General features: G+C 49.3%; 7 protein-coding genes and 1 long non-coding RNA gene across 11 annotated transcripts in view; 4 read left to right on the forward strand and 4 right to left on the reverse strand.

The window, feature by feature from the left end:
* Positions 1-1,287: 1,287 nt before the first annotated feature.
* Sephs2 (selenophosphate synthetase 2) lies at positions 1,288-3,479 on the forward strand. The gene has a single exon (XM_005139256.4). The coding sequence runs from the start codon at positions 1,448-1,450 to the stop codon at positions 2,801-2,803; it is 1,356 nt and encodes a 451-aa protein (XP_005139313.2). The 5' UTR covers positions 1,288-1,447; the 3' UTR covers positions 2,804-3,479.
* An 8,666-nt stretch (positions 3,480-12,145) lies between these two features.
* On the reverse strand, positions 12,146-14,103 carry LOC121142912. Its single transcript, XR_005880056.1, has 2 exons — positions 13,916-14,103; positions 12,146-13,825 (listed from the first exon to the last, which is right to left on the reverse strand). It is a non-coding gene; the product is annotated as an uncharacterized LOC121142912 (long non-coding RNA).
* Positions 13,453-16,791, forward strand: Dctpp1 (dCTP pyrophosphatase 1). The gene is made up of 3 exons (XM_040753974.1): positions 13,453-13,661; positions 14,337-14,447; positions 16,361-16,791. The coding sequence occupies exons 1-3, from the start codon at positions 13,561-13,563 to the stop codon at positions 16,659-16,661; spliced, it is 513 nt and encodes a 170-aa protein (XP_040609908.1). The 5' UTR covers positions 13,453-13,560; the 3' UTR covers positions 16,662-16,791.
* A 2,360-nt stretch (positions 16,792-19,151) lies between these two features.
* Znf771 (zinc finger protein 771) lies at positions 19,152-30,369 on the reverse strand. Of its 2 annotated transcripts, none has more exons than XM_021228780.2 (3): positions 29,825-30,369; positions 29,305-29,467; positions 19,152-20,150 (listed from the first exon to the last, which is right to left on the reverse strand). In XM_021228780.2, the coding sequence occupies exons 1-3, from the start codon at positions 29,935-29,937 to the stop codon at positions 19,338-19,340; spliced, it is 1,089 nt and encodes a 362-aa protein (XP_021084439.1). In that variant the 5' UTR covers positions 29,938-30,369; the 3' UTR covers positions 19,152-19,337. The 2 variants fall into 2 exon arrangements, with proteins under 2 accessions (XP_021084439.1, XP_005064424.2); XM_005064367.4 differs by having other exon boundaries at positions 29,305-29,454; positions 29,825-30,362.
* A 3,736-nt stretch (positions 30,370-34,105) lies between these two features.
* Positions 34,106-39,950, reverse strand: Znf48 (zinc finger protein 48). Its single transcript, XM_013116823.3, has 2 exons — positions 39,141-39,950; positions 34,106-36,709 (listed from the first exon to the last, which is right to left on the reverse strand). Exon 2 carries the CDS (start codon positions 36,690-36,692, stop codon positions 34,923-34,925), a length of 1,770 nt encoding a protein of 589 aa, XP_012972277.1. The 5' UTR covers positions 36,693-36,709; positions 39,141-39,950; the 3' UTR covers positions 34,106-34,922.
* Positions 39,951-46,969: 7,019 nt separating this feature from the next.
* Positions 46,970-54,223, forward strand: Septin1 (septin 1). 3 transcript variants are annotated; one of them, XM_005064369.4, is made up of 13 exons: positions 46,970-47,127; positions 49,933-50,079; positions 50,486-50,533; positions 50,709-50,799; positions 50,898-50,984; positions 51,249-51,372; positions 51,940-52,074; positions 52,162-52,279; positions 52,783-52,884; positions 52,991-53,090; positions 53,300-53,465; positions 53,677-53,767; positions 53,860-54,223. In XM_005064369.4, the coding sequence occupies exons 2-13, from the start codon at positions 50,056-50,058 to the stop codon at positions 53,944-53,946; spliced, it is 1,173 nt and encodes a 390-aa protein (XP_005064426.2). In that variant the 5' UTR covers positions 46,970-47,127; positions 49,933-50,055; the 3' UTR covers positions 53,947-54,223. The 3 variants fall into 3 exon arrangements, with proteins under 3 accessions (XP_005064426.2, XP_040609955.1, XP_040609958.1); XM_040754021.1 differs by lacking the exon at positions 50,486-50,533 and having other exon boundaries at positions 46,986-47,127; XM_040754024.1 differs by lacking the exons at positions 46,970-47,127; positions 49,933-50,079; positions 50,486-50,533 and adding an exon at positions 50,594-50,614.
* Positions 54,224-54,382: 159 nt separating this feature from the next.
* Positions 54,383-57,693, reverse strand: Mylpf (myosin light chain, phosphorylatable, fast skeletal muscle). Its single transcript, XM_005064370.4, has 7 exons — positions 57,542-57,693; positions 55,705-55,797; positions 55,436-55,511; positions 55,163-55,267; positions 54,994-55,072; positions 54,677-54,725; positions 54,383-54,587 (listed from the first exon to the last, which is right to left on the reverse strand). Exons 1-7 carry the CDS (start codon positions 57,542-57,544, stop codon positions 54,483-54,485), a joined length of 510 nt encoding a protein of 169 aa, XP_005064427.1. The 5' UTR covers positions 57,545-57,693; the 3' UTR covers positions 54,383-54,482.
* A 2,754-nt stretch (positions 57,694-60,447) lies between these two features.
* The window catches only part of Tbc1d10b (TBC1 domain family member 10B), an 11,455-nt gene continuing 4,786 nt past the window's right edge, over positions 60,448-67,116 (forward strand). Inside the window, exons 1-4 of the mRNA XM_005064371.4 lie at positions 60,448-61,472; positions 64,620-64,719; positions 65,001-65,108; positions 65,211-65,317. Of these exons, the coding sequence (XP_005064428.1) occupies positions 60,571-61,472; positions 64,620-64,719; positions 65,001-65,108; positions 65,211-65,317 (1,217 nt within the window). The 5' untranslated portion in view covers positions 60,448-60,570. The remainder of the gene's footprint in view (positions 61,473-64,619; positions 64,720-65,000; positions 65,109-65,210; positions 65,318-67,116) is intronic.

Consider the following 67,116-nt stretch of genomic DNA (forward strand, 5'->3'; position numbering starts at 1 on the left):
ATTTTATCTTAAGCCGGGAGGTAGTGTCCCACACCTTTAATCCCAGCACTTGGGAGGCAGAGGCAGGCAGATCTCTGAGTTCCAAGACAGCCAAGGCTACACAGAGAAACGCTGTTTCATTACCTTTGTGTATGTCTGGGTGTCTAAGGACATGGCACATGTGTAAAGGGGGCCAGAAAGGGTCTTAGATCCCCGGAGCTGGAGTCATAGGGACATTTGAGGAGCTGAGAAATAAATCTGTGTCCTCTGAAAGAGCAACAAACACTCTTACCAGCTGAGCCATTGCTCCAACCACACCTCACGTTCTTCGGCAGTGAAAGCATAAGACTGCTGTGTTTCTTTTTAATCGTCACTGCCTTCTAAGCTACCACTATCCCATTCAGCAACTGCCACTCCGCCACCAGCAGCGTCTAGGCCACAAGAGGTAAATATATTTATTCATTTATTCCCTCTAGGGTTTCAATCTGTAATCCAGCCTGGACTGCAGTGATCCTGCTATTGAGGTCTCCCAAATGATGGGATTACAGGCATGAAGCCACTACTCTGGGTTTAGCATTTACAATTTTAGTAGATACTGGCTTCCTTCCTGGATCTATCATGAATTCTCATATTTATTAACTTCAAGAAATATGGACATCTTAGCACAGAGTAGCCAGGTAAGCTATTCTGTTGCATTAATAAATTAACTTGCACAGGAGACAGCAACTCATCACTGGCAGTTAATGACAAAAACAGTACTCAAACCTGTGCCGTCCATAATTTCACAGCATTACTGCTGTAATTTGCTGATGTAATCATAGAATTGACTTTGTAAAGTCCCTTTTCTTCCCCCAATTCTCCCCTTAAAGTGTTTTCTTACCCTAGATTGACTCTGTGTCCTATGAAATGACGCTAGCACTATTCTGACCTTCATGGGGTTAGGCGAGTGTCAGGGCTTCCCTCTGCAAGTGAGTTAGCCTTGGGTAAAGTGAAAGCAGCAGACTTCCTCTAGCCACTTCCAAAACCAGGATCCACATTTAAGGGGAGCCTCCCTTTGCGCCTCCCTGTCATACTAGCACTTGGGAAACTGAGACAGATGGTTAGACGGGAGTTCGAGGCCACCCTGGTCTACATAGAGAAGCTCGTTCCAGGCCAGTTACAAAGGGTTCACGTGACGATCTCGCGGGGACCGGTTGTGCAAGCAGACGGTTAATTTGTAATATACCTTCCCGAGTAAAGGAAGCCCGCCTCTCGGTACCGGAGTCGTCATTGGGTGGAGTGGCTGTCAATCACGCTGTATATAAATAGAGGCCGCGCGGCGCTGGGACCAGCAGCGTGGCTTGCGTCCTGCGGTCCAACACGTGCGGTGTAACATCTCTTCGGGTAACCTTTGCCTGCTGTGGCAAGAGGGCTCGCCTGCAGGTACCAAGGCCTTGTGGTTCGCCCGGCCTCCCCCGCGGGCGGCGCGATGGCGGAAGCGGCGGCGGGCGCCAGTGGAGAGGCCATGGCGGCGCTGGCGGCGGCGGAGGGTTCCTTTGGCCCGGCAGGCCGGAGTTTCTCCAACTACCGGCCGTTCGAGCCCCAGACGCTGGGCTTCAGCCCGAGCTGGCGGCTGACGAGCTTCTCCGGCATGAAGGGCTGAGGCTGCAAGGTCCCCCAGGAGACTCTGCTCAAACTCCTGGAGGGACTGACGCGGCCCGCGCCGCAGCCCCCGCTTGCCTCGGGTCTGGCCGGGGGTCAGGAAGAGACGGTGCAGGAAGGGGGCCTGGCCACTAGGCCGGGCTCCAGCTCGGCCCTCCCCTCGCTGAGCATCGGGATGGACTCCTGCGTCATTCCCCTGAGGCACGGCGGCCTGTCGCTGGTGCAGACCACCGACTTTTTTTACCCCTTGGTGGAAGATCCCTACATGATGGGGCGCATAGCCTGTGCCAATGTGCTCAGTGACCTCTACGCCATGGGCATTACTGAGTGTGACAACATGTTGATGTTACTCAGTGTCAGCCAGAGCATGAGTGACAAGGAACGAGAGAAGGTAACACCGCTCATGATCAAAGGCTTCCGTGATGCTGCAGAGGAGGGAGGGACTGCAGTGACAGGTGGACAGACCGTGGTCAACCCGTGGATTATCATCGGTGGGGTTGCCACCGTGGTGTGTCAGCAAAACGAATTCATAATGCCCGATAGCGCGGTGGTAGGAGATGTGCTGGTGTTAACCAAACCCTTAGGAACCCAGGTTGCCGCCAATGCCCACCAGTGGCTGGATAATCCCGAGAAATGGAATAAAATCAAGATGGTGGTTTCCAGGGAAGAAGTAGAGTTGGCCTATCAGGAAGCTATGTTCAATATGGCTACTCTGAACAGAACTGCCGCTGGCTTGATGCACACATTTAATGCCCACGCAGCCACGGATATCACGGGCTTTGGCATTTTAGGACACTCTCAGAACCTCGCCAAACAACAAAAAAATGAAGTGTCCTTTGTCATTCATAATCTGCCAATCATTGCCAAGATGGCTGCCATCAGCAAAGCCAGTGGGCGCTTTGGCCTCCTCCAAGGGACATCAGCTGAAACGTCTGGGGGATTACTGATTTGTCTGCCAAGAGAACAGGCGGCCCGCTTTTGTTCAGAGATCAAATCTTCCAAGTACGGAGAGGGTCACCAAGCGTGGATTGTTGGCATTGTGGAGAAGGGAAACCGGACAGCCCGTATCATCGACAAGCCTCGTGTTATTGAAGTTCTACCTCGGGGAGCCACTGCTGCCTCCGCCGCCGCTACTGCGCTCCCCCCTGATAATTCCAACGCAGCCTCTGAGCCTAGTTTATGAAATGGAATAGCAGAAGTTATTGGGAACTCTCAGAGCCATTCCACGCGCTCACGGACTGTTGGCCAGGGTTGATTTTAAGACCTTTGCAAAGGCTCCCTGCGAAGTGCCTCCAGTGGCCTTGCTGGTCCCATCAAACGCTACCTGTGTGCACATCCAGGGCCAGAAGTGACACTGGGGGATGGGTGTTCATCTGTTGAGTGAGGAACAGGAAGCCTTTTCCCGAAGCAAGATGAGACTATTCCAGGTTGAGGGATTTTCCTTTGCACTGAGTTGATTCATTTCTGCACAGGGAGTAAGATTATATACAGAAAAAGTAAACTGCAACATGAAAAGAAATTAGTTTGGACCAATATATTGATAAGTCTAAATTGTTAGATCTCTTACTGATTCATTGTCAAATTCATTATTAATTTTTCTGACAGACCGCCTCTTTTCCTATTCTGGACAAGAATTGAGCAACTTGTCCAACTAGGAAAGGAAGACCGCAGCCCCCGACTTGGTCTCTGTTAATGACGTCTCTTCCTCTAACTCCATTAAGGACTGGCAGAGACTGAACAAACCTCAGAGCCAGGTGCTGGTGGTCATTAATATACTAGATCTTATATTGAAAATTCACAGAGATTTAGTTAATAAAATTTCTTACAGCTAATTAAATAAAAGGGACTTCGTCGGAAAACTCTTGTGGCTAATGTTTGGTTTTGTGGGTCAGTTTTTTGTTTTATTTTAGGCAGGTTCTCGTGTAATGGAGATATGTGCCGCCAAGCCTAGCTGGAATTCTGAATCTTTTGATTCCTTAATGTAGCATTTAAAATGGGCAAAATAGAAAGTAGATGCTGTCCCTGCCACTGAGTCAGGGTATTTGGGTTTGCACCGTCCCCTTCCCATGACAGAAGAGGACTTGGAATGAATGTAAACCCTAGGGATTACAAAGTAGACAGAAAACAGGAAAAAAAAGTGGGCAGTTTCTTAAAAGCTAGGAAGAGGTTGAGAGGGCAGTAAAACCGGCTTAGCAGAGCCAAAGAGGCTGTCTGAAAGTGGGGTGCTCATGTCTGAAAGAAGTGGGGTGCTCGAATCTGAAAGAAGTGGGGTGCTCGCATCTGAAAGAAGTGGGGTGCTCACGTCTGAAAGAAGTGGGGTGCTCACAGGAAATAGCTCAGGGAGGGTTCAGCAAGGAGTTGGCATGAGATCTTGGCTGAAAGCTTATACACAGCCATTACTATCTTTACACACACAAACTTTGAGGTAGGTGACTGCCTCCTCTCTGGGAGGAAAAAAAAGACAGGAACGCCAGGCACAGCAGTAGACAAGGAACCTGACTGAAAACTACATAGCATTAAAATCTCAGTCAAGGGTTGGGGGTGCGGCTTGCCTAGCATACTTGAAGCCATGGGTTCTCTCCCTAGCACCAAGTAAGCCCGGTGGTATCACCAGCGCTTGGGAGGTAGAAGCAGAGGTCAAGGTCATCTTTGGTTGTATAGTAAGTTCAAGGCTAGCCTGGGCTACATCTACATGAGACCCTGTCTCAACATCTCCCTACAAAAGAAAACTGACAGGATTTGTTGGAGGGTGCCTAGCATGCATAGAGCTTTGGTTCAGTACCCAGTGCTTTGTGGGGAGGGGGTAGATGGTGGTAAAAGGAGAAAGAAAATAAGTTTTAAAACTCTGGTCAGGGAATTGAGGTGTAATTTAGTGTTACAAAGGTGTGACTTGGACAAAGTCCTAGTTTAATCCCTGCCACCAGAAAAAGTAACCTTGGCCAGGAAGCTTAAGCTTTTTTAAGTTTAAGAGGAACCAGGGACTCTGCAGAAGCTGCACTGTTACAAGACCCTGGAGAAAGTGACCATGTCTAGAAAACATGTTTAAATGAAAACATGAGGCTCTTCACAAGTAAAAGCACTACCCTGCAACTTCCCAAAACATTAAGACATTTAATGCCTGCCCACCCCACCCCCAAAACACACACACACACACACTAGCATCTTGCTATGTAATCCCCAGCTTGTCGTCATCCTGCTGGCCCAAATGCTTGATGCCTTGTCTTCCTGTTTGTTCAGAGTGCAACTTTGTTTTTGTTTTTGTTTTTTTTCTGCTAAATTGCTTCCCTTTATCAGGGAGCTACACTCCCTAGCTACCTTCTTTTGGTGTAGTTTTAGACAAAGTCTTGCTATGTAGCCGGGGCTGGCCTAGAACTTGCTTAGGTAGACCAGGCTGGTCTAGAGCTCAGATCTGCCTGCCTCTGCCTCCCATGTGCCAGGACTAAATATATGTGCCATCAAACCCAGCTCATTCTTTTAGTTTTTTTCTTTATTTTCATGAGTGTTTTGCCTGCATGTATGTGTACATCACACATGTGCAGTGAGGTCAGAAGGGGGCTTTGATTCCCCTGGAACTGGAGTTCAGATGGCTGGGGTGCTGGGGGTAACCTGGACCCCTGCATCAGCAGCCAGTGAGCCCTGTCTCTGTCCCCTCATTCTTTATTGTTGCTGGTTTTCATTTTTTGTTTTGCTTTGCATTTTTCTTTTTTTGGTTTTTAAAGACAGAGTTTCTCTGTAGCTTTGGAGGCTGTCCTGGAACTCACTCTGTAGACCAGGCTGGCCTCGAACTCACAGAGATCCACCTGCCTCTGCCTCCCGAGTGCTGGGATTAAAGGTGTGTGCCACCATCACCCTGTATCACTGCTTGTTTTGAGGCAGGGGTCAGATTTTAGAGCCAAGACTATCCTGGAACTCACTATGAACCCCAGGATGGCTCTGAACTTGTGGCAATCCTCCTGCCTCAGCTTCCCAAGGAGCAAATTTACAAGTATAAGCCCCTGTGCCTAACTCTAGTGAAGTGGCTTCTAAGACACACTAATGCTATGAAGCTTCAAATTGCCAGAGGCAAAGACCCTGAGTTCAAGATCAGCCAGAGCTACACAGTGAGACCCTGTCCCAAAGAAAATTTTTTAAGATTTAGTTATTATGTATACAGTGTTCCACCTGCATGTATGACTGTAAGCCAGAAGAGGAAGAAGAGGACTTGCTGGGAATTGAACTCAGGACCTCTGGAAGAGCAGTCAGTGCTCTTAACCTCTGAGCCATCGCTCCAGCCCTCAAAGATATTTTGAGACATAAAAAATATCAATATGGGGCTGGGTGTGGTAACACACCTTTAATCCCAGCACTTGAGAGGCAGAGGCAGGTGGATCTCTGTGAGTTCGAGGCCAACCTAGTCTACAAAGTGAGTTCCAGGACAGCCTCCAAAGCCACAGAGAAACCCTGTCTCAAAAAATAATAATAATAATAAATCAAAATGGTTTCATCCCATGCAGTCTTTCTCAGGAAAGTACCAGAAAAGCTAAGCATGCATTTCAGTGACAGAGTGCTTACCTCATGTGTATTAGGCCTTGTGTTTAATCCCCAGAACCACAGACAAGCAAAACTACTGGCATTGTGTTCCCAGAGAACGAAGAGAAAAGAAAACAAGCTTTGGGTGCCGTCCGTGCTGGAGAGGTGATGCCAGCAGCCAAGCTGAGGACACAGCCCACCCACACGGAACCAGAGTCCAGAAAACAGTACAAGGCGTCTTAGCACATTGAATTGTATGGAATATATATGAGAAAAATGATGGACAATATATAAAGAATCAATAGTAATCATATAGAAAGTTAACAAATGGAAACAAAAAAAATGCAGTCAAAAAAGCAACTCAGTAGTACAAAGGAAATGTAATCATGCTATAGTTTTCACAAATCAATACCACAGTTGATAGAACTGTCATTTTAATAGCAACAAAAATTCATTATCTGTTCTCCATACTTTTGCTGCTGCTGTTGTTTTCCAAGACAGGGTTTCTCTGTGTAACAGTCCTAGCTGTCCTGGAACTCACAGAGATCTACCTACCTCTGGCTCCCGAGTGCTGGGCGTAAAGACATGTACCACCACCAATCAGCTGTTCTCCAGGCGCTTTCACCAAATGCTGCTGGTGTGAACCCCACTGCAGGTCTCCAACTTCACCTATGGTGTTCTGTTGCTCACTAACCTTAAACCCATTAGCTTTTCCCTGGGTGTGAGACATCCGGGACCTTCCGCCTGGAACCTCCCACTTTTCTTTTCCTCCCAGTGGAACCTCACCTTAGACTGACTGCTGGGGCGTGTTCAGTGGGTCCCGGCTCAAAGCCCTCAGAAGGCCTGAGAATGCTGCAAGCATGAGGCCCAGCCTTAGGTTCCAGCCCCAGTACCACCAATCCCAAAGTCTTACAAATGGTTTAAATCTAAAAGTCAAAAAGAAGGGGTTGGAGAGATGGCTCAGTGGTGAAGAACACTAGCTGGTCTTCCAGAAGTCCTGAGTTCAGTTCCCAGCAACCACATGATGGCTCACAACCATCAGAAAAGAAAGTCAAAAAGAAATATACCTCCCAAAGGCCCCTCTGACTTTCCAGGAGACGCCAGCTATGGAAGGCCCGCGGGCCGGACTCACAGTGTCGGGCACACAAGGCAAGCTCTCAAACCACTCAGCCATATCCCTAGCACCCAACCCTTCTCCCACGCATGCTATGTAACTGCTTCATTGCTCCCATCTTAACCTACAGTTCTCTTTCAAATGTATTAATTTACTTTAAAATTATTCTCTGAAGGGGGGTGGGGTTAGGGCTGGGGCTTAGTGGGTAGAGCATGGGGCCTCCCATGCATGAAACCCTAGGTCTAGTCCCCAGTTCTGTTTGTTTTAAGTAAACTTTTGTTCTGGTGCCATGACTCAGCAGTTAGTCCAATAACGTGAGTTCAAGCCCTGTAACTATGGAGGGAAGAGAGAACAGACTCTGAGAAGTTGTCCTCTGACCTGCACTTGTGTGTATGAACACATACATGCCACACATTCACAAATAGTAAACATAAAGTAAAAAATTAAACACCAAGCAAACTTTCTCCCAAGTGCATTAAGCTTCAAGAGGATGGGGTGCTCACACTTCAGACTGATCTGTGCCTGGTTAATGTTGGGGCAGGGGAGAAGGAGGAAATGGGAGGGGAGAGAGGGAGGGAGGGAGGAAAGGAGAGAGGGAGGAAGGGAAAGATGGAAGGGAGGGAGGGAGGGAGGGAGGGAGGGAGGGAGGGAGGGAGGGAGGGAGGGAGGGAGGGAGGGAGGGAGGGAGGGAGGAAGGAACCTTGAGGACCTGACACCATTTTTCACATTTTCCTAGCTCCTATGTCTGGTTCCTCCCAGCAGTGGAAGCTGATATCACTTCTTTACAAAACAAGTCTTTGGAGAAGAAATTCGAGTCTTGGGCCTGTTTGCCCACTTCAAGGGATTTCCTCTCGCCTGATTTATTTTGCTTTATGTGTATGAGTGTTTTGCCTGCATGTATGTATGTGCACCACCTGTGTGCCTGCTGCCCATGACTGCCAGAAGAGAGTGTCAGATTCCTCGGAACTGAAGTTACCAATGGATGTGAGCCACCATGTAGATGCTGAGAACCCAGCTGGGTCCTCTGCACGAGCAGCAGTGCTTAACTACTGAGCCATCGCTCCGGCCCCTTAAAGGCTCTCTTATTGGTTCATTTTTAGACTGCATTTGGCATTAACAAATGAAAGAGAAGTGGTTGGAGGCGTCCTTTGTGTGGGACCTCGACTTAATCCAGCCAGAGTTAAAGGTTGACAATAAGGAAGCACCCAAGCCCACCTTGGTGACAGGTTGACCCTAAAAGTGAAGGCGGCAGGTGGCAGAGATAACAGCGCCATGGATGGAAATGAGAATCTAAGGGCAAGCAGGGCAGGTTGGAGAGGTGGCTCAGGTTAGGAGCATTGGCTGCTCTTCCAGAGGTCCTGGGTTCAACTCTCAGCACCCACATGGTAGCTCACAACTGTCTGTAACTCCATTTCCAAGGGACTTCCACTTTTTTGTGGCTCTGTGGGCACCAGGCTCACTTGTGGCACACAGATATGCAGGCAAACACTCATAAACTTTTTTTTTTTTTTCGAGACAGGGTTTCTCTGTATTGTCTTGGAGGCTATCCTGGAACTCACTCTGTAGACCCAAGCCCTGAGAATGTAGGCATGTACATGCTTGCCTGACCCAAGCACTAGAGAATGCAGGCATGTACATGCTTGCCTGACCCAAGCCCTACATCCTGTAAAATATTTATTAGCTTGTGCTAGAGAGTCAGCCTTGGTTTGAAAAGATCCAGTTTCTTGGGAGGTTAGGTCTTTAAAGGGCTATTAACAGGTGTGAACTGAAAGACACACCAGATACGTGGAGGCCCTGATTACAGCTGGCAGGCTGGACTGCCAAGGTATGTCTAAGAAGGTTGGAGAAAACTGGCTGGACACGGGGTGAGGAGGGAAGGGCCTGGGATAAGAGAACAGCAGGTGGAGCCGTGTGTATTCACATCCATTCCCTCCCTTTAGGACTGGCCTTCTCTTCAGAGGATGCTACTGCGGACCATCATGTAAAGGCCCTTGCCACACAAGCCTCTTAACCCAATTTTAATCCCTGGGTCCCACAGTAGCAAGACCCAACACCACAGAGTTGTCCTCTGACCTCCAGATGCCCCCCCATACCACACACCCACACACACAACCACACACCCACACACACAACCACACACACACACACACACACACACAGAGTAATAATACATTTAAATGGTTCCTATAAGTTGCCTTACAGAAGCTCACAAGCAGGGTCTCCTGGGAGAGTGCAGAGGTGACCACAGAGTCTCCTCACCAACCTCCAAAGACCCCCTGAGCTCCACCTCTACAAGCCTTCATCTGTTACTCTTCTAAACCTGAGGCACATGGAATCCCTGCGAGGGGTTCTCCAAGTAAGTTCCAGAGAAGAGGTGCAGTTTTGTTTTTGTTTTAATTTTGAAGCAGATCTTACTATGTAGGCCTGGCTGGCCCTGGAGTTCATATGTAGACCAGGCTGGCCTCAAACTCAAAGATCCTGCCTCTGCCTCCCAAGATCTGGGATTAAAGGTGTGTGCCACCACACCCCATCTGGTGCTCTGATTTTATTATTTTTTACTTGTTATGAGTTTTTAAATAAGAATTATTACATTTACGTGTGTGTGTATGAGGAGAGAGAGAGAGAGAGAGAGAGAGAGAGAGAGAGAGAGAGAGAGAGAGAGAGAGAGAGAGAGAGAATGTCAGAGCATAACCTGCAAGAATTGGTTCTCTCCTACTATCTTTTGGGTTTTTTTTTTTGTTTTGTTTTGTTTTTTTTTCGAGGCAAGGTTTCTCCGAAGTTTTTGGAAACTGTCCTGGAACTAGCTCTTGTAGACCAGGCTGGCCTCGAACTCACAGAGATCCGCCTGCCTCTGCCTCCCGAGTGCTGGGATTAAAGGCGTGCACCACCAATGCCCGGCTCTCTCCTACTATCTTGTGTGTCCTAGAACTGAACTGAACTCACGCTTGGCAGCAGTGCCCTTGTTGTGCCCCAGAGACCACCAGGAAGACAGACCCACTAAACTGCAAAAGCAAGGTTTAATGATTGTTCATCCAACCATAACAGGGACCTCATCTGGCTAGCTGTCACAGCAGCTCCCAGAGGGAGTGAAGTTCCCTGTCTACTGCTAGGTTTTAAAGACAAAAGTTACAGGATTATTATATCAGTTGGCACAGGTTGTTTTCTAATTGGTTAACATTTGGAAACAATCAGGAGAATTTCTCAAAGTCATATTTTGGCATGAAATACCTGTGTACCAATTATTTTCATAGGTCAGTGCTGAGAGGGAATATTCTGTGGTTTCTATGGCATTGTCTTGTTACTTGCAGGTGGCCTGTTGTTCATAGATACCAATAGTTTTCAGAACTATATCCTGGAGACTACAGGGAAGGTTTTGGTCTCCCCTGGAGTTTCTTTTGTCTTTGTGTTCAGTTTTGGCCCTAGACTCTGGGAGGCCAGAGGATCTGGAGTTTCCTTGTGTCAGAGGCCTATGTGTCTTTTCTGTAGCCTGTCATGGTTACTAAAGCAGGGGCTGAGTGAGGGTCTGGTCCCCTTATTTCTAAATTATCAGAAGTGAAGCCCTTGAGTTCAGTTTACCCCTTTCACCCTTACCCACTGAATCATCTTGCAGACTTCCTTTTTTTTCTATGAGAAGAGCAAACATAGATGTGTTAAGGAAAAGTGAGAGGATCATCTGAGAGTGGGAGACGATCCTGGGGAGGGACGCCCAAGCTTGCTTTGGTTCTTTGTTTTGTTTGGACCGGGTATGATTGCCTCAGGCTGTCTAAGCAGTCAAGAATGACCTTGAACTTCTAAACTACTTTCTTACCTCCTGAGTGCTGAGATTTCAATTTTGTACCGCTATGCCCAGTCAGTTTGTTGGGTCTGGGATTGAACCTAGGGGTTTTTTGTTGTTGTTGTTCATTTTATTTTTATTTCATTTTTGTTTTCCGAGACAGGATTTCTCCTTGTATAGCCCTGGCTGTCCTGGAACTATTTCTGTAGACCAGTCCTGCCTCTGCCTCTGGAGTGCTGGGATTAAAGGTGTGTGTCACCACCAACCTGCAAACCTAGGTTTTGTTAAGCAAGCACACTACCAACTAAGCCATTCCCAATTTATTTGTATGTTTGTTTGTTTAGAGAAGCTCAAGTTGACCTGGAACTTGACAAGTAGTCCAGGCTGGCCTCAATTTACAGTCTTCCTGCCTCAGCCCCCCAAGTACTGAGATCACAGGCTTCACACTTGATTGTTTTCTCATTGGTTCCTGCTTGCTTTGGAAGTGAGAACAGCCTATGACGAATGTTCATGTGCTACCACCGCTACATCATTTGGCACCTGAGGATCCTTTCAGCTGAGACTATATCGTGTTTTCAGCTTCATGAATTGGTGGTTCCTTCTAACTAGTGCTTCCTTCTCCTTGATCTGTTGCTCAGCTCGAACATTGCTTCCTAAGAAAGAAGTAGAAGGCTGGAGAGATGACTCAGACATTAAGAATACTGGCTGTAGCGGGGCGTTGGTGGCGCACGCCTTTAATCCCAGCATTCAGGAGGCAGAGGCAGGCGGATCTCTGTGAGTTCGAGGCCAGCCTGGTCTACAGAGTGAGTTCCAGGACTCCAAAGCTAAACAGAGAAATCCTGTCTTGAGAAACCACAAAACAAAACAAAAACAAACAAAAAAAGACTGTTACTCTGAGAAACCCTGTCTCAAGATATATATAAAAAAAAAAGAGTGCTAGCTGCTCCCCAAGGCCCTGGATGGATCCCCAGTACCGACATGGCAGTTCACGGCCACTCTAGTCCCAGGGGATCAGACCTCCTCTTCTGTCCTTCCTGGAGACCAGGCACACAGGCAGGTAAAACACCTATACACACCAAATAAATATTTCTAAATAGAAAAAAACAGAAAACTCTACTAAAAGTGGCTTGACTAACGAAGACCTTTATTACCTTCCAGAACCAGAATGCTAAAGGCATGCTGCAATTTGTGAAATCAAGTGTCTTGGCTGCATCACTCAACTAAATACTGTGTAGAGGTAGAAGCACCCTGGGTTTTTTAATTTCTTTTTTCAGGCAAAAATCTCACTATGTAACCCAGGCTGGCCTCGAACCCCCACTCTTCCTGCAATTGTGAGATTGCAAGTGTGTGTCACTGTCCCAGGGTATTCACCAGAGAGAACTGCTCAGGCATGGGCGTTCGGGATCCCTGTGTGTGTAGCACTGAGCCTTTCTCGGGGTGAGCGTTTAAGCACAAAAACCTTGTGCTGGGTTGACATACTTTAGTTAACAAGATTGGTTAGCCAGAAGCCGAACTACAGAAGCCGAAAAGCAAGGTTAGTACATTTACTGTCCCAGAACTATGGACTTGATGGGTTAGGCCATTGTTTTAGTTTTGTCAGGTGGTGCTGTCTATGTGCTGCGTTTTACAGCCTGAATGGCACTTCCACCATGGAGTCAGTCGTGCTGTGGTCTGGGGCCTTGTGACAGTCACCACACCCCCGCTAACCCTTCACAGACATACATGCAGACAAAACACACACAAAAACAAACGAATAAATAAAAACAAGTCTTTAAAAAGCCTTCATAAAGTCACTAATGTAAGCGAGTTTGGTGTCCTCTTGTGTATTATGTAAGGCTGTGATAGTGACCCATGGAGCTGGTAAGGAGAGAGGAGGCAGACCCTAGCCACCTGCCACAAATTCCAGTGCCCGGTGTTCTACGCCGCAGGTAAAGAGGAGGAATGCCTTCCTCTCCCTGTAGGGCAAGGGTGGGTTAATTGCTTCCAATCATTGGAATCCGCTGGGGCAGGACGCTGAAATGGGATACAATGGCCGGTCCGTCTGTATCTACAGTCTGCACTCGTTCTCGTCAGCCTCATTCAAATTGTGGGAAGGCTGGCTGTTCTGGAGCCTTGAGCAGTGCCCCCAACCAAGAGACAGTGCAGGCGCTGGGTCCTTCTCTAGTACGGTTTTGCTTGCCTCCTCCAGGGCGCCTGCCTTTTCACTTTGGCGCCATCTGGCGCCCATTAAGCAAACAACGCCGCAGTAGGCTTTCGGCTTTAGTCTCTTTCCCAGATTGAACTGGTGCCTTTCCCTTTAAGAAGTTTCTCCCGGGAGGAAGAACTCGAGGGGACAGGCGGAGAAAACACTCTAGAAACTCCCTCAGATTGGTCCAGTCCGGACAAGGGGTGGACCGTAGCAAAATCCACATATATGAGTGGGTCCTCCTCCGGCTCCGCCCCGGGAACGCACCTAGACGCCGTGATTGGCCGGGATCCTGGGGCGACTCCGAGTGTGGCGCGGGGTTTGCACACTCCCGCGCGGCTGGGACTGCTGGGCGGGATGTCCCAAGCTGGTGGCGGTTCGCATGATGATGCGGGGCAAGAAGACGCTGCTGCTGCCGGCCGGTTCAGCTTCAGCCCGGAGCCTACGCTTGAAGACATGTAAGCAAGTCCTTGTCCAGCCTCGGGGGGAGAGATTGACCCTTTTGTCGTAGTGGGGAGGTCCGCTCCACGTGGTCCGCAAGAACAGCAACATGCTCGTGCCGTCGGGTCCTCCTGGCGGGCCTCTGGCAAGCCTAGCTAAATCTCAACTGCACGATGCGCACCTGAAGCCGGGAAAAATGGGTGACGCCCCCGGGCATGTTAGTACCAACCTTTAATGCAACTTTGGGAAGATAACGGAAGTCTGATAGTACCTGTGCTGCCCAGGAGTCGGGGGCAGTAGAACAGGGGAGGCTGAAGTGTAGAGAGATGTTATTTCTTGCAGAGTATCAAAGAAGGCCCCAGGGGAAGTTGTCTCAAAACCGCATCCGGTGATGAGCTGGATTTAAGCATGTGAAGATAGGGCGTTAAGGTAAGGTAGAGTATCGGCAGAAGTAGCCGAAGGAAAAAAAAAAGGTAATAGCGTTGCAAAATTTAGCTTGAAGCTAAAATCTATACGGGGCGCACTCATTTCTAGATGATAGAACAAGTCTTATTAAGAGGTAGTAACTTAATGTCATCCAAGATACTATGGGATTCCTACCTCTGCCCCACTTCTGTATGACCTGGACCCTGCATCTTGTCCCTTACCCTCTAACCCTGAGACTTGAACCACCACCCCTTTCTTTTTTCCAGTCGACGCCTCCATGCAGAGTTTGCTGCTGAGCGGGACTGGGAGCAGTTCCACCAGCCTCGGAACCTGCTGCTGGCCCTGGTGGGAGAAGTGGGCGAGCTGGCAGAACTCTTGTGAGTAGATGGGAGGCTCCCTGCAAGAGGCCGCGGCTTCGGGCGGCTTCGGGCTCCCTGCAAGAGGCCGCGGCTTGGGCGGCTTCGGGTGGCATGGGGAGGGAGCCTCAAACGCTGTGGTGGGCTTTATTTTCCTTACTGCTCTATTCTGTGCTGCTGCTGGGGATATAGAGATAACAGATGGGTCCCAGCCCTGCGGGGTGCCCAGTTTCCAGGGAGGGAAAGTGCAGAGACAGTGAGGCAGACCTAGGTTTAAGGACAGTTGTCACCAGCATTTTACCTCTGTGTGGAGTGAAAATAAGGAATTTCAAAATATTACCTGCCCAATGGCCTGCCAGGCAGGGAACTTCCACTTAGAAAGGTAGTGAGGGGGGCGCTGAGATTTCTCAGTGCTTAAGAGCACTTCCTGCTCCTGCAGAAGAGCTGAGTTCAGTTCCCAGCACCCCCACTGCGGGTCATAATGCCCATAACTTCAGTTTCAGGAGATCTGACACTCTCTTCTGGCCTTGGAGACTCCTGCACATACAGATACACAGGGGCTTGCACACACACCCATACAATAAACAAATACTTTTTAAAAAGTAGTGAGGCAAGAAAGGAGAAATTAAATTCTGGGAGAATCCAGTTCAATTTGAGGGATTTTGTGTGTTTTTGTTCTCTGGTGAGCCCAGGTGTCGGACCTGTTCTAGGCATTTTGTAGATGAAGGGTGCGCTGGAGGACAAGGGTGGGAGGCAAGCCCAGGTGGGTAAGGTTGGAGCTAGAAGGTGATGGAGCTCCAACAGAAGGCCTGATCTGAGTCTCAGAAAGACCTCTGTGCCTGCAGGGCGGATTGGACGTCTGAAAGAATGGGGTAGAGTAGACTAGGGAGCTCATGGTGTAGACCTACATCTGGGCAGCCACTGTGGAGATGAAGGAGAAGGCACACAAGATATGTCTGAGGGTGGGCTGTTCCTTTTTTTGTTTTTTCGAAACAGGGTTTCTCTGTAGCTTTGGCTGTCCTAGAACTCGCTCTGTAGACCAGGCTAGCCTCGAACTCATAAAGATCTGCCTCCCGCATGCTGGGACATGCACCACCCAGCAAAAGTCATTTTAAGATTTATTTATAGAGTGTTCTGCCTGCATGTATGCCTGCAGGCCAGAAGAGGGTACTCAGGACCCTCCTGTGGCAGGGCAGCCAGCTCTGAGACATTTCTCTAGCCACAGGCCACTCCTCTGTTTACAGATGAATTAGTATCAGCTATGTGTTAGGTCATCTGGACCCAAAAGATGGGGCTGTCTCTGGTTCTAGTGGAAGGTGACTGATAATACATGACCTATGATGGAGAGATGGCTCAGTGGTTAAGAGCACTGACTGCTCTTCCAGAGGACCCGGGTTCAATTCCCAGCAACCACATGGCAGCTCACAGCTGTCTGTAACTCCAGTTCCAGCAGATAAATTATTTTAAAAAAATACATGAGCTGATTTTGAATGACCTGGAACTGTGGTGAGGGCTAAGAGGGGGAAAGTCAGATGTTGTGCTATGAGGTGAAGTCACAGCACGTGGGAGGAAGCAGCCAGATGATCGGGTGTTCATCCTTGACTACCTGAGACCCTGTCTCGGGAGTGAAAGGGAGGGGAGATGAGAAAGTAAGCTTCTGAGGTGGTAACTTCTGACTTGAGACCTAAGTATCAAGAGTGGGAAAATCTAGGGCGTGGCAGGTGAGTCGAGAAAGAAGAATTGACTGCAGACAGGAAGGTAGTATTGGCTTCCAGTGGGAAATTAGCGGGTGAAGATAAGTTAACTGGCTCCATCCAGAGCCTAGGCAGCTGGATTGTCCTTGGAGGGATATTCTGAGATGTGCCATTGTGATGCTTGGTAGACTGGAGGGGGCCCCACTGAACTAGCAAGCTTTTGTCCTGTTCTCTTTCCAGTCAGTGGAAGTCTGATGCAGAGCCTGGTCCTCAAGACTGGCCACCAAAGGAAAGAGCAGCCCTTCAAGAGGAGCTTAGTGACGTCCTCATCTACCTGGTAGCATTAGCAGCCCGTTGTCATGTGGACTTACCTCGAGCAGTACTCTCCAAAATGGACACCAACCGGCGACGTTACCCAGTGCATCTCTCCAGAGGTTCCGCCTGCAAGTACACAGACTTGCCCCATGGGACCATTTCTGAAAACCAGGCTGAGGGGACTGCAAACCCTACCTCTGAGTTGAAAAACCAGACCACCACCTAGAATCACCATGTCTGAACAGCAGAGATAGACTTGTTCTAGTCTGGTCTTACTAAGTCATGGGTCTGAGGCCCAAGAGTCTCCAAAAGATAGTCTACTGGATCTTCTCTCTCAATAAAATGATTTAAGGCAACAATGTCTAGATTTTTCTTGGGTAGCTAGATAGACTGTATATCTCAAGTCCTGTAGAGAAGCGCAGTGCTCTCCCAGTGTAACTAAGTTTGTTAGTTGCTATTTTGCCTTTTCAACTTAAGAGTTACAAAAGCGAGAACTGGAAGTATTTGTGGCCACAAGTCTTGGGGAGTGCAGAATACAGCTTCCTTTCCTCTTTGGGCCCTTGGTACAAGTATGGCCACCCACCCCTCACCTGGCTAATCCTGTTCTTCCTCTCCAGCTAGATGGTATTGAGTGAATGATTTATATGGTGTGTGACCTAAGATACACCACTTGCCCTAAGACGCGTAGGCTTGCCTTCTGAGAAGAGGGATAACTCAGGGAAAGCAGTGGTAGTGATTATCTGCCCCTAATGACTCTTCTTGCCTTCCCAGATAAAACAACTCCTCAGATTAAAACAGCTTTAGTTTTATATTCCCCAAACCACTGAATAATATAACATTTAGTTTTATTCCATGTATATAATCAAATCTGCAGTCTTGTCTCTGGAGCTCCAGGGTTCTAATTTTTTTCTTTACCTTCTAGACAATTTTTTTTCCTTTTCAAGCTTTTCAAAAAAGGGTTTTTCTGTGTAGCCCTGGCTGTCCTGGTACTCTCTCTATAGGCCAGGCTGGCCTCAAACTCAGAGATCCACCTGCCTCTGTGCCCCCCACAACCCAGTGCTGCCACCACTGTGACAAATCCCCCCCGAGACAGGGTTTCCCTGTGTGGCTTTGGAGGCTGTCCTGGAACTAGTTCTTGTAGACCAGGCTGGTCTCCAACTCACAGAGATCTGCCTGCCTCTGCCTCCCGAGTGCTGGTGACAAATCTTAAAACATGACTTTTGATAAGGATGCTAGAGTGTGACTCTTCATAGTTGATGGCTTCTGGCAGGGGTGGAGAAAGGCTCAGTTACCTTTAAGGGCTGGCCACTGGAAGTTTAACCATGCTCCAATGAGTATATGGGCAATACAAATTGAACTTGATGGGCTTTTTTTTCTTTTTTGTGGGGAGGGCACAAGGTTGGGAGCGTGAACCTGGAGGGAATCGGAAGTGTGATCAGGATACACTGAAATTTCCAAATCAATAAAAACATGGAAAATAAAGGTGTACACAAGAGGAAAAACACACATCTTAGAGGGTTAGAGAAATTGCTCAGCAGTTAGCACACTTGCTGTTCGTTTTTCATTGTTGAGACAAGTTCTCATTGTATCCTTGGCTGGTCTGAAATTTGCTGTGTAAACCAGGCTGGCTTCGAACCAGAGAGATATATACACCTGCCTCTGCCTCCCGAGTGCTGAAGTTAAAGGCGTGCGCCACCACCTTCTTGCAGAGGACTGAGTTGTGTTCACAGCACCCACATCGGGCAGCTTACAAATGCATTAACTCTAGCTCCAAATCTTCTCCTTGTGGACTTAGTTGGCATCTGCACTCAAGTGGGCACAAATCCAGACTCCTACATAATTCCATTCCAGAGACCCACATGGGCAGGGAGAGAGCAAACACCTGCAAGATGTCCTCTGACCCACACGAACACCATGGCAACAGCCACCCCATAGTAAACATTTAAAACTCTATTAATCGCACACACGCAATCCCAGCATTGAGGAGGCGGAGACAGAAGGGTCCAAGTTTGAGGAGTTTGGGCTACAAACCAAAACTATCTTATATGTATGAATGTCGTGGCTACGTGTGCGTACCATACAGTGCCTGGTGCCCGTGTAAGTCATAAGACGGTTTTGGATCCCCTAGAACTGTAGTTATGGATGCTTGGAATACCCAGAGCCTCTGCAAGACTTAAAAATTGTGTAGTTAAGTACACACACACACACCGGAGAAGAGTCGGTGCCTTCTTTGCCCCGTCACAGTTCTGGTGAACACCTGTGATTGCCAATTTCCCTGTCCTTGCTGTGCCATTCACTAGCTGTCTGCAAAAGTAAAGATAAGATGAGGTTTGGAGCTAGGTGTGGTGGTGTAAATTTGTAATCTCAGGATTCAGGAGGCAGAAAGAAAATCCCCCAAAGCTCAAGATCAGCATCGTGTATACAGTGCATACACTTGGGGTTATATATCGAGACCCTAACTAAATGAGGGGAAAGCTAATGTACCTACATAAATCCTAAATCTATATAGCCCCATTTGCCATACTGAACCCCAAAGGAGGTCATGTAGACATTCTGTTTATGGTTCCTTTTAAGAACTGAGATTAAGGTCAAAGGCCAGTTGTGTGATTTTCCCAGTCCCAGGGCTCCCTTTAGGATATTTTATAGCCCCACTTGGTTCCGTTATACCTAGTGTTCTTCCCCTTCCCACCCACCTCACTTACTGGCACCGGTGAGGTTAGGATAGAATACTTTATTCACTCAGAAGGGCCAAGGGAATGTAGTTGGGGACGGGGCACGGTTTCTAGGGACCCCGATAGAGCCCTCCCTGTCGCCCAGTCCCAAAGCACCCCGGCCCAGGTGCAGGCGTGGAAGGAGCCATTCGGGTGCAAATCCCAAGCGCCCCTCGCTGCCCCGCCGTGGCTCAGCTGCCCTCGCACTCCGGGCAGCGCTCGGTGGGCGTGGCGGCTGTGGCACTGGCGGGTAGCTTGAAGTCTCGGCCGCAGCCCGCGCAGATGTAGAGGCGGCGCCGCATATGCGCGCGACGGTGGCGGATGAAGTGTGAGCTGAGGCGGAAGCGCCGGCCGCACTCCGTGCACGGGTAGGGCCGCTCGCCCGTATGCGTGCGCGCATGCTCCGCCAGGTTGGAACGGTGGCCGAAGCGCCGGCCGCACACGGCACAGCGATGCGGCTTCTCGCCCGTGTGCACGCGCCGGTGCTTGGCCAGCGCCGAGCTCTGAGCGAAGCGCGTGCCGCAGTCGGCGCATGCGTACGGGCGCTCGCCCGTGTGCGTGCGTCGGTGGCGCGCCAGGCACGAACTTCCGCCGAAGGCTCGTCCGCAGTCCGGGCACGCGTAAGGCTTCTCGCCCGTGTGCACGCGCAAATGCTGCGCGTAATTGGAGCTCTGCGCAAAGCGACGGCCGCAGTGTGCGCATGCGTACGGCTTCTCGCCTGTATGACGCCGCCGGTGCTGCCGCAGGTTCGAGGCGGCGGAGAAACGCTTGTCGCACTCTGGGCACTGGTAGGGTCGCTCGCCCGTGTGCGTGCGGCCGTGCTTAGTCAGCGCCGACTTCTGCGAGAAGCACCGGCCGCACTCCGTGCACGCGAAGGGACGCTCGCCCGTGTGCGTGCGCGCATGTTTGGCTAGTGTGGAGCGGCGCGCAAAGGCGCGGCCGCAGTCTGGGCACGCGTGGGGCCGCGCCGGGTCGGCCGACGGCGCTGGCATCTGGCTGGCGACCTGCAGGGAGAGGGAGGACAGGTCAGCCTTAACAGGCTCCAGCGGAAACCTTGGTCTCCCGCACTCTGCAAATTCTTTGAGTCTCAATTCCTCTTCTGTAAAAATAGGGTACTGGCTGCCTCCGTGATTGTGCACCGTACATGAGTTAATACATCATAATACCGAATGGAATTATAGTTACTGGTATTAATTCATAAAATTTATTGGGCACGTTCTAGGTTATAGAGTTAAGAAAGTGGGAAGTTGACATTAAATAAAAAGTGTTAGGTGCCAGTAATACCAGCAGTGGCACAGGAGAATCCAGAGATCAGGCCTGTCTGAGCTACATACGGGGACCCTGTCTCAAAACCAGAGTGCTGACGATGCAGCAGTGACCGAGAGCTTGGTTACCAATTTCCTTAGGCTGGGAAGCATCCTGCTTAGAGGAGTAGTGGGTTAAGACCGCCGATACTACAGGAATGCTGCAGATTTTAAGAAGACACTGTTGTGACAGAGCAAGTTACCGGAGGAGGAAACAGAACCCGGGCCACAGGGAGGACTGAGATGGAGAACCACTATAAGGGATTTTGGAGAATTTTGATGAGGAAAGTGACTAGCTCACACGTTTTCAAAGGCTTTTTCAGAACCCAAATGAAGGAGGAGGAAAGACAGAACCAGGAGCCTGGTGAGGAGGCGACTGCTCTCATCTGACAGAGGATCAGTTGGCTAAGCCCAGGAAACTAGTGGAAAGTGGAGCCAGGGAGATATCGGTTTCTTATCCACTTCAGTTTAAGAGATGGCAACAAATTGGCTTCGAGGTAAGACTCAAAATGGCCAGGGTGTCGTTAGATCTGCTTGCCTCTACCTCTCCACTATGGTGTTTAGGCGTAGAACTACACAGGTGGAGTTACCATTTACAGAGGGGAAGTCGATGACGAGACATTTTCAGCCTACAATGGTCACTACAGCTAGAGACTGAAGAGATCACCCAGGGGATGGCAGAAGACAGTGGAGTAGCCAGCTGGCAAGTACGGGCAGAAGCCAGGACAGGGACAGCTTGGCCAGGACCAGACTCTCAGCAAACCTTTGAGAGCAAGCACTTCCTTAAGCTGTGAAGAAAAACCAAATGCTGCTCTGAGGCCCGAAGTCATGAAGCTTGAAATGAGTCAGTCTGCTTGTAGAGATGAAGGCAGGAAAAGGAAAGGAGGCTTCGTAACAAGCAGATGAAGCGGAAACATTCTGTGCTGTGAAGAGGAATACTGAAGGCACATTACTCCCTTCTAAGAAAAAGAGAGAATACCATGTATAGATGGCTGAAACCATGGCACAAACTTCCTGTCCATGAAGGAAGTTAGTGAGTGAGGTACTTTCCTTCTTGATGGGGGAGAGGACTGCAGAGAGACTGGGGGTGGAGTGATTCCCTAGTAAAACCAACAGTGAGCACCATGAACAATCAATTAAGAACATTAATTCATGCTGGGCTGGTGGGACAGGCTTTAATCCTAGAACTCGGGAGGCAGAGGCAGGAGGATCTCTGTGAGTTCAAGGCCAGCCTGGTCTAGAGAGTGAGTTCCAGAACAGGCTCCAAAGTTACAGAAAAACCCTGTCTCAAAAAAACAAAAGCAAACAAACAAAAAACATTAATTCATGACCAGAGAATCACCTGGCACACAGGTGCACGCAATCTAACACCACCCCCTTCTAAGGAGGAAACACCACAAGACACAGTGAGTGACAGAACAGGACCTTCCCTTTCACAAGCTAGAGCAGAGCAGCTTGAAGGCCATCAGTCCCTTACCCTAGGAAACTGGCTTTGGGGCCAGGTGGGGGTGGCAGTCACTTAGTCCCAACACTGAGGAGGCAGAGGCAGGTGCAGCTCATGTGAGTTCCAGGCCAGCCTGCTCTACATAGAGAGTTCCAAGCTGCCTGGTCTACATAGAGAGTTCTAGGACAGTCTGGTCTATATAGAGAGTTCCAGGACTGCCAGGGTTGCATAATGAGACCCTATCTGAAAACAAAAGATTAAATCAAAAGAAAGTGGCTTTGAAGCCGGGCATTGGTGGCCCACACCTTTAATCCCAGCACCCAGGAGGCAGAGGCAGGCAGATCTCTGTGAGTTTGAGACCAGCCTGGTCTACAAGAGGTAGTTCCAGGACAGGCGCCAAAGCTACAGAGAAACCCTGCCTCGAAAAACAAAAAAACAAAACAAAAAAAGTGGCTTTGCATTCAAACTAGAACATATGACAGTGTGCAAAATTAGCCATCAACCAAGAGAATTCTGGTTTAAATAATAACAATAGCCCTCCCTTAGTTTGGCTTTGACTTTCCCCAATTTCAGATGCCAGCTGTCAATCATGGTCTGAAAATATTAGATGGAAAATTCAAAAATTAAACAATCTGTAAGTTTAAAAGAACTTTTATTACAGTATATTGTTATAGTTGTTATTATTGTTGAACTCTTACTGTACCTAATTTAGAAATTAAACTGTATCATAGGCATATACCGAAAGGAAAGAACCCAAGGGCAGGTATGACAACACACCTATAATCCTAGCACTCAGTTTACTGAAGCAGGAGGATTACAAGTTCTGGGCCAGCTTGGGGAATATGGCAAAAACCTATCTCAACAACAACATAAATACTATATATAAATAGCATGGTGTCTGTGTCTTTAAATGTAGTCCCTAAAAGGAGCTTCTGTAGTTGAGAGCCCCATGTCAGACTTTGACAACATGTATGCTATTACACTAAGTCTTCCGGTTAGCCTTCAGTCAAGTGGGGTAGTATCTTAATGAATAACTCAAGCTAACCTCATACTCACTGACAGAATCTTCGTGACTATTGGATTACAAGTGTGTTCCACCATGCAGGGTCTCTTTTGTTTATTTATTTGCTTGTTTGTTTTATGAAGAAGTTCTTGCCCAGGCTGGCCTGGAACTTGAAATCCCCCTACCTCCACCTTCAGAGTACAGGAATCATAGGGGCTACCTCTGGGTAGCAAAACCACCAAGGCTTAGAGAGACTAAGTTGACAAAGCATGATGAGATAATGAGGACGTGTAACTCTCCCCTGAACTCATAGCCAGGACTGGACAGAGGTCCCATTCTGGGTCTCCATCTTTCTTCAAGAAAGATCTGGTAAACCCTATGGTAATCGGGTCTCAATTTCTGGTCACACTTTCCTCCATGCCCTGGTTTTGACACCCTCCGGGTCTGTGGAAATGGCACCCTTCTTTACACTGATGATGCCCAGCCTGGGGACCTTCTCTGACTTATAAGAAATCCTTCCTATTAGTCATGATTATCTCCATCCAGACAGAGGGGCCTTGGGCACCTGGAGTGGAGTCTTGGTAATGGCCTGAGTCTAGCTTCTGGAGACGTGGACACGGCCAGGAAAGGTGACCATCGTCATAACACCTGGGTGGCTTGAGGCCAGTCTGGGCTAAATAGTGAGACCATGTGTCAAAACAAGCTAATGAAAGTTTCACAACCCTTTGTGTTAGGTACTTCAGCCCCTTCATATAAATGAATAAGTCATAGACATCAACTGATTACCTAAGGCCATATAGCTAAGAAATAGCAGAACCAAGGTTTGAACTCAGTCTATTATTCTTAGTCATGGTGGAATCCTAACAGCACATGTGAAGTGTGACAGCACATGTGAAGACCTAGGCAGCTTGTCTTCTCCCCTAAACCCTTCAGCCAAAATCTTCCTCTTTTCCTACAAAGTATAAAACACCAACCCCAAGGCTTCTCCTTGCTGCAGGATGTGGCCCACAGCCACATCAGAATCACTGAGCACTTGTGAAAAATACACAACAACCTCAGGTTGGAGCTGTAGCTCAATCGTAGAGCTACACATGAACTAACCCCCCACACTATGTACACTGGCCATGGTGGCATGAGACTGGAATCCCAGCATCAGGAAGTGGGTGCAGAAAAAACAGAAATTTAAGGTCAGCCTCCACACTACAGTGGATTCCAGCTGGCCGTGCCTGTAATTCCAGCATTTGTGAGGTAGAGGCTGGAAAACCAGGAATTCAAGTTCTTTAGCTATACAGGGTTCGAGGACAGCCTGAATCTTAAGCCCCACCCACAATCTGAATCATAATCTCCCTTTTAGGGGTTGAAGAGATTGTTCTGTGGTTAAGAGCACTGGCCACTGTACAGAGGACTTGGATTGAGTTCCTAAAACCCACATGGTGGTTCACAAGTATCTGAAACTTCAGTTTCAGGGGGTTACAGTGCCCTCTTCTGGTCTAAATGGGAACTATGTGGTGCACACATACAAGCAGGGAAAATACTAGTACATATAAAAATAAATCTTAAGTTTTTTTAAAAAAATCTTCACTTTATGCTGGTGATACAGATCAGCAGTACCTAATATGCACACGATCTACATTCAACCTTCAGCAAAAACAAATTGCAGAAACAAAGAATTTCACTTTATCAAGCTCCCAATGATCTTCACACGTTTAAAATGTTATCAAGCTCCCAATGATCTTCACACGTTTAAAATGAAATACACGGGGCTGGAGAGATGGCTCAGAGGTTAAGAGCACCAACTGCTCTTCCAGAGGTCCTGAGTTCAATTCCCAGCAACCACATGGTGGCTCACAACCATCTGTAATGAGATCTGGTACCCTCTTCTGGTGTACCAGCATACATGGAGGCAGGGTGTTGCATTCATAATAAATAAATAAATCTTTAAAAAATAAAATAAAATAAAATGAAATACACACACTGTAGTGGATAGTGATGGCACACACCTGTAATCCTAGCAATCTGGAAGCTGAAGCAGGAGGGTCACAAGTTCAGAGTCTGCCTAAGCACCATACATAGCAAGACTCCCATCTCAATAAATAAGAAATTTAAAAACTAAGCAGTCTAATCTGGAGGTGAGAAGAGCTGCACCCATAGAAAGCAGGTGGAAAGCTGAAAGCCAGCTCGTAGGCTGAACACGCAGTATGGTCAGGATCAGCTGGGCATGAAGTGGAGGCTAGGCAATTAGGAAGAAAGCAGAAAGATACAAGAGCATACTGAAGAGCTTTCAAAGGGCCGAGATTCCATCCTAAGATACAGAGAAGCTCTCCAGGGTTTCAGGAAAGTGAGAATGTACCTGGAGCCTTCTGGAAGGGGTGGAGGGGGATGGATATTTTCTACTCCTTCAAGATAGGTTATTTATTTATTTATTTATTTATTATTTAAAGAGTTCCATTCAGGGCTAGCAAGATGGCTCAGCTGGTAAGGGCACTGTTGCTATGCTTGATGACTTGAGTCTAACCCTTAAAACCTGCCTGGTAGAAGAACCAATTTGTGTAAAGTTGTCCTCTGACGGCCATAGGTGCTATGGTACCCCATACCATGGTACCCGCTGTACACACACAGAAAATACCATCTAAAATTCAGACACATCAGAGTCTGACAGGCAGACAAAGACTACCCCAAACTCTGAAAGTAGCATCACTGAAGCCTGTTTCCCTGCAGCCCTGGGACTGGACCTAGCGTGCCCAGCTTTACTACCGAGTTAAATCCATAGCACCTTGAGGCCTATTCTCAACAAGGAATGGCCATGGGATGATAGGCAATGGTCACAGTCTGCTGTGGATGACAGCCCCCAGAGGAGCACTTCCTATGCAGCCCACACTGGTCTAGAACTTTCGATCCTGACTTGGCCTCCCTAGAGCTGGGATGAATTACAGGTATGCACCACCATGCTGTCTGGAAGGCACTTTTGAAATAACTAATGTGTACGCCGAGAAAAGAGGCTAAAGGAGGCCACATAGCAAATCATTGAGCTGTCTTGTTGACAGAGGGCCAGTTATGCCTTGCATCTAACCCTCCAACCCACCCTCCTAATCCAACCTGGTCCCAGACTGACGTTTGATGATCTGTCTGTCTGTTTGAACAGGATCTCTCGTCTTGACTGTCTGGAACTTGCCGTGTAGACCAGGCCAGCCTCAAACTCAGAGATCCTTCTATCTCCGCTTCTGGAATGCTGAGGTTAAAGGCATTCGCCACCAGTCAGCATTTGGGAATAAAGGCAGGAGGACCTCTGTGAGTTTGAGGCTGGCCTGATCTATAGAGCAAGTTTCAGGACAGCTAAGGCTACACAGTGAAACCCTCTCTTGAGGAAAAAAAAAGGAATCACCACCATGCCTGGCACTCATTGAACTTATTATCCCACTTTACATTTGGAGAAACTGAGGCACAGTAGGTAATTGGGAGAGGTGGGATTTGACTGCTACCTGACATTGTTTACAGTCTGGCCCAGTGGGTCTTTTATGACTTTCATGATAAACCTTTATCTCTCGGATTCAGCTAGTTCAGTGGGTACCAAACACTCTTTTCTCTTACTGCTGCTGTTATTCCAACACAGGCTACTAGCCCTTGCAGACAATATTTTTGTATTTGTTATTTTGTTTTGAGACAGGATTCCTCTATAATTGCCCTGGCTGTTATGGAACTCACTCTATAGACCAGGCTAGTCTCGAGCTCACAGAGATCTGCCTGTCTCTGCCTCCTAATGGTGGGGATTACGTGAGCCACCATACCAGGCTGTTTTTTCTTTCTTTCTTTTTTAGATAAGGTTTCATGTAGGCTAAGCTGGCCTTAGACCCACATATAACTGAAGATAACTTTGAACTTTTAAAAATTTATGATGTGTTTGAATGTTCTGCCTATATGCTTGGTGTCCATGGAGGCCAGAGAAAGCATTGGATCTCTTGGAACTGGAGTTACAGATGGTTGTGAGCCAACATGTGGATTCTGGGAATTGAACCTGGGTCCTCTGGAGGAGCAGCAAGTGCTCTTAACTGCCAAGCATCTCCCTGACCCCAACCCTGAACTACCTGCCTCCACCTCCCTAGTACTGGGACCAAAGCATTTGCCAGCATGCCTGACTATGTGGTGCTGGGGATCAGGACTTTCTGCATGCTAGGCAAGAACTCTATGGGGGGGGGGGGTCTGGGAGGCCAGTGAGGTGGGTTGGCAAGTAACAGGGCTTGTCATGTAACCCTCAAGAACCAAGTTCTGGGGCTAGAAAGATGGCTCAGAGTTTAACACTGACTATTCTTCCAGGGGTCCTGAATTCAATTCCCAGAACCACATGGTGGCTCACAACCATCTACAGTTCAGTCTGGTGCTCTCTTCTGGCCTGTAGGCAGAACACTGTATAGGTAATAATAAATAAATCTTAACAAAAAAAAAAGAAGAAGAAGAAAAAGAACCAAGTTCTGTCCCTGGAATCCATGATGGAAGGAGAGCGCCAACTCCAAAAAAAAATTGTCTTCTGACCTCCACATGAGGATCTGTATTTCTCTCTCTCTCTCTCTCTCTCTCTCTCTCTCTCTCTCTCTCTCTCTCTCTCTCTCTCAGAAACTCAATAAAATAAAATGGTTGGAGGCAGGTGTGGTACACACCATTAATCCCACTCAGGAGGCAGAGGCAGGCAGATCTGAATTTCAGGCCAGCCTGGTCTACAGATCAAATTGCAGGCCAGGTAGGGCTACACACAGAAACCTGTCTCAAAACAAAAACAAAAAACAAAAAAACACCAAAATAACAACAACAAAAAATACAAGTTGGGCTTTGCATCCCTCAGTGCTGTGGTGGGAGGCTATGGGGAGATCAGTTAGGTTTGCAGTCTACCAGCCTAACTCGGGTTCAGGGAGAGGCCTCTGTCTAGGGAATCAGGCGGGGGAGAGTAATGGGGCAGGCACCTGCCACCCTTGTCCAGCTTCGGCACATGCACAGGTACACATACCACTCATGCACACATACAAAGAAAAAAGAAACAGAACTACTTAACACAATGCTATGTGCAAGACACAGCTCTAACTCATGTACTCACAAAGGCCTTACAACTCCAAGAGGTGAGTGCTGCTCTGCTCTCCCTTTCACTAATGAGGAAACCGAGGCACAAAGAGTTAGGAAGTCAAGTGGTTTTACTCAGGCCTGAAATTTCACTCAACTAACAGGAATGCTGAGGTCCAAGGACTGCCTGCGCTATAGAATAAGTTCTCGGTCCACCGGGACAACTTGATTGAGACCCTGTCTCAAAGGAGAAAAGGTCTGGCTATAGTAAGAGACACGCAAAGCCTTGGTTCAATCCTTAGAACCACAAGAAAAAACGATCAAGGCTGAGGAACTTGTCAGCTGGTAGGTAGCGACGGGATGGAAGTCCACCCTAAGCTCTACAGCCCTAGGCCCTTAATGTACAGACCAAAGAGGCAAGCAGGGTCTGAAAGGCGGCTGCCTAAGACAGCAGGCCGAGAAGGCTGGAAAAACAGGGCTTCCTCGTCAATTCAGAGTGGAAGAGGCCTAGAGAGCAGGGCCCTCCCTCCCACAACTCACCATGTCCACAGCACTAAAATGTCCCCCTGGGATGTGGACCTTGAGATCTGAGGGAGCAAGAGCCCTCGAGCTGGACTCAAGGTTACTCAGACAGGGACAGCCCAGGGTCCTGGCAACTCTGGGAGGTAAAATAGCTGGTGCATGGCAGATTCTTAACTCCTTCTGATGTCCTTAAAACCCTCAGATACCTTCAGAAGAAACCCCGCTCCCAGTATGGTCTACCAATCAACCTCCCTGGAGCCATGCTGCAATGTGAGGGGAACTGGCTCATAGTTCTCCACTGAAAGGGCCATTCTTTCTGCCTGGGGCAGTCACTTACTAACTGAGATCTTGGGTCCTGTGCCTCAGTCACTCATCTGTAAAATGGACTCAATACTACCAACAAACCAGACTGGGGGTGCTTCGAATAGCACCTGGCACACCATAAACTATGCAGGAGTTGGCTGTCCTCACTGTTCGTTCCTGAGACGATCTTCCCTCACCCGAGACTGAGTTATGCTCCCACCTCTGGCCTTCACCACTCCTGCATCTGGATTCCTGCAGGACCCAGGATTGTGAGTTTATGGACATCAAGCTGCAAGGGGATAGAAACCACTTAGCATGGTGCCCCCAGGCAGCACTCGGCACGACTCCTGACTCTCACTGCGGGCCAAAACATCTGTCCAATCGGGTCGGGAGCAGTGGGCAGAAGATGAGCTAATCCTGAGGTTCTAGACCTGCGATCCAGGAGAAGACGGGGACTAGGATTCCTGATTCTGTCTGAGGGACGCTGGGCCAGGCACAGGTTCGAGGGTGGGGTGGGATCAGGGTGTACCACGTACCTCCTTGTTGTCCACAGGGATCTTGAGTTTCACCACCTCATACTTCTCCTCACCCTCCTCCTCCTCACCCTTCACCAGCAGCACCATCTCCTCCTGCATCTCTTCCTCCTCCTCCTCCTCTGCCTGCTGTTCGCCAGGCATCTTGGTGTCCTGAGGCGGGGCGCTGGATCAGAGGCTCAGGACCCGCCCCCCGCCCCCACCCCCACAGTGGCCCCGGCCCAGACAAGGCGGTGCAGCCGTGGCTTCCCCCGCCCTGTCCAGGCTTCGAGTCTAGTCCTCTCCCATCCACCCTAGCCCGGCCCCACGCTCCGGCACTGCCCAAGGCCCAGCTCGGAAGACACCCGTTCACCCCACTCATCCCGGTATTCAGGGCCCTGAACAGTTCGAATCTCCAGCTCCCGCGAGTTGCCACCCTCCTCGCGCTGAGTCACTCCCCGGAGCCTGGGTCGGCGACCCGAGAGCTAAGGGACGGGCTGGAGGCCAGCTGGAGCAGAGGCCCTGGGGTGGGGTGCGCACTCACCAGCCCGAGGTTCGGCGCTCGTGAGGCCCCGGGCCTGGGCGAGGGGCGGTTGGGTGCTCTGCGAAGGCCGCGGCTCCGGAGGCGGGGGCGGGGCGGGGCCCCGGGGCGGCCATTCATTGGCTCGTACGCCCGGCCCCGCCCCTAGGGGGAGAGGCCGGAGGCCCGGACTTCTGTCCCTAACCGCCCCGGGAGGGGGAGCCGGGACTCCGAGGTGTCCGCGATCCGGAAACTCCTAACGAACACAAGGCGTCCAGCCCGGCCTTCAAGGCCCTACAGCCGAGTTCCGACCGCCCTCGGCCGGTCTCCGCCGCTGCTGGGTCTCGACGCCCTACCGAGACTGCTGCGCCAGCGTAGGCCACGTGCTCTCGCTCGGATCTGGGCCTCTCGCTGGCGCCTCGCCTGGAGAACCGGCCCAGTTACCTCCTCTCTTTCCCCTCCTTTTCCTCCTGTTTCTTCTCGCGTCGCCTTCTCGTCTACTGGCCTGCCAGACCGCTTGCCCGCATACGCCCAGACCCACGGCCGCCCAATCTGCCCCTTTCGCCTGCAGTGAGTCAGCGGCTCCCTATGGTTAGTTTTGATCTAGAGGCGAGTCTGGTTCTAGCTCTGCCCCTCCCCCTCCCCCAAAGCCGAGTGTGCAGGCCGAAGTTGCGGTTTCTGGCTTGTGTACCCCTTCGTGCCAGTTTACTGACTGTTTTACACACTCGGTCACATTTGCTTTGCACAAAGGATCGCGGCCCCGTTTTACACACGCACTTCAAAATGGCTCAGAGAGGACTGATTGCCAAGACTGATTGCCCAAGTTACATAGTAAGGAAGCATTTTTGACAACAGGTAGTGTGGGTGGAAAATTAGCGCAAGGTCAAATCCAGTCTACAGTATTACATACAACACTATCTTGCTTACCCCGCTAGATATTTTTAGCTGGGCAGGATGCCACTCAACATTAGGGGGCAGAAGCAGGTGGATCTCTGTAAGTTGAAGGCCAAGCAGCCCTACATAGTGAGACTCTATCGAAAAAAGCAAACAAACAAACAGAAAGACCGAAGAACGGAAAATTCAAGGTGGGTATGGTGGCTTGCCTCTGTAATCCAAGCTACTCTGGAGGATCCTGAGTTCAAAGTCATCTGGGCATCGATATAGAAGAGTCCATTTCAAAAGGAAAAAGTCAGAGAGTTTGATAGGGAAGCTTGGCATGAGGTAACGGAAAGGCAGCTCTACCTTGTTGACTGTCTTTGTTGTTTGTTTTTTCGAGACGGTGTCTCTGTGTAGCTTTGGAGGCTGTCCTGGAACTAGCTCTTGTAAACCAGGCTGGCCTCGAATTCACAGAGATCGGCCTGCCTCTGCCTCCAGAGTGCTGGGATTAAAGGCGTTCTTCACCACTGCCTGGCAGTTTTTAAAAATATGTATTTGTGTGTGCCTGAGTACACGTATGAGCACCACATTCATACATGAGCCCCCAGGGGTCAGGAGAGGCCATCAGATCTCCTGAGCTAGAGTATCAGATGACTATGAACCACCATATGGGTGCTCAGAACCAAACCCAAGTCTTTCTGCTAAAGCAGTAAATGCTCTTAGCCACTGAGCCCTCTTCCCAACCCTAGTTATTCTTAAAGGGGCAGTTAGGTTCTGGTTATATAAGACACTATGGCCAAGGGACTAGAGAGATGGCTCAACGGTTAAGAGCACTGACTGCTCTTCCAGAGGTCTTGAGTTCAATACCCAGCAACCATATGGTGGCTCACAACCATTAGTAATGATATCTGGTGCCCTTTTCTAGCATGCAGGAATACATGGAGACAGAATGTTGTACACATAATAAATTAAAAAAAAAAAAAAAGGAAAGAAAACTGACTGCACTTCCAGTGGTCCTGACTTCAATTCCCAGCAACTACATGGTGGCTCACAACCATCTATGAGATCTGGTGCCCTCTCCTGGTGTGCAGGCAGAACGCTGTATACATATATACTTTTTTGTTGTTTATTTTTTGAGACAGGGTTCCTTGGTATAGCTTTGGAGCCTGTCCTGACACTTGCTCCATAGACCAGGTTGACTTCAAACTCACGTTGAATGCTGGGACTAAAGGCATGGGCACTATAATTCCAGCACTTGGGAGGCCAGCCTGGTTATATACAGAGCTAGTTTCAGGACAGCTAGGGCTATATAGAGAAACCCTGTTTCGAAAAAACAAAAGAAACTATAGCCCTACAGCACTTTGTCATACATGTACAACCAAGACCACCTTTATTATATTACTTCACTGTGGTTTTGATCCTTCCCCACTCCCTTGTGGGCTTTCCAAGAAGAATGTGGAAAAAGATAATCTATAAATGTATGATCCACAATGAGAAGGGAAAAGGGAGATATATCCCTGAATATGCATGCCTTCCACCTCAGAATCTTCAGTAAAACTTCAAATCCACAAGGCAGGACACACAGACTGCTTAGCCCAGCTGTTTGGATCAGTCATCTTCAAATCTCTAAACTTCAGTTTTAAGTGTCTCAGCTGAATCCTCAAAGAAATAGAGAACCCTTCATTCTGTAAAAAGCAACAGTTGATGAAGCAGCCAGCCTCCATTTTAGGCTAGAAAGACATTTAATTAAAGACAAAATTAGTCTCATATCTGTTTGATTATATCTGTTTCTATGCCCCACATGTAACCTTAACTACCAGTGGTTCTGAACTACCTGTTCCAGGAAATTGCAACCACGTCTTTGTTTCAAAAAGTTGTTTATCACCATCTTGAAACCGTATCTTTGTTTCAAATGGTTGTTATGACTACCTTGTTTCAACAACCTTGCAATCATGTCTTTGTTGCAGGTATGGATAGTTAGCTTCTTATGCTTATGTTTTGCTCCTGTAACCCCATTTTGCCTACCAAATACCCCATTTGGGAACCCCCTACCCCTAAGCCACAAAAACCTTGTCTTCCTCAAATCCAATGTTGACCTCTTGAACTCTGCCTTGGAGGGGGGCAACCCTGTACAGGAATAAAAATCTTGTTTTAATTAATTTGGCCATGGTGATTTGGGTTGGTGATCTCTCTGCATCTTTGGAATTAACAAACAGAACTCCTCCCCTTTTAAAATTTCAAATTTTTATGTGTATTGAATGTTTGCATGTATCCATGTATGTGCACCATGTGCATGCCTGGTACAGCAGAATTCAGAAGAGGGCATCAGATCCCCAAGACTGGAACTAGTGCTGGTTTGTAAGCCACTGTTGTAAGTACTGGGAACAGCCAAGTCTTCACCACTGAGCCATCTGCCCAGCCCAGGAGTTACTCTATGGAGTGATGACAGGGTTTCCAATGGAGCAGGGACATGGCCTGACAGAATTTTACAAAGTTTACTGGGGTCTGCTTGGATAGAAAAAGAAAGAAGTAGGAAGGGTCCTCCAAAAGCCCCTTTAAGGGATCCATTTAGGGCCAACACGATTCCTATGCATGGAGACACAAGCCTCTAAGAGCCCTTGGAAAAGACTGCAAAATTCCAGGGTTTTAAGTATGCATCTAACTTCGCAAGTCGGGAGTAATTAATTTCTGGGGAAGCCAGTCAGATGGCTAAGATGGTGGGAGACTGTCTATGACTGGGCCTGACAATGAGCTGAGTTACCCTGTCTGGCAGGAACTTGCCAGCTAAAATGAATGGAGCTAATGAATAAGGCCAGCTTCTTTCCCTATTGACAATTTACTCAGGACAAGACAGGAACTTGCTTCCTGCTGTAGAGGAAGCTCTGGCGCTGGGGAAATAATGGACCGCCTAGAGGCCTGAGGTGGGTCTTCCCACCTTGTTGGTAAATTAGCATCCAGATTTTCTGAACATGTCGTGGGCAGTTTGGCAATATTCTGCCAGGCTCACTGACCTCCAGCTTCTCGAGTCCCCTCACTTCCCTCCTTGGCATTTCATATTTTTCAAGGTCATGCTCCAGTTTGTAGCGTAGTTCTTGTGAACAACCAGCCCTTAGCTTAGGAAATCAGCAGACAGACCTGAAGACTGATTTTCTTTGGGTCTGGATCTCACTACATAGTCCAGGCTGTCCTAGATCCCAGTGATCCTCCTAAATTCTGGGATTACAGACATGAGCCATGACACCTGCCCCCAGTGAAAGCAGCTAAAACATCTAAGACAATCTTCTATTTAATGGACTTAAGGCAAGGGACTCATATAAGTTCACCATGGCTGAGGGCTCTGCCTACAACAGTGCCTCTATTCCAACTTCAACCCTTGCTGGGGTTTGTATTTATCCATGTACACACATACACACGCCCACACACCAAACCTCAGACAAGGGACCATTTATTAGTAAAGAGACAGACACTTGGCTGTGGAGACTGGGAGCTTCTCTGGCCTACACTGGCCCTGCTTCTCAGAAAGCTGGTCTTTGCATCAATGTCCACGATGACCTAGGTCTTGTACCCCGATTAGCTCTGGTAGCTCGGTTCTACTTCACTAGGGTCCTAATGTCAGGGTGGCAAGGGCCCTTCCTGGATAAAACCATGTTCAATGATCCACAGGCAGAGGTGAAAACTGCCTATATCACAGCAATACTTCCCCCTCGGGGTGGCCAAAATGGCCCTGCCTTGTTTTGACACCTTAAATTCAAACAATCCCTGTTCTCCCTGCCAGAGGTTGGGAGGGTTAAGGTTTTTTTTTTTTTTGGTATTTATTTATTTATTTATTTATCTTTACCATGTAGTCCTGGCTGACCTAGAACTCTCTATGTAGAGCAACAAATTCGAGATCTGTCTGCCTTTTGCCTCCTGAGTGCTGGAATTAAAGGTTGTACACTACTGTGCCCAGCTGAGGGAAGTTCTTAACAAGAGGCAGAGGATTTTAGAGCCGCGTCCAGCTGACTGATTTTACAAGTAGGAAGTACCTAGTCTGTGCTAGGCACTGTTCTAGAACCTGTGATACAGCTCACACTGGCAAGGTCCCAACACGTAGAGTTTCCTGAGCACGAACATCATGGTCTTCAGTCTGTTTCTATCGATTCTCATCCTTCTCATCCCTCCCACCATTTCCCGGGCCTTTCTCTGCCTTCAGCAGCAAATACCCCCGCCCTGGTACCCTGGGCCTCTATCCTCCCTGGACTGCCCATCACTCCATTCCAGCTGGTGACCCCTCCTGGAGGGGCCTTGACTGACCATCCCCTATCCCAAAGGGCCTTAAGACCAGGTGACCACGCTGGTGCTTGATTCGTGCAGAGCTGTCGCTGAAGCCCTTGCCGCACTCTGCACATTTGTATGGCTTCTCCCCCGTATGTGTGCGCCTGTGTTTGACTAGATCTGAGCTCCGGGGGAACTCCTTCCCGCAGAAACCACACACGTGAAGCTGGCTGGGTCCAGAGGGCTGGCCCCGCACTCGAGACTGAGGGACTATGGGAACAGGACCGGGTGGGTTATGTGGCCGCAGGAGAGTAGATGGTGGTGGTGGTCTGGTGCGCTCTCCCTGATGGGTTCGGAGGTGCTTGACTCGGGCGGAACTGTCAGCAAAACCCTTGCCACATTCAGGACAGAGGTAGGGTTTCTCCCCTGTATGCACACGATGGTGTTTGACCAGATCTGAGCTTCGGCGGAAGCCTTTGCCACACTCAGGACACTTGTGAGGCTTGTCACCTGCCAATGGCGGGGGTGGCTCCCCAGCCTGTGGGCCCACAGGCTCTGGTTCTAAACCAGGCAGACCAAAGGGCCCATCACTGGAATGTGAAGGGCTTCGAGGGGTCAGTGAGGGGCTAGTGCCAAGAGGAGGTGGGGGGCTGGGGATGAGGGGAGCTATGGGGTAGGCTGAGAAACCGACGTCCTGGGGCTCCACATGGGTAAGGCGGTGGCGAAGAAGAGTCGAGCTGAGACTAAAGGTGCGGTTACACTCCGGGCAGGCATGAGGTCTCTGGCCACTGTGGGTGCGGAGGTGCTTCACCCGGGCAGAGCTATCGGCAAAGCCCTTGCCACACTCAGGGCACAGGTAGGGCTTCTCACCTGTATGTACCCGCAGGTGCTTTACCAGGTCAGAGCCCCGGGCAAACTCCTTTCCACACACATCACAAGCGAAGGGTTTGGGTCCTAGGTGACTACGTTGGTGGCTCAGGAGGCTGCAGCTTAGCACAAACCTTTTGCCACAGTCAGTGCAGATATATGGCTTGTCCTGGGCCTTGGGTCTTTGTGGAGCTGTTGGAGCTGCCTGAGATGGCTGCCGTCGGGGAACCACCGGCCGGGGCAGCTGCTCTCCTCTGTGTGTCCGCTGGTGCTTTATTCGGGCAGAGCTGTCCCCGAAGCCCTTGCCACAGACCCCACACTTGTAGGGCTTCTCCCCCGTGTGAGTCCGCTGGTGCTTCACCAGGTCAGAGCTCTGCCGGAAGCTTTTGCCACACTCGCCACAGATAGTGGGGCGCTCACCAGCAGGAATCCGAGACCGAGGCATCTTGGGAGGACCTGAGGCTGGTGGCCGGACTCTATAGGGCTTCTCACCAGAGTGAGTTCGTTGGTGTTTGATTCGGGCTGAGCTGTCCCCAAAGCCCTTGCCACAGACCCCACACTTGTAGGGCTTCTCCCCCGTGTGAGTCCGCTGGTGTTTCACCAAATCTGACATCTGCCGGAAGCTCTTGCCACACTCGCCACACACCGCAGCTCGGTCATTACTAGCCTGTCCCCAGCGGGGTTCTCCCAGGACCCGGAGGGCTGGGTCTCGAGGCTGCCGCTTTCCAAGTCCCTCTTGGTGAACCCATAAGTCTTCCCAGTTCTGAATGGCTTCAGATTTGAGAGGAGCATGTCCTACTTCATGGCCTGGGGCTAACTGTTCCTCTTCCTTGAACTCTAAGCCATCCTCCTCCTGTGGACTATGCTCAAACTCATCCACCGCAGAGGCCTCCATGTTCTCACTCCCTAGAACTGGGCAGAGGAAACAGAGTTAGACATCTCACCCTTTGGCTCAACCTCGTTTTTTTTTTCTTCCAGTGCTTCTGGAGTGACACTCAATGCCTCTACCTCTAATGTTAACTCCCCTGGAAGACTTAACAATGCATTAGCTCCTGATTTTTTCCCCTCTCCATGGAGCTTAGGGAACACAAATTATCTGCCTCTCAATAATTATAAGTTCCACCATGCTGCATCCCTAGCTCTTTTTGTTTTGAGACAGGTTTAGATAACTTGCCCAGGCTGGCCTTAAACTTTCGATCCTGCCGGGCATGGTGGCACATGCTTTTAACCACAGCACTGGGGAGGCAGAGGCAAGTGGATCTGACTTCAAGGCCAGCCAAGAAGGCTACATAGTAAGAACTTGTTTCAAACCAAACACCATTCTCAGCCTGCCAAGTGCTGGGATTACAGGTAAGCACCACCATCCTGGCTTACTATGTTTTTAATCAACAATCACTAAACTAAACAATATGGGACCCTCAAAATCCTATTACTAATACTATCCTCTTTCTTTTACTCATGGAAACAAAGAGAACTAAAGTAAAAGTAATTTTCTTTTTCTTTCTTTCCCCCCCCCCTTTTTTTCTTTCTAGCAGGCTTTCTCTTTAGCTTCCAACCTGTTCCCAAATCATGGCATGGAAGCTTGTCCCACTAGCTCTTATAACTTAAATTAACCTATTTCTCTTCATCTACATTTTGCCTTGGGGCTTTTTACCTTTCTTTCTGCATGTCCTACTCCACGTCTTAGCTGGCTGGTGGGGGTGGGGGAGGGGGTGTCTCTCCTCATTCTATCTGCCATCCAGCCCCACCTATCCCTCTGCGCCTACCTGCTGGCATTTCATCTTTTTAGGGTGACTTAGGCAGGCAAAGCAATACATCTTTACATAATTAAACAAATGCATGAGTGAATGTAGCACATCTTTACCTAATTAAACAACTACTCCATGCCGGGCATTGGTGGTGCATGCCTTTAATCCCAGCACTTGGGAGGCAGAGGCAGGCGGATCTCTGTGAGTTCGAGGCCAGCCTGGTCTACAGAGCGAGTTCTAGGACAGCCTCCAAAGCCACAGAGAAACCCTGTCTCGAAAAACCAAAAACAACTACTCCACAACATTAGTTTTTTCTTTTCCTTCTTTTTTTTTTTTTGTTTGTTTGTTTTGTAAGACTTTACAAGGCTGTCCTGGAACTATGTAGACCAGGCTGGTCTTGATTTACCTGCCTCTGCCTCCTGAGTGTATTAAAGCACTGGCCACCACCACCCAGCTTTTTTCTGCCCCAGACAGGGTTTCTCTTTGTAACCCTGGATGTACTAGAACTCACTTTGAGGACTAGGCTGGCCTCGAACTCAGATCTCCTGCTTCTGCCTCTGCCCCCCAAGTACTGGAACTAATTGCGTGTGCCACCACTCCCAGCTAAAGTAATTTTCTTAAGGTTCAAAAGTTGCCGGGCGGTGGTGGCGCAAGCCTTTAATCCCAGCACTCGGGAGGCAGAGGCAGGTGGATCTCTGTGAGTTCGAGGCTAGGCTGGACCGACAGCCTCGAAAACAATACAGAGAAACCCTGTCTCATAAAAACCAAAAAAAAAACAAAAAACAAAAAACAAAAAAGGTTCAAAAGTTACAGAATAGCCAAGTATCTAATTCTGGTGTACCCAAGTCTGTATTAAATAACAATATCTCTATTGAAAACCTTGTGTGTGGTCTTTCTATTGAATCTCTTTTGTTTTTCTCCTTCAGTTTTTCAAACATTCTTACTATACTGCCCAGGATGGCTGTGAATTCTCCAACCTCCTGGGATTACATGTAGGTGTCACTACCACTGGCTCTATTCTGTTCCTTGTAATTTCAATGACCCTGTATGTTCTTACTTCCCTACAGATACTCTGGGTGGCAGAAGAAAAAAGACAAAGTAGCAACAACTGTAACTGTGGGTTCCTAACAACTCTGTTGTCACAAGAGAGACAGACGATAGATAAGAAGAAAAAGAAAACTATGGAAAGGAATAGGGTTATTTGGAAAAGAATATCGTGACTAGTCTGAGTAAGTAAGATTTGTAGTTAACACTAGGCTCACTAAGGCTTTTAATTAATAGAAATAAGGACGATGAGGAAGGTTTTGAGAAGGGAGCCAGGATTAGGGCTGGATTTACACCAGAATAGCTGCAGAAGGCATGCTGCGGTGGAAAGGGCAGGAGAGGTTATCACAATTGAGCCCAGAGGCCTGCATTAGAGCCAAGACACTAAGGATGAGTAAGGCCCACAAGGGAGGGGAGACCGCTGTGGAGAATGCCGGCCCCTCGGCCTGGCACACAGTAGGTGCTCAGAAACGCTGGCTCTTGCCCTCGGATTTTGCTCCCGCGCCCCCTCGCCCAAGTCCGACTTTTCCGGGTCCCCAAAAAGCCATTACCTGTCCGTGCGGCGCCCGCCGCCCCCACCTGTGCCGACAGCTCTCAGCCGCTCCCAGTCCGCGGAGCTCGGCGCCCCGGGGTTCGATCGCGCGCTGCACCGTCGGCCCACGACCGGGGCGCGGCTACGGCGACTCCGCGGGCACCCGCCGTTCCCTTCCCCGCGGCGCAGCGGGGACCTGCAGCCAGCGGCTTCGGTGCGAGCACCGCGCCACGCCGGGAGGGGGCTCGGCCCACGTCCCGGGCGCCGCGGGGCGGGGCGGGAAGCGGAAGCACGGGCCACAGCGAACCGCTCTAGGACCCGGAGGAGCCGGGGCACGGCGGCGGTGGCGGCGCGGACGACTGTAGCGGTGCCCTGCGGCGTTAGTGGCGTGCCTCCCCGGCTCGTCTAACTGGCGCGGTGGGGCCCGCTGCCCGCTCGGGACAACGGGGAAAGGAGCCCCGGGATGGGGTGGAGAGACTGGCAGACAAAGGGCTACGGAGACCCGGCGGGCGAGCGGGCGGGGCGGGCGCTGAGGCGGGGGAAACAAAGCCCAGCTCGGAGTGGGGGCTGGGCGGGGGCTTGACACCCAAGCCGAGCTGGAGCCTGCCGGGTCCTAGCCTAAAAGTCACGAGTCAGGACACTGTCGGAGAGACAGAGGCAGGAGCTAGAGACTGGGTACCAGAGACAAAGAGATGTAGAAACAGATAAGAGGCTTGGAGTCACCCAAGCGGAGGAGTCAGAGGCCCTAAGATGCCTAGAGCTTGGAGAGAAACAGGCGGGAGGCAGGACAAAGGACCAAAGGCGGAGACAAAGGTAGAGAAACAAAAGCTGCCAGCTTTGCAAAGGCCAAGCCCAGGCAGAGACTGAAAAATCAAACCCTGCCCCCATCTTGGTGGGGCCATGTTTCAAGGGACCTAGAAGCCATCCCAGGACTTTGTGTTGTAGGCCTAGAGTCTTCGGTCCTGCCACAAAAAGAGAGGCATAACGGGGTTTTTAGTATGTATTAGCATCTTATATTAAAGCAGAAGTTTGAGGTAAAGTTACAGTATGCATTATCTGTCCCTTGAGTGCTGCCGGTTTTAAAGAAAAGCATACAAATCATTAGACGTGGAGAATCGGTGCCAATGGACGGCTCGGGGGGTAAAGGTGATTGTCACCAAGTTTGATAATCTTGAGTTCTATCCAGGAAACCCACGTAGTGGAAGGAGAGCGTGAGTTGTCTTCAGACCTCCATGCAATGCATCCTCCATTACTCCAAATTTAAGAAATTCCAACTTAAAAAAACTAAAATATTCTTGGTGTTGGTAATCCCAAAGATGAGAGAGAAAGACCACCGACCCAAATTATCCTGGCCAAGCTTTTTTATTGCTTTTTTAGAGCAAGCTTTTTTATTCATGTAGGTGAGCTGCCATCCCCTCAGGCAGGTTTCAAGAGATCAGCATTGGACTGGGAAGGTAAGGTTTTAATAGCTCCAGAGTAGGGGGTTTCCAAATGGGAATTTGGCAGGCAAATAGACGGGTTACAGAAGCAGAACTAGTAAAGTAGTCATAACAACAGGTGGTTATAATACCTTTTAAAACAAGTAGAGTTGCAAGATGGTTATAACTTGAAACAAATACATAGTTGCTTTTTTTCTGGAACAGGCAATACAGTACCATTTGTAGTTAAAAATGGCCTAATCCTTGAGAAACAGATTTAATCATAAACAGAAATAAACCTAGGTTGTCTTTTCTTTAAGATGGCTTTCAAGCCTAAAATGGAGGCAAGCTGATTCATCAGTGTCTTTAATCCCAGCACTCAAACATAAAGGCAGGCAGATTTCTGTGAGTGCAAAACCAGCCTGACCTACATAGTGTCTGTTAGATTTCTTCAGAAACTATCAGCATCCAGGCCAACCAGGCTAGTCTCGAAAAGCAGGGAAGACAATCTAACAAACAAAAAACACATTTAGAAAATAATAGAGTCAGGCCATGGTGGTATACACCTTTAATCCCAGTGTTTGGGAGGCAGAGGCAGGTGTACCTCTGTGAGTTCAAGGTCAGCCTGGTCTACAGAGGGAATTCGAGGACAGCTAGAGTTACTGTTAGAGAAAGCCTGTCTCAAAAAACCAAATAAATAAAATAAAAAGAGAATTGGGGCTGGGGAGGAGCTACACAAGCATGATGACCAGGGTTCAAATCCTTGGCAATCATAAATGCCCAGACAGTGGCTTACCTGTAATCTCAGCATTCAGCAGCAGGAGAAAAAGTTCCCCAGAAAGAGATGGCCATCTAGACTTAACAACAGAATTGGGAAATCAGCGTGTGCAAGCAAGCACACACACACACACACACACATACACACACAGACTTTTTATATCGCTCAGTGATAGAGCACATGATGAATGTGCTGGAGGCCCTGGGATGGATTCTATAGAGTAAGAGTGTGGGGAGGCATAGAAAACTGTAAGAGAGACACTTAAATGGTCCTATGCAAGACAACATAAGGGTGGTGGTGGTGTGTGTAGCTACAACTGTTATTGGTAGGTATCTTAGTACAGTGGCTATCATAGGACTTCTAAGTCCCAGCACAAGAAATTGGACAGATTTCTATAGTTTTACTTTGTTATATACATGTGTAAAATTTCCAAGTTCCTTTTTTTTAAGGAATTGGATGGGGACACATAGATTAGAGGTAGAGACAGAGACAGTTTATTAGAGGTCCTCTGTAGGACACACTTTATGGTGCAGGCTCTGTGCTCTGCTTTGTCAGACATGCTGGTTTGGGTATTTTCAGTTTTCCTTTCTGCCAGCTGGTTTCTTTCATATGCTAATTTTGACCTCACTCTCTACCTCACCATCCTGCAGTTCTCCAGGGGCTTAGGGCCAGAAAATTCCAAATTTGAGGCCATCCTGGGCTAAGCAGTCTATCAATAAACAAATTAATTTGTTTGTTTGTTTGTTTTGAGACAAGGTTTCTCTGTAGTTTGGAGCCTGTCCTGGAACTTGATCAGTAGTTTTTTTAGTGACAGGGTTTCTCTGTGTAACAGAACCCTGGCTGTCCTGGAACTCACTTTCAAGACCAGTCTGGCCTCGAATTGACAGAGACCCACCTGCCTCTGCCTCCTGAGTGATGAGGCTAAAGGTGTGCCACCACCCCCAGCACAAATTAATACTTTTAATGTTTAAAACATAATGTAAGAGACCACAGGAATTTTAACGTGTGGGAATGAATCTGCTTAGTTCTGGTGCCTGAATTTGTGGATTTTCTACTCTGGTCCGAAAGATGTAAGTAAGCATGATCCTATCATCTTAGTTGTTGAAATCCCACAAGACAGGGTGAGGATGTATGTCTTGGAGCTGGTGTCGTGGGTGTTGGGTTCACTCGGGTCCTTGGAAAGAAAACACAGGCACTTCAAGGATGAACTTAGCTTTTTGAGGCTGCAGGGGGTGTTCAACCTCAGTGGACTGAAGCATTTTCCCCTACTCCCCGGGACTCTTATTTTTCTCAGTATTAACACTTCAGTCAGTTGATTACCACATGCCCAGAACAACTTGAATGGGCCTTCTAAAAAGACAATGCCAAGTGCAAAGTCTCCCTTCATGAGGTACCACAGTTTCCCCAGTTTCCAGAACCAAATTTATATAGGCTTTGTATCCTTGGGAAAATCCCAAACGAGGTTCACATAGGGGGGCAAAAGGTATCTGCTCAACATAGGATGGGTTAAGGCTAGGTGTTAGCGCTCAGGAGGCAGGTGTAGCCCAGTGGAGATTAAGGCTACTTGTTAACACTCTGGCGCCAGGCAGGAATTCTGCCACAGATGTAGTTAGTGATAGGATGTTTGCCTCCTGTGCATTGCAAGAACAACAGGAAATCCTGAAAGATTAAAATCTTCAGGACTGAAATCATGTCCCAGAATTGAGCTGAGTGAAGCACGGAGACTGAGAGTTCAAGACCAGCTTCATTAATACTCCAAAAACAAAAATAAAAAGCAAGGTGTGTCCTTAATCCCAGGATTTGGGAGGCAGAAGCAAGTGGATCTCTATGAGTCTCAGGCCAGCCTAGTCTACACATGGAATTCCAGGCCAGATAAGATTATAGAGTAAGACCCTGTCTCAAAGTAGAAACAAAACAAACAACCCCACCGACCCAAAACCATAGTACTGGGTGTGGTGGCTTACTCTGTAATTTGAGCATGTGGGGGGGGGGGCTGAGGCAAGTTTGGGCTACAAAGTGAGTTCAAGACCAGCCTCAGCCGGGCGTTGGTGGCGCACGCCTTTAATCCCAACACTCGGGAGGCAGAGGCAGGCAGATCTCTATGAGTTCGAGGCCAGCCTGGTCTACAGAGCGGGTTCCAGGACAGCCTCCAAAGCCACAGAGAAACCCTGTCTCGAAAAACCAAAAAAAAAAAAAAAAAAAAAAGACCAGCCTCAACATTAAATTGAGACCTTGTCAAACACATGGACTTGGGGTGGAGAAAAAGTGATCTCATAATTGCTGTGTCAGGCTGGCCTTGAACAGAGCTGTAGATCTTATTCTATATCTGTGGATTTAGGAGCTGAAATTACAGGTGTGCATTGCTGCACCTATTAGGACTTTTTGTTTGTTTAGTTGTTTGAGACAGGGTTTCTCTGTGTAACAGTTCTGGTTGTTCTGGCACTCTCTGTAGACCAGGCTGGCCTTGAGCTCATAGAGACCTGTCTGCCTCTGACTCCTGAGTGCTGGAATTAAAGGTGTGCACCATCACAAAACCTGAGCCAATTTGGTTGAATCCCCAAACTATAAAGACAGATTTGAAATTGGTTGTGGTCAAAGCTTTGAAAAATAAATTTCAAAATGTTATCCTAGGACTGTGGAGATGGTTTTGTGGGTAAAGTGCCTGCTGCTCAAACATTAAGACCGGAGTTAAGATCCCCACAACCACATAAAAGCCAGGAGTGGTGGCAGATCTGTAACCTAAGTGCTGGTAGGAAAGTCAGGCAACTGTTGGATGTTGGGGGCTTACTGACCAGCCAGCCTAATCAAAACAGTAATCTCCAGCTGCAGTGAGAAACAATGTCTCAAAGACTAAGGTAAGAAAGATCAAGGAAGGGACTGGAAAGGTGGCTCAGCATTCTTCCAAAGGATCCAGGTTCAATACCCACCACTCACCACAGCAGGTCACAACTGTCTGTAACTCTAGTTCCAGAGGATCCAATGCCCTCACACGGACATACACGAAGGCAGAACAGCAATGCACATAAAATAAAACAGAGTCCCTGAAGAAGACCGTCCATCGTTATCGCTGGCTTCCACAGGCCAGTGCACCACAAGCACGCAAACACGTGCACATGTAAGAGGTCACCAGGGTAAGAGTTGCTGAATTAACCGAACTGATTGTCTGATGATTTGTAAACTTGACTTGAACTATGTGACTAAAATATCTGATCATTACAATACTGTTCAATGGATGGATACATGATATTATCAGTGTATACTTTGATGTTTTAGTTATTTGACCATTTTTTTACCTAAAATTTTAACCTGTATCTTGATAACCTAGTTTCAACATTTAAACTTTCCAAGTTGAAATAACTTCAAACACTAACTTGATATTAGGCTTTGTCATTTTTCTTCTATCAGCTTAAAGTAGTTCCATTTATAATTGACTGTGGGTTCACTTGGCTAAAACTGAGCAAAATTGGTGCAACTTTCTTTTAGTGGGATGCTGCCTCTTTAAGACTGACTGTACTATCCACTGACACTGGTTTGGCAGTTGATACTGCTGAACACTTAATACATGCTACTGTGAAGCTATATATGTTAGTATTGAAGGAAACTAATGGATATGCTACCAGTCTAGATGTGTGGGCTGATTATAATTTCCTTTACATTGGGATGAAAATACTTAACTCTGGAATCAAAGTCCACAAATCATAACATTAGTACTTGATGTTGAAGCCAGCAAAATAATATGAAAAATTAGTATTAAAAGTTGATTCTAGCCAGGCGGTGGTGGCGCACGCCTTTAATCCCAGCACTCGGGAGGCAGAGGCAGGCGGATCTCTGTGAGTTCGAGGCCGGGCTGGACCGATAGCCTCTGAAAAAATACAGAGAAACCCTGTCTCGTAAAAACCAAAAAAAAAAAAAAAAGTTGATTCTATGTCATCCGACATAGAGTAGGAGGCACCCCAAGCAGCAGTGGGGTAGGGCATATATTGGAGGTAAAGCAAGGGGGTATCTAGGGGTCTGCTAGTTGCATAGTAACAGTCTCAGGGATTGGTGCAACTCTGGCATGGGGGAACCTGTCCTGAGTTGATTGGTCAGCTGCAGCTGCAGAAAGGTTGCTATGCCTGGAGGCCATCCGAGGGCCATTGCTACCTACTGCATTCCACTATTATCAGTAAAGTACATCCAAAGCCTGCCAGCTAACTTCTGATTGGTTCCTTACCACATGGAGGACATCTGGCAGTTAATTCCCAGTAATTTGGGCAAGGAGGAGGGGTGGGGGGGCTCAGCACATCCTTTGTTTGGCTGGGTCTTTTCTGCAGCCTGTCATGGCTGCTAAAGCAGGGGACTGGGTGAGGGCCTGGGCCCTTCAGCAATAAAGAAAACTTCACCTTAAAAAGCATCTCTGGGGGCAGCAAGATGAGTCGGAGGGTAAAGGTACTTGCCACCAAATCTGACAACCTGAATTTGATCCCTGGGACTCTCACAGGGTGGCAGCAGAGAGCTGATTGTGGCACGTTGCCTCTTGACCTCCATACTTTCAGTATGACATACACACACCCCCACAATAAATAAAAATGTTAAAAGAAATAAGATAGTCCTGGCAGGCCTCACCTTTAAGACACAGCAGGAGGGAGAGCTCTGAGTTCGAGATCAGCCTGATGTATACAGGGCAAGCTCCAGGCCAGCCAGGGATATATGATAGGACCCTGTCTCAAAAAACAAAACAGCCAACCAAATAAATAAATAAATAAATAAATAAATAAATAAATAAATAAAAGCCGGGCATTGGTGGCGCATGCCTTTAATCCCAGCACTTGGGAGGCAGAGGCAGGTGGATCTCTGTGAGTTCGAGGCCAGTTTGGTCTACAGATTGAGTGCCAGAATAGGCTCCAAAACTACACAGAGAAACCCTATCTCGGAAAAACAAAACAAAACAAAACAACAAAGACAAACAAGAAAAAAACAACAACAAAAACCAAAACTTAAAAATACACATAAATACCTGTGTATAGGCAAAGAAGAAAATCTAGAAGAATATGTATTAAACTGATGCTATATTAATGCAGAGATGTAAGACTAAAAGTTTCCCAGCACTTGGGAGGCAGAGGCAGGCGGATCTCTGTGAGTTCGAGGCCAGCCTGATCTACAAGAGTTAGTTCCAGGACAGCCTCCAAAGCCACAGAGAAATCCTGTCTCGAAAAACCAAAAAAAAAAAAAAAAAAAAAAAGACTAAAAGTTTCTAATTCATATACAAATTTTAATTAGCATATGAAATGACAGGTTTCCTAATGATGTTTTTGTTTGTTGAGACAGGGTTTCTCTGTGTAGCCCTAGGTGTCCTAGAACTTGCTCTGTAGACCAGGTCAGTCTCGTCCTGAGTGCTGGGATTAAAGACGTACACCACCTCTCCAGACCCTGGCTCCTCTCTTAAAGCCTCTTCCCCCATCTCATGGACCCCTTCCTACCCTGCTGGCCTTTACCCACATATTCATTCATCCAAACATACACATTTAACAATTAGAAGCTAAGATCTGCATATGAGAGAGCACAGGGTGTTTGTCTTTCTAAGCCTGGCCTGCCTCGTCTAACGAAATGTTTTCCAGTTCCATTCCACTTTCCTGACGTCTTCATAATTACATTTTCTTTAGAGCGGAATGAAACCCCACTGTGTCTAAGCACCACACTTCACCGTCCACTCACTGTGTGATTTCATTTCCTGACTGTTGTGAAAAGATATTCATGGGATGAGCAAGTGTCCCTGTGGCTAGATTACATCTTCTGAGTGTGCAGCCAGAATGGTACAGCTGGCTCATATGGTAGGTCTAGAATTTTCTTTGTTTTGGATTTGCTTTGGAGACAAGGTTGTTGTAAGGCATAGAGTGTATGTAATCCTGCCTGGCCTGAAGCTCGGTATGTAAACCAGGCTAATCTACAATCCACAAAGACCTACCTGCCTCTGCCTCCCTAATGGTACTCGTAAAGGCGTGGGTTACTGCACCCTGCTACTTTCAAAAACTTTATTGTTTTTATTTATGTGAGTATTTCCCCTGTGGTATACCTGGTACTTAGAAGTCTGAATTCCCTATAATCACATTGGTAATGGTTGTGAGTCACCAGGGGTGCTGGGAATTGAACCCGGGTCCTCTGTTAGAGCAGCAAATGCTCTTAACCACGGGACCAAGTCTCCAGGCCCTATTTTTAGTTTAGATAAACATCTCCATTGATTTCCATAGTATTAGTAACAGTTCACACTCTTCACAAGAATGGATAAGGCCCTCCTTTTCCCACATTTTCCCCAGAATTTGTTGTCATGTTTTCTGGATGATAGCCATTCTGACTGGGGTGAGTTGAATATCAAGAGTTTTATTTTTGTTACTTTACTGGTGTGTGTGTGTGTGTGTGTGAGTGTGATGAGATAGAGAGGTCGTGCCAAGGCATGCTGGAGATCAAAGGACAACCCCATGGAGTTGGCTCTCTCCATCCGAATTTTTGTGGGTCGCAGGAGTTGAACTCGTGTCGCCAGTGGTGTGCAGCAAGCACCCCTTTCCCTACTGAGTGTTAGGATTAAAAGTGTGCACTGTGCCAAGATTTTTTTTCTATGGTTTAATTATTTTTATGGGCTCAAGGGACACCTCATAACTGTCTGTCACTACAGCTCCAAGGGATAGGATGCCTTCTGGCCTCCAGGTGCACCCATATACATGTAGTATACACACACACACACCACACAAATATTCTTTTTTTCTTTCTTTTTTTTGGTTTTTGGAGACAGGGTTTCTCTGTATTGTTTTGGAGGCTGTCCTGGAACTCGCTCGGTAGACCTAGCTTGGTCTCAAACTCACAGAGATCCACCTGCCTCTGCCTAACGAGTGCTGGGATTACAGGCGTGCGCCATCAACGCCCAGCCACAAACAAAATATTCTTTTTTGTTTGTTTGTTTGGTTTTGGTTTTTCGAGACAGGGTTTCTCTGTGGCTTTGGAGGCTGTCCTGGAACTCGCTTGGTAGTCCAGGCTGGTCTCGAACTCACAGAGATCCATCTGCCTCTGCCTCCCGAGTGCTGGGATTACAGGCGTGCGCCACCAACGCCCGGCCTTAACTTTATTTTTATTTTACATGCACTGGTGTTTTTGCTTGCATGTATGTCTGTGTGAGGGTGTAGGATCCCCTCGAACAGGAGTTATTAGACAGTTATGAGCTGCCATGTAGATGTTGGAGTTGAACCCGGCCCCTGGAGAGCAGCCCTGAGCCCCATTTATTCTTTTCTTGTGTGCACATGCACCTAACAAATCAAGTGTTATGAAGCATGTAGAATGCAGAAATTAGGAAGATAGTTCTTTTCCTGAAGTTCAGCCAAGGCATCAGATACAGACAGGGCACTGGGGGTGGGGGTGGAGGATGGGAAAGGCGCTAGGAAGTTTAAAATAGAAACAACTGGGGAAGATTTCATTGAAGAACTGTTCACATGGTGAAGAAAAAGAAAATGTTAGGGTTCGTAGGGTGTTTGCCTGGCGTGGTGGCTTGAATAAGAGCGAGTTCTAGGACAGCCAGGGCTACACTGAGAAGCCCTGTCGTGGAAAAAAATTAAATAAAAATATATTTTAATAAAAATGTATTTAGATGCCGGGCGGTGGTGGCACACGCCTTTAATCCCAGCACTCGGGAGGCAGAGGCAGGTGGATCTCTGTGAGTTCCAGGCCAGGCTGGACCGACAGCCTCCAAAACAATACAGAGAAACCCTGTCTCGTAAAACCAAAAAAAAAATGTATTTAAAGAAAATATTTTTAAAAGGAATGAGAACCCAATTTCCCAAGATAATTACAGATGCTTGAAGAAGAGAGGCAGGTGATCAGGCAAAGGGGACAAACTTTGCCCCAGGCCAGAGTGCAGACTGCATTCTGATGCCACTGGGGAACTCTTTTTTTTTTTTTTTTTTTTTTTTTTTTTTTGGTTTTTCGAGACAGGGTTTCTCTGTGGCTTTGGAGGCTGTCCTGGAACTCGCTTGGTAGTCCAGCCTGGTCTCGAACTCACAGAGATTTGCCTGCCTCTGCCTCCCGAGTGCTGAGATTAAAGGCGTGCACCACCAACGCCCGGCCACTGGGGAACTCTTGAAGGGTCAGTGCCAGCAGTTCCTGGGCCTGCATTTTGAAAGTCTTTCTGATGGTTGTTACCAGATGCCAGGTGTGGTGGTACGCACCTGTATTCCCCAGCATTAGACAGCCAGAGGCAAGGTGGATCAATAGCTGAAGGTTGTCCTAGAATACAAAGTGAGTTTGAGGCTAGCCTGGTCTACATGAGACCCCATCTCAAAAATAAAACGGAATAACTGCAATTGAGGTGCAGAAGCCCAGTGGAACAGGCCTGTATCCTGACACTTAGGATGTCAAGGTAGTAACCGGGAAAACTCAAAGCCAGCCTGGATAGATGGCAAGACTCTGTCTCAAAATATCCCAAATCCAGGGAGCTGGGACTGTAGTGGGAATCGGGCTTGGCAGCACCGGAGGCTTGAGTTCAATCCAGCACTAACAGCCATCAAGAGGAGTCTAGTGCCGAGCTGGGAATCTGTTGGCCCCTTCTATTTGGTTGTTCAGAAGTACCCTGGGAACTTTTTTGTTTTTTCCAGATCATCTTGCTAATCCCTTACCAGATCTGCTGAGGAGAACATCTTGCTTCCCTTTGTTCTGTTTATACCTCATCTCTCACCATGATGATGGGGCCACATTGAAGTGAGGCCTGGCATAAAGACATGTGGAAAATGAAAGGGCTGAAGGTGTGTGTGTGTGTGTGTGTTCACACACACGTATCTATATCTATCTCTATTTCTATGTATATGCATACATATAGAGATAAGGAAAAAGATGCATTAGGGCTGTAGAGGTGGCCCACCCATTGAGAGCATGCACTGCTCTGACAGGGGACCTGAATGCACGGTCTTTATCTATGTCAGGTAGTTCACAAGCAGCTGTGACTCCAGGTCCAGGCCGGTGACTCTGGCCTCCACTCACATGCACATATCCCTGCTCCCCAAATAATTAAAAAGAAAATCTTTGAATTAAAAGAAAGAGAATGTAGCATGGGTTTCTCACGTCTCTGAGCAGTTCAGCTTCCTGCACTGCCCCCCCATCCCCACCCCACCCCCAGTCTTGTCTGATGCATTCAACTTCCTGCCCCACCAGAGGAAGTGGGGAGCAACACCAGGTGCAGCGACGACCAGCACAGCCATGGTGAGTTCTTGGGCCCAGGAATCTAGGCAACTGGGGCCCAGTCCTCTCCCTTGAGGGTCCCCAAAACAAAATCAACCCAGAGTAGGCTGACGTTCCTAGCTTTGGGGCTTAGGTGGTACCTGGGCACTCCTTGCTATGTTCAGGAGCCTCTTACTATCTTCTTTTGTACCCACAGGACAAAGAATATGTGGGTTTCGCTGCCCTCCCCAACCAGCTGCACCGCAAGTCTGTCAAGAAGGGATTTGACTTCACACTCATGGTGGCAGGTCCGTGGGTTTTGGAAAGAGACGGGTAGGGGATAGGGATGTACTCCGGGGATCCTGGCCGCCTTCCCATCTGACTAGTAGGTCTGTCCCGTTCACAGGGGAGTCAGGCCTCGGGAAATCCACCCTCATCAACAGCTTGTTCCTCACCAACCTCTACGAAGATCGGCAGGTGCCAGATGCCAGTGGTAAGATCTGCCCACACCTCCACCCCTGCAGGCTCCCCACTCCCACCGCTGGTCTGGTCTTCTCTCTTCCTGTATCATCGCGCTTTTTCTTTCTGTCTGGGGACTTGGATGGTCACTAGTTTTCTCTGAGACTATTTCCTCCCGTGAAATACTCATTGGGGATGCAGGGGCCCGCGGGGGGGGGGGGGCGGGAGGGATGCAGCTGCCGCGCTGGGAACTGAGCCCCTTCAGAGCCCTTCACAGCCGGCTTCTCTGTATCCACAGCTCGCACCACACAAACTCTGACCATTGAGCGCCGGGGTGTGGAGATCGAGGAAGGAGGGATCAAGGTGAAGCTGACCTTAGTGGACACACCTGGCTTTGGGGACTCCGTGGACTGCTCAGACTGGTGAGGTGGGAGACAGATAAGAGCTAAGCTTCTCTTCCACTATGGAAGACCTGGGGTCAGCTGTGGACTAGTTTGTCATGGCTCCATGACCTAAAAGGAGGCACCTGTTTCTGCACACAATCTGGCCCAAAGGGTCCAGTGTTTTTTTCTTTTGAGAAAAGGGTTCTTTCTGTAGCTCAGGGGCCTCAAATTCACTATGTAGCCCAGACTGACCTCAGACTCGAAGTCCTCCTTCCAGGGTTAAGGACATACGCCATGACTGGTTCAGTGGTCCCCTCCCCCCAGCTTTTTGGGGATGGTGTCACATTAGCCTAGGCTGGCCTGGAACTCATTATGTAGGTCATGCTGGCCCCAAATGTGGCAGTCCTCCTGCCTCAGCTTCCTGAGTGCTGGGGTTATAGGTGTGGAACCACTTCACTCTGGAAGTCTAATCCAAGCCCTTGCCAGTTGCCCCTGATGACTTTGGTTGGAAGTAAAGAAATTACTTTCCACCCCAAAGGCCTGGCTAGCTTTATTCTGTTCCCTGCCCTGTGATCTTTGACTCTGCATCTTCTCTCCACACGCCAGCTGGCTCCCTGTGGTCCGATTCATTGAGGAGCAATTTGAGCAATACCTCAGGGATGAGAGCGGCCTCAACAGGAAGAACATCCAGGACTCCAGAGTCCACTGCTGCCTCTACTTCATCTCACCTTTTGGCAGAGGGTCTGGAGGGCACCTGGGGGTCCAGTGACTGGGGAGGCTGGGTAACCCTCTGCGCTCTGGAGCTGAGTCTCATCAACCCTGCTGCAGGCTTCGGCCCCTGGACGTGGCTTTCCTCCGGGCAGTGCACGAAAAGGTCAATGTTATCCCAGTCATTGGCAAAGCAGACGCCCTGATGCCTAGGGAAACTCAGGTCCTCAAGCAGAAGGTAGGGTGAGACCTGACCTTTAGCACTAAGTGGAAACGAAAGCTGTGATTTTCTGATCTTGGGGTGGCCTTTTTAGAGCAGGAGCTATTAGGCTAAACTAGGGAAGGGGAGTTTAGGGGTGTATGAACCCGTCACAAGTAGCCATGTCCCTAACAGCTCTGAACAGAATACAGCCCTGGAACTAGAGGCTTGGCTAGGGACAGTCTGAGGAAAGGGGGGTGGCCATCTCAACTCCTGGAATCTTTTTGGTACTGTGATAGTTAACTCCCTGCCCGCTGTCTTTAGAGAGCTTTCTCTTGTTCCACTTCAGGGTAGTTTTACGTCTGTCCTGACTTGTGAATTTCTCCCCACCGTGTCTCAGAGGATTTGGCTTTGGTCACTTGTGTGGCCGCCTCTCACCATCTTCCTTCCTCTTTGACTACCCAGTATCTCTGTCCCTCACCGTCTCTGGCCATGCAATGTCGGCTGGTCACACCTCAGTTTCTCCCTCTCTCCGCTCTGAGATCCGGGACCAGTTGAAGGAGGAGGAGATCAACATCTACCAGTTCCCAGAATGTGACTCTGACGAGGATGAAGAATTCAAGAGGCAGAATGAAGAGATGAAGGTGTGGCCAGTGGAAGTGGAAAGGGCAGGGAGGCAGAAAGTGAAAGCTTTGAGAAAGAGGTTTATGCCCAGGAGGGCCAACGTGACTCGCGACTCTTGCCCGGTAGGGAAGCATTCCTTTCGCTGTCGTTGGTTCTTGTGAAGTGGTGAGGGACGGCGGAACCCGACCAGTGAGGGGACGCCGCTACTCCTGGGGTACCGTGGAGGGTAAGGCCAGGCCTGCGTTGAGAGCTGCAAGGAGCTCAGTCTGTGTCCGTAGGTGAAACCGGAGGTGGGGTCTAGTCCGGGAGTTCCTAGAAGTCCGGGAGGTGGGGGTGGTGGTGGGGGCGGTCCCTCGGGCTGCAACCGCGAGGTACTCCCAGAGGGCAGATCCTAAGGGTGGAGTTTGGTGGAAAGCTACCTGGTTCGCCCTCTAGTGGAGAACCCACATCACTGCGATTTCCTGAACCTGAGGCGGATGCTGGTACAGACCCACCTTCAGGACTTGAAAGAGGTGACCCACGATCTGCTCTACGAGGGCTATCGGGCTCGCTGCCTACAGAGTCTGGCTCGACCTGGGGCCCGGGATCGAGCCAGCCGCAGGTGAGAGCAGGGCTACTTTAGCGCTTCCATGGCGTCACCCTTTGGGCAAGCCTTCCTGATTGGTCCTGCTACCAGGCTTAATCCCACTAAGCCTCTCCCACTCCGTCAGTAACTTCAGGCCCCACCTCCTACACCCAGGATTTGCCCCATGGCTAGACCCATAACTTCAGACCCCGTTCCTGTTCTCCCCCCCTTCCCGCCCCGTTTCTAGCAAGCTTTCCCGGCAGAGTGCCACAGAGATCCCGCTGCCCATGCTGCCTCTGGCTGACACTGAGAAGTTGATTCGCGAGAAAGACGAAGAGGTGAGCAAGCACATCTCTTTCCCTCTAAGCCGCTCCCTAGATCCCATTCGGGCCTTTCCCGGTCCCACTGCTTGCAATCTTGCTCCGCACAGCTGCGCCGCATGCAAGAAATGCTGGAGAAGATGCAAGCTCAGATGCAGCAGAGCCAGGCTCAGGGCGAGCAGTCAGATTCTCTGTGAGATCCTCAGCGCCACCTAACCTGGGTTAGGCGCTCTCCGCCAATCTCCAGTCCCATCCCGCCTTTAGACTGCCCAGCGCCAAATCCTGAGACCCAGAGGGTAGGCCTGCCCTTGCACTTGAAACAAGTTGCTCCAATCCGGAAGTTCGTTGCCTCCCTCCACTCCACCTTTCTAGCTGTTCTGAAGGGCCACCCTCCAACTCCTGATGACGGGTTCCCCTTAGAATACCCTATTCCTCTAAGTTCTCCATCTAATAAAAACTGCTTCCCCAACACCACCCCGAGCCTCCCGAGTCTTCTTCCCAGCAGGAATTGGAGCTGCCAGCTACCGGTCTCCTGGCCACTAGTCATTCCATTGTTAGCGATTCCTGTCTTGCTGGGCGGTGCTTCAGCCTCCCGCCTGAGTTCGCGCATAAACATACTGAAGTTGCCACCAATAAGAAACAAAGACCAGTTGAGTTTTATTGGGGGTCGGGTGGTCGGGTGAGAGTTGGGGAGGCTAGATGCCTATCTAGGTCTTCTGAGATCTTGGGTCCCCTATTCCTGGTCCTTAGCGTCACCGTGTGTGATGACATAGCAGATGTTCTTGTAGTCTACGTTGCCGCCCACATCTGGAGGGAAGGCTGCCCACATGTTCTTGATCTGTGGGAAGGTAAAGGAGTATGTCTAGGATCGGTCCTCGGACTCCCACTGCCCGAGTCCTTTCCCTTCCCAGACCCTCCCCAACTCACCTCCTCCTGGGAAAATCTGTCACACTGTGTGGTAAGCAACTCCTCCAGGCTGAGAAGGTGACATTTGGGGATGTGAGATTGGGTTCATGAGTCCTGTCCTCTCTCATTTCATTCCCGCTGCCACCAACCCCCCATTCTTCCCTGAAACCCAGGGTGGCTCCTTTCAGTCTGGCTCATCTCCCAAATGCTGTGGCCTCCTGTCTCAAGTTTCTCCCCCTACTTGCTGTGAAAATGTAACCCTGTCACTCAGTCCTTATTGCTCACTCATTCTGCCAACCTCGAACCCTTACACGAGAGCTTAAGGAGGGGACACTCACAACTGCTTCTTGATGGTGCCCTTCCCCTCTGGGTCCAGGACCTTGAAGGCTCCAGTGATCACGTCCTCAGGGTCTGCACCTGAAGGGTCAGAGGACACATAAGTCCAGCACGCCCCTGAAGGGCTGGGAAGAAGCAGCGAGGGCCTTGGGCAGAGAACCTTTCACTCACCCTTAAGCTTTTCCCCAAACATGGTCAGGAACACGGTGAAGTTGATGGGCCCACTGGCTTCCTTCATCATGGCATCGAGTTCCTCGTTCTTCACATTGAGACGGCCTGAACAGGGTGAGCAGCAGGGGTTTGGGTGCTGGGGACCAGAGCTGTGTTTCCCATGAACATATACCAACTCATTCACTTTTCATGTGGGCAGATTGAAGCCCGAAGCCGCTGGCTCCCCCAGCTTTCACAGCTCTCACTGTTTATGGATGGGAGTATGGGGCTCACCCATGGCTGCAAAGGTGTCCCGGAGATCCTCCTTGTCAATAATGCCATCCCGGTTCTGGTCAATGACAGTGAAAGCCTGTGGGGGAAGGGTGGGGACAGATGAAGCCAGGAATGGGCCCACAGCTTCAGCCTTACTTCCCCAGGCAGATCAGATTCTCGTTCTTTCCAGCTGACCCCTCCACCCTTCACGAGGCGGGGAGGAATTCTAAACCCTCCTCCTCCCCTCAACAGGTGCACTTTCGGGGGAGGGGGGCTTTCCTCACACTCACCTCCTTGAACTCCTGGATCTGAGTCTGGTCAAACATGGAGAAGACATTGGAGCTGCCTTCTGCTGCTGCCCTTCTCTTGGCCTTCTTGGGTGCCTGTGAGGGTAAAGGTTGGGAAGGAGCATGCACAGGCAGTTCCTGTGCCTCCCTCCTCCGGGGAGTAAAGCGGATTGTTGTCGTTGAAGACAGGGTCTCATAGAGCCCCAGACTTGCTACTCAGCTGAGGGTGACCTTGATCTTCTGATCTCTTGCCCCATCTCTACCTCCAGGCTTACACTGGCACACCTCGTTTTCTCTGGTTGCTTGTGCATGCTAGGCAAGCACTACCAGTCCACTGACTTACATCCCCACTCTCCCTCTGTCTGTCTGTCTGTCTGTCTGTCTGTCTGTCTCTACCAGTCCACTGACTTACATCCCACTCTCCCTCTCTGTCTGTCTGTCTGTCTGTCTGTCTCTACCAGTCCACTGACTTACATCCCACTCTCCCTCTCTGTCTGTCTCTGTTTCTCTCTGTCTCTCTCTGTCTGTCTGTCTGTCTCTCTCTCCCTCTCTGTCTCTGTCTCTCTCTCTCTATCTCTCTCTCCCTCTCTGTCTGTCTCTCTGTCTGTCTCTGTTTCTCTCTGTCTGTCTGTCTGTCTGTCTGTCTCTCTCTCTCTGTCTCTCTCTGTCTGTCTCTGTCTCTCTCTCTCTCTCTGTCTCTTTTCTATTAAGACATGGTCTCTTTAGTCCCAGCACTCGGAAGGCAGAGGCATGTGGATCTCTGTGAGGTTGAGACCAGCCTGGTCTAGTTCCAGGACAGCCTCCAAACCCATAGTGAAACCCTGTCTTGAAAAACAAAAATCAAAAAACAAAACAAACAAACAAAAAGACATGGTCTCACAGCCAGGTGTGGGCTAATCCCAGCACTTGGAAGGCAGAGGCAGGCAGGTTGAAGTGAGTTTGAGGCCAGCCTGGTCTATAAAGTGAGTTCCAGAACAGCCAGAACTGTTACACTGAGAAAACCTGTCTCAAAAAACCACAAGAAAAAAAATAAATAGACATGGTCTCACTAATTAGCCCTGGAATTCATTCTATAGACCTTGACTTTCCTTGAACTCAGGGAGAGGTACCTAATTACCCCTTCTGAGTGCTGGGATTAAAGACCACACCCAGCTGCTCCTCCTCCCTTTTTTTTTTTTTTTTCTTTTTCCTTTTGAGACTGGGTCTCACTTATGTTGCTCAGGCTGGTCTTGAACTCCTGGGCTCCAGTGATCCTACCCCCTCAGTCTTGAAAGCAGTTGAAATTATGGGCATATCCCACCATGCCTAGTCAGATTCAGAGTCTTTTGCGTCCCTTTGTCTAAAGTAACTTTTTTTTTTTTTTGGCACATCTTGGCTAAGGGGGCTTATTGTGGCTACATCTCTTATGTCCCAGCTATAGCATCCGGGTCTCCTCATCCTGTCTAACAAGTGCCCTTCTCAGGACACTTGGCCTGCAAATTTGGCACTCATATCTGCTAGCTTAATCCACTCCTGGACTCTGTCTGAACCTCGAATTCTCACTTAGAGAATGAGAGTGCAGTCATCTCACTGGTCGGGGGTCTTTAGAGAGATGGAGTACAGAAAGGGATGAACAGACTTTGAGCAGGTCTAGTCTCCCCTCCCCATGGATGACCATCCAAGCATCCTATCCTTGACTGAGTCCTTCAGCCCAACACTCTATCCTCTGGCCCCATCCTGGTGTTGAGAGAGGATTCACATCTTACCTGTAGTTGGACTGAGAAGCACCAACCTCTTTTTTTTGAAGGGTGAGGCTACCTTGACCTAACGGGTTTGGGCTGCAGCTGGGGATCTCACTTACCATGTCTTAGATCTCCCGGGGGCAAGGCAGCTCCAGCTGGAAAAGGCAGGGAATCTGCTTGGAGCAGCTCTTCTGGGGTTATATAGTCCTGTCCCTACAGTCCTTAGCATACCATGGTAACCTTAGCCCTGCAGATACCCACCCCAGATACTAAAATAGCCCAGCTCAGGGGCCTCTCCTTTCTTGGAGGCTTGCAGCTGCTGGAGCCCAGAAAGGGAGGAGGGAGTAAGTCTTGGGATGCAATTTTTATTAGGATAGGCAACAAGGTGTGTTCTTTCTCCCAAAAGAGGACTGGATTGTGCCAGAAATCAGAGGGGCCCCAGCCAACCCATAGTTCTGGGTGAGATGAACCAGACCTTTGAACCTCTAAGTAGGGTGGCTCAGATATAAACCAAGCACTTATTGCAGACCTACAATGTGCTTGGTTTTGAGGGTTTGCTTTAGCAAGTAAGCAAATGATGACAATAACAACAAAACTGAACAGAGGGATGAGGAAGTGATCCAGGTTGGGGGAGGCTGATGAGCAGACATACATGACGGAAGACACAGCACATGGGCAAAGGCAGGACAGCGAAAGGCCAGGGTTAGGTTCGCCAGAATTGCGATGGGACTAGATGTCAAGGGTTGATAACCAGATACAGGGGGGTGTCAATGACAAGCAGAGATGCTGGTGAACTTGGGAAGGGTTGAAGCGAGAGAGGTCTAGTGTGACTCGAGGCTGGACCTCAGAAGAGAAGGGACAAAGGCACCAAGAGGAAAGTGTCAGCTGCCACCTTCTCCTAGGTAGCAGAGTCAGTGTCTTCTTCCTGGGGAAGAAATGGCTTCCCTGACTCTGTGACTTTGAGTTTCCCACTCATAATGTTCTGGGCCTCAGTGTCCACATTCTCCTCCATACAGTGGAAGTCTAGGGAAATAGCAATAGAGGAAACCCCAGGCTGGCAATGACACCCATCTCCTCCTGTTCCCTTTAGGACCTGATGTCCTGAAGAATGTGTCTCCTCCCCTCCCCTCCTCCAGTCCGTGCCAATGCCACTAAGACATTTTCTTTTCTGGGCACTGGGGCCCAGCCACCTGTTGTCTCTAAGAAGAGGGAAGGAGCCACCCTAAACTTAGCAGCTGCCCTTGGCCTCCTGCACAGTCCCTCCCTGCTTTAGTTGGCAGCTGTTTTGCCTTATATGGGTACCATGAGGGGGCTACGTCATGGAGGAGCCCACTCATTAGAGGGCCCTGGGAGGTGAGAAAGACTCCAAAAAGGGAATGGGATTGAGGGGATGCCCAGTGAACTTGAATCCGATGGAAAGTGGGGAAGCCGAGCAGATCTGACAGGTCATTTCAGGGCCTGGGCTTGAGTTGGGAGTGGGGAGTGAGCCAACAAGACTGGGGAGCCTCAAAAGCCACTCGGGAACTGGGAGGTTGAGAAATAGGTCTCACTAGAATTTGAGGGTGGTAGATGCTGTATAATTTTGAGGCCCACTAATCCCGGGGCTCAAGAGAACAGAGAACAGAGCAAGTGGTGTCTAGAAGCTGGGAGGTTAGTGCTCTTAAAGTCTGGTCTTTATGACTTGGTCTAAGGGCAGCCTGGAGGGCTTATGAAGTTGGAGTCTACAATGAGCACTAAAGAGATGTGATAACGATAGGGCTTGGTTCTTGAATCCTCTGAAGAATAGGAATACAGATATGGAGTGTTCGTGGTACTGGGGATTCATAGGTTTGTGTTCTGAGATGGAACCCCTCTGCCCAGAGAATGAACTAGTACTCAGAGAAATCGCAGCGTTCGGGGAAGAAACTCAATTTACACATGAGAACTTAGAGAAACTTGGTATGAGATTCCTGCCTGAGATAGGTGAACCTTTTAAAAGACTCTGCTGTAGTTTGATTAAAGGCGCCGAGGTGGAGAGCACTGTACGGGACACTGCGTTTGTGGTGCAGCTCAGGAGTTGAATGAATGGGGGCCCTTTTGGAAACCCAAGAAGGCCAGCACGGAACTGGCTAGGAGCCGCACCGATGCTCCAGGCCCCTTCTCAGTGATGTCCCCAGCTGTCACCTCCTCTCGCGCTTGTCTCTGGTTGTCACTGACTATTCTTGCTCTGGCACCGCCTGCTGGCAGCATCCCTGCCCCTCGAAGCAACCATTTGCTGGGAGTGTTATCCACCTCCTTACCCTTTTGCAAAGTGAAGAAAGACAGTCATTGGCTGATAAGTTAAGGACAAATTCAGCCCGCCTCTCTCTAGCTGTCATTCCTTCCTGCCCATCTCAGGAAGTGTAAGAATTCTTCAGCTCTTTCTATTGACTGTTGATACTGTCATCCCATGAATAGACATAACCGCCAGTCAAGCTGACCGTCCAGCCCCTTTTTCATTGGTTGCCTTTTTTCCATTTCTATTGGCTAAGAGGTCCTAGGCCCTGCCTCTTACTTCCCAGCACCAGCCTCACTACCCGCCCTTCCGCGATCGCTCACGCTTCAGCTGTGTTTATTGGCCAGGGGGCTCAGGGTCCCTCTTTTCGATTGCTTATTTTCTTCGTCCTGTCTCCGCCTTCTTCATTTCCTCTTCCTAGACTACCCGCCCTCTTCCCGCCCCCAACACCACCCATCCTTCCATCGATTGGCAGGAACCCAGCTTTCTCTCTCCTATTATCTGTCCAGGTCCTTTGAAGGGGGCGGGAGGGAAAAAAAAAAAAAGGGGCGCGAGAGGTCCTCCCCTCGCGCAGGCGTAGTCCGCCGAGACTCTGGCGGCTCCTGGGAGTCTGCGCAGGCGCGACGTCGGCTGCCGGCCCCTCGCTGGGAGGGGGCGGCGCGAGCGCGCGAGCAGGGTGAGAGGCCGGGAGACCCCGGCGCGAGCGCCCCCGACCCCTGCCCCGCCTGCGCGCGCCGCCCGCCGCCTGCCGCCCGGTCCCGCCCCGCCCCCGGCGCGCGCCGAGCCGCGCCCTTCGCCCTCTCTGCAGCCCGAGTGGGCTGCTCCGGGCGGCCTGAGGGGCGGCGCCTTCTGCGGCCTCCGCGGCGGGGGGGATGTGAGGGGCGGCCCACGGCTATGGAGACGGGCCCGGCGCCCCTGGTGGCCCCGCCGCGCCGTCACGGCGCCTCCGCTGCCCCTTCGCCCCCGCCCCGGGGTTCCCGGGCCGGGCCGGTAGTAGTGGTGGCACCAGGACCGCCAGTGACTACGGCCACTTCTATCCCCGTGGAGCTGGTGGTCCCCGGGGAGGCTCGGCCCGCCTGGGTTCCAGGTTCGGCACAGACCTCAGCCACGACGGCCACGACGGCCACGGGCAGCACGGTGGTGGTGCTAACCCTGGAGGCCTCACCCGAAGCCGCGACGACGCAAGAGTCCACTGCACCGGCGGCAGAGGCGGGAGCGGAGAGGTCGGTAGCCTCGGCTTCGGGAGCAGACGCTCCGAAGACGGAAGAGGCTCGAGCCTCGCCCCTTCCAGGACCAGGGACCCCCACTCGGACCCCGTCCAGAACGGCGCCTGGAGTCCTGACTGCCAAGCCCCCGCTTGCCCCCAAGCCGGGAACCACAGTGGCTCCAGGAGTGACCGCACGGGGTGGAGCAGCACAGGTGACAGGTGGACATGGAGCGGCTACTTCAGCATCAGCAGGGCCGGCGCCTGAGGACCCCTCGGGGCCTGTCACAGGCCCTCCCGGGACGGGTGAGGCTCCGGTGGCTGTGGTGACGGTGACCCCAGCTCCGGAGCCTGTTGAAAACTCTCAAGACCTGGGCTCCACGTCCAGCCTAGGACCTGGCATCTCTGGGCCTCGAGGGCAGGCCCCGGACACCCTGAGCTACTTGGATTCCGTGAGCCTCATGTCCGGGACCTTAGAGTCCTTGGCTGATGATGTGAGCTCCATGGGTTCAGACTCGGAGATAAATGGGCTGGCCCTGCGCAAGACGGACAAGTATGGTTTCCTTGGGGGCAGCCAGTACTCAGGCAGCCTGTGAGTACACAGTGGGCACCCCGTGGGGCTGCCTGTGGAAGCTGGGGTGGGGGAGAGGTGATGATGCACCTGGCCAGTCCTCATCCAGGGAGTCATTAGCGGGAGCCGCAGTGCCCAGAGCATCCTGGTGTTTCTGTGACTTCATCGGGTTTAAGCCTAGACCTTGCCTAGGCCCGTGTCCTTGAGCTAGTGGTGCCCCTGTTCCTGTGCCTCAGTTTCCCCCGTGAATTGAAGGGTCGAATGGCATGACACCTGGTAAGCAGCCAAGATACCAGCTGCTTGGTAGGAAACTTAACAAAAGCCAGACATGTGGAAGGTTGGTTGGATCAGGGTTCTGATAGAGACCTTGGGTCCCGGGTCCCGAGGGTGGCAAGGATGCAGGCACCTTCAGAGTAGCAGTGGGCAGAATGGTAGGGTGAGGAAGTCTGGTTGATGGAGGGGAGACCCTGAAGGCAGGGCTTCTGTGAGAGGGCAGGCTTGAATTTTCACTGAAGGAAAGGGGTGGGGGTGGCCTCTTCCCCATTTCCTCATCTCCCCTGCCTTAGTTGAGCTTTCCTAGTTCCTTCCAGGGAGGGGCCTGAGTCACTCCTAAGGTGGGGGTGTGATTGCTCTGACTTCTTCCTTCCCCCTCTCTCGATCCTGACCATTGTTCCTGTGCTCCCTTAACCTGCTCTCCACAGCAGTAACCTGGTTAGATCTACAGCCTAGAGCATTGCCTGAGGACATTGCAGCCAGGCCTGTCCTGAGCACTGACTGAAGCAGTCCTTTCAAGACTCTCATCTGGAGGGAATGCCTAGACATTTGGTTTCAATATAGTTGGTTGGGTTTAGCCTAGAGATCAGAGGGTTTTGTGAGCACCTGGATGTGAGAATTCTGCCGAAGAGGCTGTCAATCAGGAAGATGGGTGGGAGCAATACAGGAAAGGCTTGTAAGCTAACATTCACAGTCTGAACTCTAACTGAAGCTTGACCCTGGTCCTTTCTCCTGCACTTTTTTCAGTTTATAAGAAACAAAACTACCACACTTGAGTTGTCTCCCTCAAATAGCGTGGATCTGTGTGGCCAGTGGACATTCCTCAATACTAGTCAGAGTAACTTGGGTCAGATTCAGTTTTAGAATATCTCTCCTGTGTCAGGCACTATGCTGGGTGCTATTTCTCTTTTTGTAACTTTGTCGCTTCGGAATCTATCTTCCATGCCAGAGGAATTACCTCTGAGGTAAGGCTGATACACTAGCACGAACACTCTTTTCTCTTACAGGGTAAAGTCCAAGCTCTTTGGCCTCACACTGGCTCCATACTGCCCAGCCAGGCCAGCCGCTGTGGTCTCAGCACCAGTCTGCCCGGCTCTGTACTTAGTTAGTAGGGGATTATTCAGGCCTGTCCACCTGCAGGAGCGCCCTTTTCCCCTTCTCTGCCTCCTACTTTCTCTTCACTCCTTTTGGTATTGCTGTCCTTTTCCTCCAGGAAGACTTCCCTGATACCTACTGTCCTTGTAATAATAGCTCCTGTGTGAGTTTTTGTCATTGCATTTCTCATGTCATAGTGGATATTCCTTCCCTTTCTGGTTTTGTTTTAAAATTCGTCAAGGTTTTTTTTTTTTCCATTTTTCGAGACAGGGTTTCTCTGTGGCTTTGGAGGCTGTCCTGGAACTAGCTCTTGTAGACCAGGCTGGTCTCGAACTCACAGAGATCCACCTGCCTCTGCCTCCCGAGTGCTGGGACTAAAGGTGTGCACCACCACCGCCTGGCTTGTCAAGGTTTTTATGAACATGGGTGTTTTGCCTGTACTCATGTCTGAGGCAAAAGAGAGCTCAAATCTTCTGGAGCTGGAAGTTTTTCCAAACCTTTGTTGGCTGCCATGTGGGTGCTGGGAACTGAACGCTGGTTCTCTACAAGAAGAGCTGAGCCATCTCTGCATCTTCCTTCTCTCTGTAAGCTATCATGTTCCTAGGGGCAGGGAAGGCACCTTAATCTTCCCAACCCTGAGAATGTGGAACCCATTTATGACAGAAGTGAGAGATGTCTCTTTAAGGAGCTCATAGCACAAAATAAATTAATATCTGATGAGCTCCTATTTAACAATTTTTATGCTTGTTTTGTTTTTTGAGATGGTTTTTCTGTGTAACAGTTCTGGCTGCCCTGGAGCTCTCTTTATAGATTAGGCTGGTCTCGAACTCACAAAGATACACCTGCCTCTGCATCCCAAGTGCACTAGCACCACCCAGGTTATGCATTTTTTTCTTACTTGCCTTTGTAACTGTAGGTAGTGGCACCCCATTTATAGCCAAGGAAGATACCTAGGTTACTCACAAGTCAGGACTTCCTAGCTTTTAAGGGGCAGAACTGGGTTTTGACTTAGTCTGTAGAATTCCTAAAACCCGTGCTTGCTCTTCCATTTCGTTCTCCTGGAACTGGTTCCTGTAAATAACCAACCATTGCCAGGCAGATGGAGCTGACAGAACAGTATCAGGGCAGGAGAATCCATTTGTTTGGGAATCTGGGGAGGTTGCAAAGAGGAGGAGAGGAAGTCACAGATGGTCCGAGAAATCTCATGTCTCATAGGCTAAAACAAGACATCTAAGGTAGCCCCCTGCTGCTATAGGCAGTTTACAAGTCCTTTCAGGTAGATATTGTCATTCTTTACCTTACAAATGAGGAAATTGAGGCTTAGAAAACTTAAGTGACTCGTTCAAGGTCACACAATGAATAAATGGTAAAACTAGGACTTAGAAACAGATTTAATACAAAAGGTATTATTTTTGCAGTGCTGGGACTAAATTCGATGGCTCAGTGGTTAAGAGCTTTGGCTGCTCTTCCAGAGGTCCTGAGTTCAATTCCCAGCAACCACGTAGTGGCTCACAACCATCTATAGTGAGATCTGACCTGCAGGCAGAATACTGTACACATAATAAATAAATAAATATTTTTAAAAATGGGATTTGAACTCTGTGTGTAGAGATCCAGTAGAGAAGGAAGCCTTTAAAGTGTGGTAGACAAGGCTGTGGATAGTCCAATATTCAGACATTTTTATCTCACACAATTTCTAGTTTCTCAGTTGAGCCTGAGGGAACTGGCTGACTCAGTTTCCCCAGTAACCTGGGCTCTGAACTGACACTGACCTCTTCCATACTTACCCTGATTCTACAGAGAGAGCTCTATTCCTGTGGATGTGGCTCGGCAGCGGGAGCTCAAATGGCTGGAAATGTTCAGTAATTGGGATAAGTGGCTGTCACGGCGTTTCCAGAAGGTTTGAGGGCTGTGTGGTGGGTTGGACCATGTGCAAGGGTGGGGAAGGGGCAGTGCTGATGGAAAGCCCTAGAAACTAATAATATCTGCCCTTCTAACGCATTGAAGATGAGTGGTGCTTAGGACTTGGGAGGAGGAACTTTAAATTGTAGCCAGGCCAGGTCCAGCTTTGTCACATCTGGCATGTGGGAGGAATGTCTGTGGGAGCCTGATGGCTGGTGGGGAAGGCTTGGAGAATGTTCCTGCTCTGAAGCTGTCACCCTCAATGCTACTCTGCCTTAGGTAAAACTGCGCTGCCGGAAAGGGATCCCCTCCTCTCTCAGAGCCAAGGCCTGGCAATACCTGTCTAATAGCAAGGAACTCCTGGAGCAGAACCCTGGCAAGTTTGAGGTTTGTGGAACTCCACGGTGTGGGGACACATGGCACTGTCTCTGCAGGAGAGATCAGTTCTCTCAGACCCTGAGGTAATTAATCCCTGATATCCCACTGTAGGAGCTGGAACGGGCCCCTGGGGACCCCAAGTGGCTGGATGTGATTGAGAAGGATCTGCATCGCCAGTTCCCTTTCCATGAAATGTTTGCTGCTCGAGGAGGACATGGGTAAGAGCTCTACTATGTGGGTTAACAAGAATCTGTTGAAGGTTCTGGGAAGATACAAGGCTTAGCCAAGCAATTCTTACCCTCTAGGGCTCTTAGAAGAGTGACTGTTAATTGGTTGAGTGTCAAGTAGTGTTAAAAGAAGTGTCTGGTGAGGGAGATTCCAATTTGGTCTTTTGTGTAGGCACATTGAAACTAGGTTGGATCATGCAGGGTTTTAAAAGATAGTTGGGGCTACAGCAGGGCAGGGTTTTCTTTCATGGGAGGTTTTTTTTAAATTTTATTATGTGTTGGTGTTTTGCCTGCCTACATGTCTGTGTGAAAGTGTCAGATCCCCTAGAACTGGAGTTGTAGACAGCGGTGAGCTGCCATGTGGGTTTTTAGGAATTGAACCCAGGTCCTCTGGAAGAGCAGCCAGTGCTCTTAACCAATAAGCCATCTCTTCAGCCCCTCATGGGAGGTTCTATAAGCAGTGTCTGGGCAGTGAGGTTTTATAGTGCTGAATCTGGAAGTTTGGGCCAGATCACTAAGAGCCAAAGGCACTTAGATTTTTGTTGTGCAAGTAAAGTTTCCACAGGATGAAATATAAGTACCACTCCTTATTAGTATACAAGGTGATCTGAGGTAGTAATATGGCCTTTCTGTTGTGTTGGAGCTCATACCTAGGGCCTTTCACATGGTGGCAAGTATTTTACCACTGAGCTATGTTCTCGGCCCTAAATGAACAATTGTTCTTTCTTTATGTATTATAAAATGAATATATTTGCATATATTGTTTGCTTTTTTCTTTGGGACAGGGTCTGACTGTGTAGACCATACTGTCTTCAAAATCAGATGTGTCTCTGCCTTCCAAGTGTGGATTAAAGGTTATGTCACCACTGCCATAGCCCATAGACAGTGGGGTGTTTTTGTTGTTATTTTTTTTATTTTTTGGAGAGTGACCTTGAACTTTCTGGGTCTGGAACTCAGTATTCTGCTGCTGTAGCCTCCCAAGTTCTAGGATTATAGATAGGTACTTCCATTCCTACCTTGAATAAATGGTCATCTTTTAACAAATAGTAATTGAGTCCCTACTTCTGTCGGGCACTATTCCAGTCACAGATGACAACAATGAACCAAAACCCCAAAACTGCCGCATGTGGGAATAGACAGTCCCAGCTGAAGGAAGGCATGCTCTATGTGAAGTAGTAGAGAGGAGTTTAAAGCACTGAAGGAGAAGGAGAGCATGTGGGGACAGGGCTGCAGGGACAGAAAGTATGAGACACTTGTTACTTACTAGTGAAGATCAGAGACTTGGGGGGAAAGGAAAGTTTGGGGTTATGTCAGAAATTTGGATCAGACTTGGTAGCTCATGCCTGTAGTCTCAGGTACTTTTGCGTGTTGGGGCAGGAGTTGGGTATCAAATCAGCACTTAGGAAGCTGAGGCAGGAGGATTGCCAGGAGTTGTAGGCCAGCCTAAGATACATCTTGAGTTCCAGGACAGTTTGGCTAGAGTAAGACTCTGTCTCAAGCTAGGAATGGGGTTGCTTATTGAACATTCAGGGGATGTAGGCAGGTTGGGTACTCAATAGTATAAGTCTGAATTTCAGGAAAATAATTTAAATTGGCAGTAAATTGGGAATTGAAATTTTGGAGGGATTAGATTCACCCATGGGATGAGATGAGGTCACAAAGCAGTAAGTATAGACTCAAAAGGAAGAGTGCACACCTTTTAATCCCAGCAGTGAGTAGGCAGAGGAAGGTGGATCCCTGTGAGTTTTTGGCCAATCCAGTCTATAACATAGTGAGTTTTAGGTCAGCCA

This window comes from Mesocricetus auratus, unplaced genomic scaffold (genome assembly GCF_017639785.1).
Source record: "Mesocricetus auratus isolate SY011 unplaced genomic scaffold, BCM_Maur_2.0 Super-Scaffold_4256, whole genome shotgun sequence".
Lineage (NCBI taxonomy): Eukaryota > Metazoa > Chordata > Mammalia > Rodentia > Cricetidae > Mesocricetus > Mesocricetus auratus.

What these genes read in the sequence shown, in the direction of transcription:
- Dctpp1 (XM_040753974.1), top strand. Translation starts at nt 13,561, where the DNA reads ATGTCCCAAGCTGGTGGCGGTTCGCATGATGATGCGGGGCAAGAAGAC. An exon ending in GAGCCTACGCTTGAAGACAT is followed by an intron (nt 13,662 to 14,336) that starts GTAAGCAAGTCC and finishes TCTTTTTTCCAG; the next exon opens with TCGACGCCTCCATGCAGAGT. An exon ending in GGCGAGCTGGCAGAACTCTT is followed by an intron (nt 14,448 to 16,360) that starts GTGAGTAGATGG and finishes TTCTCTTTCCAG; the next exon opens with TCAGTGGAAGTCTGATGCAG.
- Znf771 (XM_021228780.2), bottom strand. Translation starts at nt 29,937, where the DNA reads ATGGCCGCCCCGGGGCCCCGCCCCGCCCCCGCCTCCGGAGCCGCGGCC. An exon ending in GAGCGCCGAACCTCGGGCTG is followed by an intron (nt 29,468 to 29,824) that starts GTGAGTGCGCAC and finishes CCTCTGATCCAG; the next exon opens with CGCCCCGCCTCAGGACACCA. An exon ending in TCCCTGTGGACAACAAGGAG is followed by an intron (nt 20,151 to 29,304) that starts GTACGTGGTACA and finishes CTCTCCCTGCAG; the next exon opens with GTCGCCAGCCAGATGCCAGC.
- Znf48 (XM_013116823.3), bottom strand. Translation starts at nt 36,692, where the DNA reads ATGGAGGCCTCTGCGGTGGATGAGTTTGAGCATAGTCCACAGGAGGAG.
- Septin1 (XM_005064369.4), top strand. Translation starts at nt 50,056, where the DNA reads ATGTGGAAAATGAAAGGGCTGAAG. An exon ending in CGACGACCAGCACAGCCATG is followed by an intron (nt 50,534 to 50,708) that starts GTGAGTTCTTGG and finishes TTGTACCCACAG; the next exon opens with GACAAAGAATATGTGGGTTT. An exon ending in TCCGTGGACTGCTCAGACTG is followed by an intron (nt 51,373 to 51,939) that starts GTGAGGTGGGAG and finishes TCCACACGCCAG; the next exon opens with CTGGCTCCCTGTGGTCCGAT.
- Mylpf (XM_005064370.4), bottom strand. An exon ending in AGATCCAGGAGTTCAAGGAG is followed by an intron (nt 55,512 to 55,704) that starts GTGAGTGTGAGG and finishes CTTCCCCCACAG; the next exon opens with GCTTTCACTGTCATTGACCA. An exon ending in GGACACCTTTGCAGCCATGG is followed by an intron (nt 55,268 to 55,435) that starts GTGAGCCCCATA and finishes CACCCTGTTCAG; the next exon opens with GCCGTCTCAATGTGAAGAAC.